Below are 59,234 nucleotides of genomic sequence, written 5' to 3'. Positions count from 1 at the left end.
TCATTGCAGTGTTATTTACAATAGCCAAGATGTAGAAGCAGCCAAAGTGTCCATCAGTAGATGAGTGGGTGAAAAAAGCTGTGGTACACTTACACAATGGAATACTACTCAACCGTAAAAAAGGAGGAAATCTTACCATTTGTGACAGCATGGATGGGCCTGGAGAGCTTTAGGCCAAGTGAAGTAAGCCAGTCGGGGAAAGACAAGTACCACATGATTTCACTCATGTGGACTCGAATGAACAAACTGAACTAACAGGCAAAATAAAGACAGACCCATAGATAGAGAGCAAACTGACAGCTGTCGGGGAGGGACTAGATGGGGATGGTGGGAGAATTGAGCAAAAAAGAAAAAAAAGAAAAAAACTCATGTGCATAGACAACCATGTGGTGATTGCAGAGGAGTGGTGAGGGGAGGCAGTGGAAGAGGATGTGGGGGGATAAATGGTGATGGACAGATACATGACCCGGGGTGGTGAACACACTATACAGTGTACAGATGATGTGTTGTGGATTTGAACATCTATAAACTGTATAATTTTGTTAACCAGTGTTATCCCAATAAATTCAATGAAAGGAAAAGGAAGGAAAAGAAATATCCCACCCAATGCAAAGTGTTCCTAGGTAGCTTGTTTATTACGTATTTATTACTTCATTCTTAAATATGAACTTGCAATCAAAGTACTTTAAGAAACCGTTCAAACTTTAAGATAAAGATAAAAGTAAATGAATAGAAGGGAAATAACCCCACACGGTGGAAAATCTGAGGCTGAATAATTATAAAATAATTGCATTAGACGCTTCTGTATGCTAAAAGACTAAGAAAAAAAACACTACAGGAATCTGAACCTCCTGTGCCCTACCATATAAAATTTTTTCTTTATGTGGAATTAATAAATTTACAGCTATTGTTCCTAAGCTGATATGGCCCAAGGAAAACACACCAACATTCTGTTGCTCACCTTAAAACATGACCACCAAATTCATGTAGGTCCTTAATATGCCTAGCAGCGTGCCCTATTTATTTCCTCAGTCTATTCACTCTATCTTGCCTCAAGTCCCAACACCTCTTCCCTCATCCTCACTTTCATCTAATGTCCTTGCTGTCTTTTTCACTAAGAAAATTTAAAGAATCAGAAATGAGTTTCCTCAGATACCTCCCACCACATCTATCCACCTCTCAGCATGTATACCCACGTGCTCTACTTTCTTGCCTGATGTGAACTTTACACGTTCCTGTCCAGCAGTGCATTGGCCCAATCCCTGTCTACCAAATCAAGGACATATCTCCAGCAGTTCCCCTTTTTCTCTCTCATTCATTTTCATTTGCTATGAAAGCATTCTCATTCAAGAAATGTGCTGTTATTTCTCTCATCATTAAGTGTGCACACACACATACACATGCCTTACCTTGACCCCACATCCCCCCCTTAAGTTACTGCTTCATTTTTTAAAGTAAAACTCTGAAAGAGTTGTCAACACTTGCTTTCCACATCTCCTCCCATTTTTCCTTGAACTTTCTCTACTTAGGCATTTGTTACAATCACTACGTTGAAACACTGCCTGTCAAGGTCACTAGCTGGCACCACATTGCCAAATTAAACATTCCATTCTCAGTTTTCATTTTAGTTGACCCATCAGTAGCATTTTATACCATTATCCCTTCCTCCATGAATCACTTTGTTCACTTGGCTTCAGGGATACATCCTCCTACCTCATTGTTTTCTCCCCCTCCCCACCCCCCGCCATAACTGGTTTCTCCACACCTATCTAATAACCGTGGGAGGGCCTTGGGACTCAGTCATTGGTCCTCTTCTCTTCTCCATTTGCTCTCACTCCCTTGATGGTTTCAACCACACAATTTTATATATCATCTAAAAGTTCCTTATTTTTCTGTACCAAAGAAATGACTGAAATTTATATCTCCAGTCTGATCTCTCTCCAGAAGTCCAAGTACTCATTTCTAATAATTCACCTGACTTCTCTAGTAGGATTTGTTTTGTTTTTTTTTTCCCCAACAATAATGAAACCTCAAGTTTAATCTTTCTAATATATTGAACAACACTGAGATGACCATATATCCTGGTTTATGACTGTTGGCTGTTTTTAGTGCTCCTTTCACTATCAAAAGTGTTCTTGTTTGGATGAAAAAAGTATACAGTTACTCAAAGGAACATAGTTCTGTGTTCCAGACTACCTGCTCAATTGATTTCCTACACTGAAGGTAATTAAGTTCATCATAACATTCTTTTTTTCCTTCTCACAAAAAACCCCACAAAGTTTGATTTAATGACATTTATGACCATTCTACAGTCTTGCTCTTTTTAAATGATTTTAATTATTTGATGAGTTCTGTGAAATATAAGGTTACAATGTACTTTGTTCGTAGATTATTTCTTCTGATTCTGCAAGGATTTACACAGATTTCCATTGCTGTAAAAAGAGTAACTAGCAAAATTTTTGTTCAATTAATTTTGAGAAATTGAGAAATTGGACTTTTAAAGAGCTTATATCAGAAAATTATATTTAAGATTCCTGATACTACCTGTTCCTGAGTCTACAGTTGTATTAGAATGAATGGTTCTTAGTTTTTTCCAGCTTAATTGAAATATAATTGACATATAATATTGTGTAAGCTTAACATGGACAATGTGATGATTTGATATATGTATATATTGTGAAATAATTACCACAATAAGATTAGTTAACATATCCATCACTTCACATAATTATCACTTTTTGTTGTGGTGGTGGTGGTGGTGAAAACATTTATGATTTACTCTTAACAACTTTCAAGTGTACAATACAGTGTTGTTAACTATAAACATTCTGCTGTATGTCAGATGTCCAGAACTTATTCATCTTACAACTGGAATACCCTTTGATATCCTTTGACCATCATCTTATTTCCCTCATTCTCCAACCACTGCCAATCACCAGTCTCCTCTGTTTTCTATTAGTTCAGCTTATTTAGACTCCACATATAAATGAGATCATAGTGTACCTGTTTTTCTCTCTTAACTTATTTTGCATAGCAAAATGCCCCCAATGTTTAATCCATGTTGTCACAAATGGCAGGATTTACTTTTTTATGACTGAATAATATTCCATACATATGATATTTTCTTTATCCATTCAACCATTGATAAACACTTAAGTTATTGGTACTCTTTTTTTTTTCTTTTAGAGAGAGGGGAAGGGAGGGAGTAAGAGAGGGAGAGAAACATCAATGTGTAGATGCCTCTTGCATGCCCCCTCCTGGGGATCTGGCCCACATCCCAGGCATGTGCCCTGTCTGGGAATCAAACCAGGAACCCTTTAGTTTGTAGGCTGGTGTTCAATCCACTGAGCCACACCAGCCAGGGCTCTTCAAGATACTTTTTAAATTTCTTTTGGATATATGCCCAGAAGTAGGGTTGCTGGATCATATGGTAGCTCTAGTTAAAACATTTTTTCTTAAGATTTTACTTTTTTTTTAGACAGAGGGGAAGAGAGGGAGAAGGAGGAGAGAAACATCAATGTGTGGTTGCCTTTCGCACGCCCCTCACTGGGGACCTGGCCTACAACCCAGGCATGTGCCCTGACTGGGAATTGAACCAGAGACCCTTTGGTTTGCAGGCCAGAGCTCAATCCACTGAGACACACCAGCCAGGGCTAATTTTTATTTATTTGAAATTTATACACCACATACTTTGTGATAAAGAACTTCCAGAGCTCATAATCAAAACATTGAAAGCAACTAAATAATTTTTTAACTAAAAGAGTAAGGAAAAAAGGACAGAATAATATAAAGGTAAGAGATACAAAGTTGGTCTTATTTTTACACTTAATTTTTCAGTTTATCTCTAGGCTTTCTGAAAGTCAAGGCAAAATGGGAAATACATTTTCAAAATAGGAACAAAACTTCCTGGAGAGCTATCCCAGTGGAATTGAGAATTTCAATTGTAATAATGGAAGGGAAAATGCTTTACACAATGGAAAGTACCATGTAAATAAATGTAAGGGATTAATTCGACTGAGCCTATAAATTCTTAACTCAGCTTTCTTTGGGAAACTACTATATGGGCCTTCCTTTGTCTATGAATTACCATTTATGAACTTAATACAATAGAGAAAACATTTCTAGAGTCCCTTGGGCTCGTTCTTTTAGCTACTTACCATACTGCCTTTGCAGAAGTGCTCTTTCAATCAGTAACTATATGTCCAATTATATCAGGGACTAATTATATGAAAAGTTCATGAGAAAGACATCAGTAATTTGCATAACCATCTGAATGAATCTAATTTATGAATGAAACTTGTCAAGTTTAAAGTTCAGTGATTATCCCAAATCATTGTTCTTGACACTCAAAATTTTTACACCATAGATTAATATCATGGTGCTTGTGATTTCATTTGTGGTTGGTATGCTTAGATATGTTGAAATCACTTGTGACTATCAATTATGAAATTCAATTAGTAAAAGAGGCAAGACAGATCTTCACTTGATTGTTAGTCATTTTCTTCTTTCAACATGAAGCTCCCAAGAGGTATTCTACAGTTCTGGAATAATCAAGTTAAATAATGATTGAAGCAGTTAAGAGCTTTTCTTTAAACTGTGTACAAACTTATTAGAAAAGTTTGCCTGAACAGAATAGTCTCTGGAGAAAGGCTGGCAGTTTAGACTCCTTTTTCTCTCACTAATCAACTTTGTAGGACCTTGAGCAAAGATATTACTAATTCTGTGACTCAGTTTTCTCCTATGCAAAATTGAGACAATAATAGTACCTACCTTAAAGGTTGTTGAGAGGATTAAGTGAGGCAATACCTATAATAGCCTTAACATGGTGCCTGGCTACTTGCATTCAATAAACGTTAGCTAGTAGTGATAGTAGCATCACATGGTCAAAGTACCATAGGTCATGCTCCAGAAACCTTCTCTCTCTCAGGCCAGGTGGCTAGAAAATGCATTTGAAACAGCTTTGTGTCAGAACAATTTCTCCAAAAGACAGTTGCCAAAAAACAAACAAACAAACACACACACACACACACCAAAAACCTGATACCTGGAATTGCTTTGCAGAAAGCAAAGAGGGAAAGGAGAGGAGAGGAGGGGAAGGATAGGGATAAGAAGAAAGGGGGAAGGAGGGAAGGAGGGAAGGAGTAGTGGGGAGGGTGGGAGGGAGGGAGGAAGGAAAAGAAAAAGAAAGGAAGAAAGAGCAAAGAAAGAGAAAAGTAGAGAAGTTTCTTTCTTTCTTTTTAAAAAAGATTTTACTTATTTATTTTTAGAGGGGAAGGGAGGGGGGAGAGAGAGAGAAAAACATCAATGTGTGGTTGCCTCTCGTGCACGCCTTCTACTGGGGACCTGGCCTGCAACCTCGGCGTGTGCCCTGACTGGAATCGAACTGGTGACCCTTTGGTTCTCAGGCCAGCACTGAATCCACTGTCACCACCAGCCAGGTCTAGAGAGGTTTCTTAGAGACAGTGAGAGATGAAATAAAAATCATTCAGCTCTGGTCGGGTTGCTCAGTTGGTTGGAGAGTCATCTCATACACCAGAAGTTGTGAGTTTGATCCCTGGTCAGGGCACAAAATTAGGTTGCAAGTTTGATTCCCTGTCAGGGTGCATACAGGAGACAACCAACAGATGTTTCTATCGCACATCTCCCTCTCTCCCTCTCTCCCCCTTCCTCTCTCTCTCTCTAAAATCAATAAAACATATCCTTGGTGAGGATTAAAAAAACCTTTTTTCAAAAAATCATTCAGTCCACAGGGAAGACATAGAAGGTAAAATGGGAGACAAAAGCATAGGTTAAAAGCCAGGCAGAGGTAGAGTGGAATAGAGGCAAATATGAGAATAATAGGATTGCCATCACATAAGTATTCAACTCTCCTGTATTGTCACATGGTACACCCAGAGCTTGGATGAGTTAGGCTGGCTTAAAAGTATAGGGACAGGCCTATTTCTTCTGATGGCTACCTTCCACACATCTGTTTAATGGAAAAATAAAATGGTAACTCAGAGTGTGAGAAAATTGAAAGCAAAGGATGTTTATTTAAGGCTCAGGAAATCTTAGCATGCGTTTAGGAAATATAAAAGCAGCCAATAGCCAGAGACTGAAAATGCCAGATAAAAAAATAAGAATCACAGATTGAGTAAATTTCTACAAGGGGCAGGAATGAAGATATTCCTGGTTACAGATGGGGAGAGATTAGTCTGAGAATGGAAGAGTAACTGCTCTTGTTTTGAGATAGCCAGGAAGAATAATAAAGATGAGTGAACATATAGAGGGACTGGGAATTAAAGTGAGAAGAAGAAAGTGCTTGCTCTGGATAGCTTCCCTCTAAGCAAAGCGAGCAGCAGTGTCAGCTCCTTCTAGTGGCCTGGCAGGAGAGTGGAGAAATTTGGAACAACAGCTGTGGGGAATGTGATGATGCGAAGTCAACATGAGATAAGAAAAAGGATGAGGGATTGCTGAGCATCAGGAAAGACTTAGCTGAAATTAAATCACAAGTCTAGTGTGGATGCAGTCAAGCTTCCAACTGAATTAATGTATTTCTCCAACCCAGGATTTTGCAGTGGTTTGCACTTATTTGCAGTTTTTCATCTGGCTCGTACAGAAATAAAAGCTGAGTAAATCACTGTAGGAGTTTAAACTCCCAAGGAGAGGATAAAGAAAAATTGAGAGTAAAATGTGAGAGTCCATCCATAGGGGGGAAAAGTTAGGAATAAAAGTTAAGAAAGGAATTAAAAATCTTAATGACTTTTTTTTGGCTTTCACTGATTATTTTATATTGTGCTGCTTTGGAAATTTAATTAGAATACTTAAAAAGAAGAATTGCAAAAGGAATTAGCACTGAGATAGTTTCCGTGATGAGGGATAACTTTTCCTTTAAAAAGGCGAATGATCAAGATTGGCCATCTGCTTAAACTTTTTTTTTATCAAATAAAGTAAGAGTTTCTAAGTAGAATAATTGAGCCAGCCTTTTTACAAATGGAGAGTGATATATGAGTAAATACCTGTGAACAGAATTTAAATATTGGAATTATTTAAACTTAAATGCTTTGGAAATATATCAAACAACTTTTAGTGAACTGTTTCAAAATTACATGTAAGACAACAGTACTTCCCAAAGGATTCCTTGCCCAGCTCCAGTCTAATGGCTGCAGGTGGTATAAAGGTACTGTAAAAGCTAGAGCCTGGTGTTAGAGTTCACAGTATAACTGGGAAGCTGAAACCAATGTGTTTGAAACAGATCATAACCAACTGATATGTGGCCTATGTTATTACCAATAAATGCAGTAGATACTAAAATAATGCCTTAAATATATTGATAATATTTAAGAGTTAACATACCTCTTTTATATAATTCTCTCATTTTGCAACAATCTTTAGAAGCAGTAATTCAGTTACCATTTCTAAGTAATACACTATCTCACATCTTAGTGGTATAAAACAATCCTATTACTATGCTCAAGGATTCTGTTTCAGGAATTTGGACAAGGCTTGAGTGGCCATTCTTCATGCTTCATGGTGTCTCTTATGCAGTTGCTATCACATGTTGTTTGGGACTTCAGTCTTCTTAAAGCTCTGTTGGTTTGGGTGTCCAAATGGCTCACGCATAGGGTGGGCAGTTTGATGTTGGTTATTGGATAGAATCTCAGCAGAGGGTCTGCCAGTTAGACTGCATGTGACTTCTCCGTGTGGCTTGTACTTCTTCACAGCATGGTAGCCTCCATGTAGTCAAAAGTCTAACACGGCAGCTCAGGGGTCAAGTTGAAGTAAACCAACAGAAAAGGTGGAAGCTGCATGACCTTTTATGACTTAGCCTTGGATATCACCCAACATCCCTACTGCTATATAATCTGTAGTCACAAGTCTTCCCAGATTCAAGGGGAGGGAGAGAGACCCTATCTCTTAATGAAAAAAGTGTCAAAGAATGTGTGGCCTTTAAAAAAAAACAGTCACAGGTAGTTATTACCATGTCCACACACAGATGAGAAAACTAATGCTCAAAAAGATTCAAGAACTTGCCTAGTATCATGTAGTAGTAAATGGCTAAGCCCAGATTCGAAACCAGGTCTAATACTTTTGCCATTACACTAGTCTTTATTTTAGAAGCCAGTGTTAGCAATTAAAAAAAACAACAACAACAAAAAATCTTTATAGGGTAAATGGGACTTTGTGACCTCAATAGATTACAAAGAAAATTCAACCAAAAAACACTTAATATGTTACCATATTCCTCAGAACCCTAATCTTTCCACTGTATTTAAATGCCCAAGGCAGAAACTAAGGTCCTTACCTGTTTTCTCTTTATTTCCCATGTCATGTCAACAGGTCCTCCTGATTTCAGCCTCTTAATAGTTCTAAAATATGTCCTTGACTATCTCTTCCCTAGTGTAGAGGCTATAATATCTTTCATTTAGACCAGGGGTTGGCAAGCCATGGCCCATGGCCAAACCTGGCCTACCACCTGTTCTCTATGTCCAACAAGCCAAAGGTAGTTCTTACATTTTCAAATGATTGGAAAAAATTAAAATAAGAGTAATATTTTTTAATACATTAAAATATATACAATAAAATTTTAGTGCCCATTAAGGACATTTTATTGGAACATAGTCATACCCATTCACTTACATATTGACTATGGCTGCTTTCCCACTACAAGGGCAGAATTGAGTAGTTGCAAATGGAACTCTATAGCCTGAAATGCCTAAAATATTTACCATCTGGCCCTTTAAAGACATGTTTGTTTTTCCTATTTTAGACTACTGTAGGATCGTCCTAACTGATTTCCCTGACTATGGTCTTGTCCTCCTCTGGACCAATTTCCACACTGCAACCGTAGTAATCTATATATGATAAAGTCCCTCACACACATTGAAGACTTCAATGCCTAAACATTGCCTAAAGAAAAAAGAATGAGATACAACGGCTTTAGGATGGCATACAAGGCCTTCCGTAATATGATGCCTGCTTACTTTTTCAGTCTTATTTTTTAGCTACATTCTTTCTTGAAATGTATTATTTAGTCTTAATGAAGACTGTCATTTCCGTACACATTTTATGAAGTTTCATGCCTTCCCTCATTGGATTCCTTCATCCTGGAACACCTTTCCTTGCCTTCTTCAAGTTAATTTCTATCAGTCATTCAAGACTAAGAGGTAATGCTGTACCTCTTTGGGGAAGGCATTCCTGAAACTATACCCTTACCCCATACACATGCAGCAAGTGATTCCAGTTTGGAGGTTTTTGTTGTAAATCCATTAAACAATAACAGGCCTGAATAACATGGGGATATCTAATGGATAGTTTTGTATTAGGCAAATGCAAAGGAAATTTTGAAAGAATAAATAGTAGTAGGTCCTGTTAAGATGGACATAAGGAATAGAAGACAGGGAAGAGTGGAAGATACATCTGAGTTATCTAGCCTGGGGACATAGAGTAGTAATTATACCATAACAACAAAAGAGCCTCTATCAATTAGCTATAGCACTATGCCAAAACAAGAGGATTTTCCCTATTAGCTGAATTTTTTTTTGATGAGCAAATGGTTGGAAAGGGAAAGAAAAGCTATTTTTAAAGGAAAAGATGAATTTCATTTTTGACATATTGAGTAAGTATAAAAATGTGATATCCAAGTAGATATGTCTTGCTGGTATCTAAAATCATAAGTCTAAATCATAAATAAGAGGCTAAGAATACTAGCTCAATGAGGACAAAAACTATATTTGTCTTACCTCAAGGTGTTATTTTAAGTGCTTAGTGCACAGAGAGTGGCACATACTAAGTCAGTGGTTCTCAGCCCCAACAGGGAATGAGAAACACCTGAGGAAATTTTTTCATCGTTTATTTTGTTTCAGGGATGTCCAACCTTTTGGTGTCTCTGGGCCACACTGGAAGAGAAGAGTTGTCTTGGGCCACACAGTAAATATACAAACACTAATGAAAACTGATGAGCAAAACAAAGGTTTTAAGTAACTTTACAATTTTGTGTTGGGCTGCATTCATAGGCATCCTGGGCCGCGTGCAGCCCAATGGCCAAAGATTGGACACCCGTGATAGGTGTCATGTCAGGCTTGAGTTAGAATTCTCAATGCTGAGATTCAGAAATATCAAGTTCTTAAAGACTCTACCGCTGATTATAACGCACAAAGTTAAGAATCATTGTAGTAGATGTTCAGTAAATATTGGTTGAATAAATGAATCATTACGTTCATTCACTCCTTTTGATTCTAGAGTGGCATAAGAAAGAAAGGTTTCTTTCTGGTATAACTTGTAAGGTGAGATAGTCAATATAGATGAAAAGAATGACAAAGAGTAAATATAGAATAAAATGGGAGCCAAAATGAGAGAAGGAAAATGGAAAAAATTTTAAAGCAACCTCTTTTTCTCATACTTTATTTTTTAGAGAAAAGATGATAAAATCAAAATTGGTGATATTGTCCTATCTTTGGACAGGCCAATGGGGCAGCATAATGCCATCATCAGTACTCTAGGCTCCATTTAAAGTCCTTACCTTCTGCTCAGAGGTCGAATATAACAACTTTCTTATGCATATGCCACTTAACATTGGTAATCTAATCCTAAAAATCAGACATCCAGAATAAAACATTAACCAGAAGCCTATTTCCCAATATTTTTCTCACCATTTTATTTTTAATACTGAATTACTTAAGAATACATATAGCTATCTTGACATTCAATCCCTAAATATGTCTTTGTAAAACTCTTAAAACTAACAAAATTACATTATGGAGTCAATTAACACTCTAACACCTAAGAATTAATAATAATTTTCTGTTATTATCCAATAATCACTGTCTTCAAATTTACCAGTTTTTTCAAAGAAGAAGTTCTTTATACCAAGATTCTATTCAAGACCACGTATTTTATCTGCATGCTATGTTTTTTAATCTCTTTTAATACCAAAGCAATCCCTTTTTTAATGACACCAAATGGTGAAGGAATGAGGCACATGCCAGCTCCTGAATTTGATTGATTGTTTCTTTTAGATGTGAATGTTTTTCTTTTATGTTTAAGAGCTTTGTTGTGGCAAAACTGACATACATTAAAGGGAACATATTGAAAGTACCCAATTATTTATTTATTTATTTTTTGCTGCAAAAGGCTTTATTGTTTGCATTTGGTCCGATGCATGGGACAGGGTTCCAGGGTGGGGTTGCAGGAGGAGGCTCAGGCAAAAGCCAGAGGCCTGGGAAATGCCTCAAAGGCCTCTGGGCTCCAAAGGCTTCCCAGTCGTACTTGAGAGTGAGCCTTTGGAAGAGATACTCACCCATCCCAGCCTAGGGGCCCAGCCTGCGGATGTTAGTCAGATGATCGCCCATCTTCTTGATGAGTTTCACCTCCTCATCTGGGAAGTAGTTCTCCAGGAAGTCACAGAGATGAGGATCTGTGCGGGCAGAACCCAGGGCATGCAGATCCAGAAGGGCCTGGTTCAGTTTCTTCTCCAAGGCCAAGGCTGCTTCCATGGCATCCTGAGTTTTACCCCAGTCATCTTTGGAAGGCTTCGCGGCGTCGTTGAGGAGAATGCGGCCACCGCGCTGGATTTGCAGCTTTAAGAGACGCTCAGAGCCCTCACACTTCTCCTCGGCCAGCTCTCGGAAGAAGTGGCCCACACCGTGCAGAGCCACATCGTCATGGTCAAAATAGAAGCCCAGAGAGAGGTAGGTGTAGGGGGCCCCCAGATGCAGGTTGGCCAGGCGGTTGACGGTGGCTTCCACCTCAGAGGAATAATTCTGACGAATCTGGGAGCTCATGGTTGCTCGGCAGTGACGAATTAAAGTCAATAAAACAGCGTCGGTTGGTCTCAGAGGCTGAGGATGGCTGAGGTGGTTTCGAAGGTGGTGACTAGAAAAGAGGATGGAAGGTAATTAGAAAGATAGGGCGTCCCTAAGTCTCTTCTGTCCAAACCCTGTTGAAGCAAGAGACAGATCCCAGGACCGCCGAGGGCACTGTCTAAAGTACCCAATTTGATATCTTTTAACATAAATGTACAGAAATAAAACCATCAACACAAGAGAATGAACATACCTTCACCCCTCAACTAGCCCTCCTATTCCTTTGTTATTCTCTCTTCCCCACCTCTGACCCTGCCAGGTTCCCAGGCAATCACTGACTAACCTGCTTTCTGTCACCATCAATTAGTTTGCATACTCTAGAATTTTATATAAATGAAATCATGTATTGCATGCTATATTTTGGTATAGTTTCTATCATTCAGCATAATTATTTGGATGTCCATTGATGTTGTGATGTATATCAATTGTTTATTGTTTTTCATTGATGAGTAGTATACCAATGCATAGATATATAACAGAATGTTTATTTGACTCTTACAGATAAAGCTGCTATGAACATTCTTATACAAGTTTATTTGTGGACAAATGTTTTTCTTGGGTAGATAGCTAAAAGGGAAATTTATGGGTCATATACTAGTTGTATGTTTAACTTTTTAAAAAACTACTGAACTAATTGTTGTGAAGTGGCAGTACCATTTTATATTGTCACCTCATGTGGATGAGATTTTCTCTTGCTCCATACGCTCACCAATACCTACATGTGATATGATCAGTATTTTTTTTTTTGGTTTTACACATCCTAGTGGGAGTGTAGGAGTATCTCAATGTGTTTTTCTTTTATGTGACCTTAAAGACAAATAATGTCTAGTATCTTCCCATATGCTTACTTAATACCCACTGTATATTTTCTTTCTCTACTGATGTATCTGTTCAAATGTATTGACCATTTTATTTAAGTTGTTCACATTTTAATTACTATTTATATAATGAAATATAAGTATTTTTTGGTCAATTTTTTGCAAATACTATCTTTTATTTGGGCCTCACCTTTTAATTTTCATGTATTTAGTGTCTTTTGAAAATAACAAACATTTTTATGTTGATAAGTTCCTAATGTATCGATTTTTTTCTTTTCTAAAAGTTTATGTTTTCTGTTGTATTTAATACATCTTTGGCAAATACAAACTGACTATAATTTTCTCTTACATTTTCTGCTAAATATTTTATTGTGTTGGCCTTACTCATAGACATATAAATCATTTTGTGTTAGTTTACTACATGGTGTGAACAAAGGGTTGAAATTCATGTATTTATCATATGGCAACCAAATTGTCCCAGCATCCTTTTTATTTAAATGTTAACCTTTTCCAATTGAATTATTTTGGCCTCTTTGGTTTTTTTTTTTTTTCATTTGTTTATTTTGTTTTGTTGGGTTTTTTTTTAGAAATTTTATTTTTCATCAACCTTATTTCCATTCTGTTGGAGTTTGTGGAAGAACAGCTTAAGACCACTCAGTGGTTGTTCCCACTCATTCAGTGGCCTATGCAGTGCGGGCTGCAGACCAGTCCTCAGTGGCAGTTGAGCACTCCAGTCTTCAGTAGGAAACCGTTGAATAGGCACAGAGGGCCCCTGCGCATTCAGACCAGTCAGTGCCCTTAGGCTGAGGGGCAGTGAACTCAGGAACTGGAGCAGTCCACTCACTCTGAAATTCTTCTGTGGTCACAGCCTTTTCAGCAGCGGCCTGCTCTTCCTTCTCAGTCTCTTCAGGATCTCTGTAGAAGTAGAAATCAGGCAAGACCTCCCGTGTCTAGGTTCATTTTTTCTCGGCAGATGGTGCCACACAAGCGCAGAATTTCCCAGGCCAGCATCCACCACATCAAACCCACTGAATGGACCCCCTTGTTGTTGCAAGGGACGGCAATGTCCACATAGTGCAGGAGAGAGTCTGTGATACACAGAGCAATGGTGGTCAGGTTAACATAAGATACCTCTGTGAGAGGCTGGTGGTCAGCCCTGGGGTCAGTAGCCACCAGAAGTCTTGGCTCTCAGAAGGCTGCCTGGATCTGGTTAGTGAAGGTTCCGGGAGTGAAGTGTCCAGCAACAGCAGTGGCTCCGCTGGCAGCAGCAAACTTCAGCACAGCTTGCTGGTCGGTACTCCTGGACTATATGACACGGACTGATAGCAGTGGGCTTTTCAATGGCAACAATGGCATGAGCAGCCAGCAGAAGCTTCTCCCAGGTTCTCTTCAGATTTATGATGTATACACCATCACTTTTCCTTTTGTAGATATGCTGGTTCATTTGGAAGTCAGGGTTGGTGCCCCTAAGTGGGTTCCTGCTGTGAGGAATTTGAGGATGTCATCCTCCTTCATTTGCAGGACATCAAGGGCCCCTGACATTGTGAAAGTTTCCCTTTAAGTTATGTAGGAACCGAGAACAACACGAATGGGCCCCTCCGAGGGGAACAGAGAAAGACTGGCATCTTTGTTGGAAATTAATTCACCATGCATGTGTGAGTCTAATTCTGTACTCTTTATTTTGTTCCATTGATCTACATGGCAATCTTTACTCAATACTACATTGCCTTGATAACTGTAACTTTATAATAAATATTACAATTGGGTAATGTAAGTTCTTGAAATTTTTTCCTTTTTTTCCCCCCAAAATTATTTTGGTTCTAGAGCCAGTGAATTTCCATGCAAATTTCAGAATCTCCTACCCAATTTTAAAAAGCATGGAGGGAGGGGGGGTCGGGGGGAAAGGAAGGGAATGGGAGGGTCGGAGAATGTGTAGCAAGGTCTCATGGACAAAACCAAAGGGGAAGGATTGAGGGAGGAAGAGGGGAGGGGGCAGGGGAAGGTGGTGGGGAGAAGGCAGAGACAAATGTATTTGAAAAAATAAAGAAAATAAAAAAATGTATGCTTGGATTTTTATTGGGATCACATTAAATCTGTCGTTCAATTTGGGGAAAACTGAAATCTTAACATCACTGAGTCTTTCAATTCATGAACACAATCTATCTCTTCATTTATTTGGGTTTAATTCATTTCATTATTATTTTGTAGTTTTTGGTGTAAAGGTGGTGCATATCTTTTCTCAAACTTACCACTGAGTATTTAATATTTTGTGCCATTGTTAATGGTCTATATTTTAAATATGAATTTCTTTAATTTTTGTTTTTTTAAATAGTATATTTTTATTGTATTTTTTCCATTACCATTTATCCCCCCATACCCTCTTCCACATCCACCCACCCCCATCCCACATAATCATCACGCTGTTGTCCTTGCCCATGAGTTCTTCTTTTTTGCTCAGTCCCTTCACCCCTCACCTTCACCCCCCAGAGCTGTCAGCCTGCTCTATCTATGAATCTTTCTCTATTTTGTTCGTCAGTTTATTTTATTCATTAGATTCCACATATGAGTGAAATCATATGGTATTTGTCCTTTCCTGACTGGTTTATCTCACTTAGCATAATACTGTCCAGGTCCATTCGTACTGTTGCAAAGGGTAACGTTTTCTTCTTTTTCACAGCCAAGTAGTATTCCATTATATAAATGTACCGCTACTTTTTTATCAACTCATCTACTGATGGACACTAGAGTGACTTCAAAATTTTGGCTATTGTAAATAATGCTGCGATGAACATAGGGGTGCATATATTCTTTCAAATTAGTGTTTATGGTTTCCTCAGATACATTTCCAAAAGTGGAATCACTGGGTCATAAGGCAGTTCGATTTTTAATTTTTTGAGGTAACTCCATATTGCTTTCCACAATGGCTGCACCAGTCTTCATTTCCACCAACAGTGCACAAAGGTTCCCCTTTTTCTACACCCTCAGCAGCACTTGCTGTTTGTTGATGTATTGATAATGGCCATTCTGACAGGTGTGAGATGATATCTCATTGTGGTTTTAATTTGCATCTCTCTGATGATTACTGATGTTGAGTGCCTTTTCATATGTCTATTGGCCATCTGTATATTTTCACTGGAGAAGTGTCTATTCAGATCTCCTGCCCACTTTTTAATTAGGTTGTTTTTTTTATTTGGTGTTAAATATTATAAGTTCTTTATAAATTTTGGATATTAATTCTTATCAGATGTATTGGTGAATATGTTCTCCCATTTGGTGGGTTATTTTTTGATTTTGTTGATGGCTTCCTTTGCTGTGCAAAAACTTTTAGTTTGATATAATCCCATTTGTTTATTTTTTTTCTTTGGTTTCCCTTGCCCGAGGAGATAAATCAGAAAAAAATATTGCTATTAGAAATGTCTGAGATTTTACTGTCTATGTTTTCTTCTAAGATTTTTATGGTTTTGAGTCTAACATTTAAGTCCTTAATCAGTTTTGCGTTTATTCTTGTGTTTTGTGTAAGAAAGTGGTCTAGGTTCATTTTTTTTCAAATATCTGTCCAATTTTCCCAAAATTATTTATTGAATAAACTCTCTTTAGCCCATTGTACGTTTTTTCCTCCTTTGACAAATATTAATTGACTATAAAGGCATGGGTTTATTTCCAGGTTCACTGTTCTGTTCCATTGATCTATGTGTCTGTTTTTATGCCAGTATCATGTGTTTTGATTTCTATGGCTTTGTAGTATAGTTTGATAATGAGTAGCATGAGTCTTCCAATTTTGTTCTTCTTTCTCAAGATCTCTATGGCTATTTGGGTTTTTTTGTGGTTCCATATAAATTTTTGGGGTATTTGTTCTAATCCTGTGAAATATGTCATTGGTATTTTGAAAAGAATTGCATTGAACCCACAGATTGTTTTGGAAAATATCAATTTATTTTTTTGAGATTTTATTTATTTATTTTTAGAGAGAGGGAAAGGGAAGGAGAAAGAGGGGGAAAGAAACATCAATGTGAGAGAGAAACATCGATTGGTTGCCTCTTGTACACTCTCCACCTAGGACCAAACCTCTACCCACAGCCCAGGTATGTGCTCTGACTGGGAATCAAACCAGTGGCCTTTCATTTTGCGGGATGATGCCCAACTAACTGAGCCACACTGGTCAAGGCTGAAAATATCAATCTCTTATTGTTCATTCTTAGCACATAGAAATGTGATTGATTTTTGTATATTGGCTTTTCATTCTGCAACCTTTCAAACTTATTTTTCTTGTAGATTTTTTGCATATTCATGAGGATTTACTATAAAGACGGTCATGTTATCTGAATATAAATACAGTTTTACTTCTTCCTTTTTAGTCATTATCCCTTTTATTTCTTTTTATAGTCTGATTTCACAGCCAGAACTCCACTACAATATTTACTTGAACTGGTCTGAATGCACATTCATGGTTTTTTAAAAATATGATCTTACAATTAATTCTATTAGTCAGAGATTGCCAGAGAAGCAGAACTATAGAAAGTGTATGTGTGTGTGTATACTGAGAGAAAGCAATAATTCTCTCTATATACACATATACACATAGATATACACATCTGCATCTTTGTGAATACACACACACACACACAAACAGACTTGTGTATATATATACACACACAGGATGGAACAAAAATAGGTTTACAGTTATGAGTACATGAAATACAGTGTTTATTGTTGTATTATTATTTATTAATTATTGTATTATTTTTCCAGAGAGAGAGATTTTTAAGGAATTGTCTTATACAATTGTAGGGACAAGGAAGTTCAAAATGTGCAGGGCAGCACCAGCAGGTTAAAAATTTTAGCATGAGTTTTTATTTCAGCTTGAGTTTGAAGGCAATAGGGAGATAGAAGCCCTCTTCTTTGGGGATCTTAGTCTTTTTCATGTTGAGACCTTCAACTAATTGGACAAGGCCCACCATATTATGGAAGATAATCTGCTCTTCTTAAAGTCTACTAGTTTAAATGTTTATCATGTCTAAAAAAATACCTGTACAGCAACATGTAGACTAGTGTTTGACTAAGAAATTGGGTGGCATAGACTAGCCATTTTGACACATAAAACGAAGCATTCAGCCTCTGTCTTTTTCTTAAGACTTTATTTATTTATTTTTAGAGAGAGGGGAAGGGAGGGAGAAAGAGGGAAAGAAACATTGATTAGTTGCCTCTCACATACTCCCTACTGGGGACCTGGCCCACAATCCAGGCATGTGCCCTGACTGGGAATCGAACCAGTGACACTTCGGTTCACAGGCCAGAATTCAATCCACTGAGCCACAGTAGCAGTAGCCAGGGCCAGCTTTTGTCTTTAAATATGATGTTAACTGTAAGGTTTTCATAGATGCTGTTTATCTGGTTGAGGAAGTTCTTGTCAAGTTCTTTCAAGTTTACTTAGAGTTTACTTCAAGAATGTGTGTTTGATTTTTATAGTTTTTATAAATCTTTTTATATGATTATATGATTTTTCTTCTGTAGTCTGTAAATATAGTGATTTACATAAACTGATTTTTAAATATTAAGCAAATCTCATAATCCTGAGATAAACTCTATTTGTTCATGATGTATCATCCTTTTTATATACTGGTAGATTTTGTTTGCTTAAACATTGTCAAATATTTGTCTATGTTCCTAAGTGATATTTGTTTGCAGTTTTCTTTTCCTTTAATATATTTTTTCTGGTTTGGGTAACAGCTTACAGTTGTCATCAAAGAACATGTTAGGGATTATTCTCTCTTCTTTAACTTTCACGCAATATGTATTAGAACTGGTATTTTTTTCATTAACTATTGGGTAGGATTCCCCGGTGAAGCCATAAGTGCCTGGTGTAAAACTTTCCAGAGAAGGTGGTACTTGAGTTGAATCTTAAATGATGAGTATTTTCAGCTGAAAAATGATAGAAGGGAATGCCAGGCAGTGGGAACAACATCAGTGAAGTCACAGAGATATGAAACACCATACAGGTCAGATGACAATTGAAATATGTGTCAGAGAGAGTGTAGAGAATGAGTCTAAAGATATGCTGGAAAGAGGTTGAATATGGAAAACTCTGAAAAAGGTTGGTTGTTTTTTTCTATGAGGATGACTTCTGAGCATAAAAGCTAGAAACTAAGATGACTTAGTTTGAGAAACACTGAGGTAAAGATATCTATGTTTATGACACATCTAAGAAGTTATAGCTATATATCTCAGTAACCATGTAAATAGAATTAATGTGCTACCAAACTTAAGGTCATAATAAGAATAGTTAATTTAACATCTGTGTCTTGTGGATGGAGCTCAAAGTGTTATTGATGTGAATGGAACTAAGACATGAACACAGAGGCACAAGGGAAATTTTTTATAAGAGAAATGGAACGTGTTGGGGAGCAAAAAGCCTATGGTGATCTGTGTTAGTTACCAGTGAGTATTTTGGGTAGAAAAAGCAGAACAAAAGATGACAAAGGGAATTGAAGTAGAAAAATATTACAACCATCGAAGAGAAAGACAGAACAATTACAATAGAAATTAAGATAGACAAAGATTTAAAATACTCAGACAAAGTCAGGGAAGGTGACAGCAGTGACTTTGAGAGCTGAAAAACTATTAATAGAATTTAAAGGTGGACATCATGGATGGATACATTAATTCTTTGGGCAGAAATATGTAATTTTCAGAGGAAGAGAACTGCCAGATGTCATAAGAAATAAATTTGCTAAGGTGAGAAGAAATAGATAAGGAAATCAATATTATACCAGGATAGACAACAAGAAGGGTAAAACAATCATGTTTAAAAATGATTTTGTGGTATGTGTTAAAAAGCAGAATTACTTCCTTCATTAAGGTGTTGAGTTGAAATAGTGTAATTAGATATACTCTATTGTGATAATTATTTTCACTTTGATCAATACAATCTGCCATGGAGGTCAAACTATATGTCAATGTGTTTCAGTCAAACATATCAACAAATAGTTTTGAACCTCATTGATCAAGACCTTCAGTCTGATGTAAAAAAAAAAATCTTTAAGCAAAGAGGATTCCAGCTGTTCAGTGTTGAATAGAAAGTAAGCACAGAAGATAAATGTTCACATTGTCTGTAAACTGTGACAGAATGCTACAGATAATAGATTTAATCATATTGTAAAAAGGGTTTGGTTTTATTTACTCTGCTCTAAAAATCAGTTTTTACATTAAATTTAAGATGAAACAGTGAAATCTTACTTTAAATCATTGTACAACAATTATTATGTTGTATTTAACATTTTAAGGGCATAAGATTGAAGTATAAGTGGATTTATTACTGGTTAATAGTACTATGTAGGAAAATCAATTACTGAACTTAGATTAATAATAATGAAATATATTAAAACAGTTACATATTTCTATTCTATCAATAATCTCAATTGTCAAAATCTCAAAGGAAAATCAGTGAAAAGTTCATTTGAGGAGATAAATTTACCTGTTTATAGCATATATTTTTGTTCCTCTTTTTAAGTGAATGACATAAAAAGAATATGATGATACCACAGAAGTGTTCGTATTTTTTGATAATTGGTTTTCAATGATATATTTTAATATATACATTGTTGAAGTGGCGCAATTCAGTATGCATTAATCAGCTTGGTATAGTCTCTACTTCAGAAAAAGATAAACCCCCAAACCTCAGAGACTTCACACAAAAGTTTATTTCTTGCTTACATCACAATCAAATTCAGGTTAGGTAGTCCTCCTCTATCAGTACACAGTATGGTTCTAAGGTTGCATCGACATGGAGAAAGAAGTCTAGTTTTTAACTGCCTTAGCCTGGAAATGACAGTTTCACTTTTGCTCACTGTCCATGAGGCCAAAATTATTTCTATGGCCCCAAATTAAATGTAAAAAAGCTGGAAATTGTAGTGGAGCTTATGAAATATTTGGTACGCACTAACTCTCTCCAGCTCCCAAGGTGTTATATTCAATCCATGGAGAGAACCCCATCAAAAATCAATTTGCATGTCAAGGCTAATGATGCACACACCTACCACAGCACGTGAAGACATTTATTACTCACATAATGAGGCTTCTGGCGAGGGCCCAGCAGGCTCCCGAGCAGGTCAGAAAATGTCTTGAGTGGTTTGAGAGAGAGTGGGAGCAAGTGGCAAGAGAGGGAATGAGCATGCTTCCATATCATCTTCCCAGGTATGAGACACAAAGAGAAGCAGGAGATGGGGTTGAAAGCGGTCAGCAAACAACATAAATGGAGTAAGGCTGTTTATTACACAAGGGAATGAATTCTTTCTCTTTGTTATTAATTTTAAACTACTTCTAAAAGCGTTCTTTGCCCTGGCTGGTGTGGCTCAGTGGGTTGGGTGCCATCCTGCATGCTGAAAGTTTGCTGATTCAATTCCAGGCCACGGCACATGCCTGGGTTGTGGGTTTGGTGCCCCAGTGAGGGTCATGGCACGTGCAAGAGGAAACCAATTGATATACCTCTCTCACATCAATGTTTCTCTCCCTCTCTTTCTCCTTGCCTCCCCCTCTCTCTAGAATCAATAAAAGAAAAAAAAGCTTAAGCATTCTTAAGCATACTTTATGTGCTGTGCTAGGCACTCTTCACATATGATTATCATTTGGATAAATCCCCTACATTCAAATTATTCATATTTCATTATTTTTCAGTATCTGCCTTCGCTTATCCTTCTAAGCAAGAGCCATCAGTGCTTTCTACATATATGCAAGATAATTTTTGAAACCAATCCTCACTGGGACAAGTAGGTCAGATACTTCAGCGCACTACTTGGAGGAAGCACGCTTATCCTGTCATAAATCCAGCATTCCTTCTGTCAGGGAGAACATGTTCACTGAATCACAACATTTCTCCATTTCCCAGTTTCTCTCCTACTTCCTAAATTTCTGTGGTTTGGGTTTTTCAGTCTCTAGTGTTGCTGTCTTTTCATTTTCTTGCCTAGACTACAGCAACAACCTCATGTCTCATCTTCCTGAACGCATCCTGACTCCTTGTCCAAGCCATTCTCTATATAGTTAACCTTTCTAGCCTCATCTTATTCCATGACCACTTCCATATCTTCTCCCAAGCCATACCAACCTTTTTCTAGTTTTCAGACACAATATATTCTCTCCCTCCTCAGGGCCTTTGTACATATTATTCCCTCTTATTGGAACGCACTGCTTTCCCTCCCTTGACGAACTCTTCTTCATCTTTTAGTCTTACCTCAAACATCATTTCTTTAAGCGAGGTTTTCCTGACCTCCTTATTAGTCCCCCTTCTTATAATGTCTTAATTATTCCCTCTACTTTGTCTTCACAGCACTTGCATTGTATTGTGGTTGTCTGTTTATTACTTATCTGTCTTCTATACTGTGAGCTATATGATACAGAGAGTCTAGGGCTTTAAGTATTTCATTTTTCTTGTATCCTCAACACCTAGACAGCATCATAGAGTATATAGTAACAGCACTTCAGCCCTCCTTGGGCTGAACAGCCATCTTGAAACCTTGGACAGAATAAGTATACTGTGAAAGTTTGCTCAACTGAACCTCGATCTTCACTCTCCTGAGTTGTTCTCAGCACACTTCCTCAGAACCTTCAAACACCATGTTTAAAATTTGGTCTTCATCCTGGAGAATTAGTAAAGAGTTAATATAACTTTATGGAAGAGTAGTGTGGGTAAGCATGTGCTTTTGAAAAAACCAGTCTTGTAACAGTTGGTGTAGGGACTAACAAGTTAGCACAGAAGAGATGACAGGCAGAATTTGAGTATTGCCATGAGCATGTGAGAAGAGAGGGCGTGACTGGGTTTTAGAAGCAGAATTGGTTCAAAATTAGTTTGGGAAATCATGTGGAAGATTACAGAACAACTTCAAAGTTCTTAACATGAGTAACTAAGATGGTAACATTCACAAACATTAGGTGAAAATGATGTCACTAGACAAATTTTCATTATGCTTCTTCTTTGACTATCTTGCCTGGTACATATAAACACTGATCTGCTTTCTTTCATAATTGGTGTGATCAATGTATCTTTCTAGCACTCTAATGATGGGGAATGCTGTGATCTAAAATATAGTTCAGAGATGTACCATGCCAGGAAACAAGCAAGTTCTATTTCTGAGCAGGCCAAATTGTACAGTGTGTTTTTTTTGTTTTCCTTTTTAAAAATCACTACTAATTTCTGTGGATCACTAGAATGAGAATGGTGTACTTGTTATTAGATTTAAGAGGCTTCATGATGCTTTCATGGGAATTTTTTATTTTTATTTTTAATTTATTTTTTTAAAGATTTTATTTATTTTTACATAAAGGGAAGGTGGGGGAGAAAGAGGGGGAGAGAAACATCAATGTGTTGTTGCCTCTTGAGTGCCCCCTACAGGGGACCTGGCCTGCAACCCAGGCATGTGCCCTGACTGGGAATCGAACCAGTGATGCCCTGGTTCACAGGCCGGCACTCATTCCACTGAGCCACACCAGCCAGGGTGAAAAAGTATGATTTTAAAAAATAATTAAATCATTTATGGAAAGTATCATACACCATTTAAAAAAAAAGTCAGTTATATGAAATGTAAACTTCTTCAAAATCATGGTTCATATCAGACTTAGAATTTTGTCTAGATAACCAGCTTTCAGTGGAAATAATGGGATAAATAGAAACACACTGTGAACTTCCAGATGACGACCGCAGACTGACCACACAAATTATGGCAAAAGAGCCCTGGCTGGTGTGGCTCAGTGGATTGAATGCTGGCCTGGAAACTAAAGGGTGGCTGGTCAATTCCAGGTCAGGGCACATGCCTGGGTTGTGGGCCAGGTCCCTGGTTGAGGGCACACGAGAGGTAACCTACTCTCACACATCGATGTTTCTCTCCCTCTCTTCCACCCTCCCTTCCCCTCTCTCTGAAAATAAATAAGTAAAATCTTTTAAAAAATTATGGTAAAATAATATTAAAATACAAATAAAATACCCTAGAACAAGAATACCATAAAGGGGAACCTCAGAATATAGGCAATTTCAACACATTTTGGAGAGAAAGAAAGCTGCCCTGGCTGGTGTGGCTCAGTGGATTGAGTGCCAGCCTGCAAAGAAAAGGATCGCCAGTTCGATTCCCAGTCAGGACACATGCCTGGGTTGAAGGCCAGGTCCCCAGTCGGGGGTGTGCAAGAGGCAACCACACATTGATGTTTCTCTCCTTCTCTTCCTCCCTCCTTTCCTCTCTCTAAAAATAAAATAAATAAAATCTTTAAAAAAAAGCTGATAGAGGAGAGGTAATATGTAGAGGAGACATTAAGGAAAAAGAGCCAGTTTACTCCAAGATGGCCAGGATAGACTTAGGATATAGTGACACAAAATGAGGCACATGGAGATGAAGAGTTGAAGGGAAAAAAAACACAGGGCAATAGACTAAAACTCTGCATGCCTAATAGTTGACTTCTATCCTTACTCTCATACATGGATGGCTTGCCACTGATGGAGCCAATTTTCAAAACCAGGTCATGTGCTTATCATCACCTCACATAGTGCCTTTCAGTGTTCCTGCACTTCTTTATTTACTGAGGATATTTATTTGAACCTCTTCTTCTACTTCCATATTTCTAAGGCATAGATAATATTTGTATCTTTCTTATACTGTTTTTGTGAAGATTAAATGAGTTAATATATGCAAAACATTTAGCACAGTATCTAGCATATAAGAGATTATTTATAATGAGCTGTTTTTATGTGCTTCCATAAAATAAGAAGATTCTATTAAAAAGGAACAGAACAAAGTAAAGATACTCAAAATGTGATAACAAATTTTAAAAATGAAATTCAATAGAGCAATTAGGGAGAATACTAAGGATTCTTCCAGATAGTAAAACAAATAGACAAAGACATGGGGAATAGGAAAGAAAATATAAGAATCAGATCAGTTAGTCCAACATCCAAGTAACAGGAATTCTATACAGAGACAACAAAAAAGGAAAGAAGGAAATTATCAAAGACAATTTTTTAATTGTTCAGCCTTATGTCTTCAGATTTAAAGGGCCCATTGAACACCTAGCAAATGAAACAAATAAAGGACTCATATCAAGCCTCATGGTGAAACTTCAATACATGGGAGAAAAAAACTTAAGACAGAAAAGATGGTCACATCACAGAGGACAGGCGTCAATTGTCATCATACTTCTCCCAAGCAATACTAGCTGCTGGCAGAAAAGGATGCCAATGCCTTCGAAAGTTCTGAGGGAAAGTGATTCATTCAATCTAATGTTCAAGTGTGAGGGCTAACAAAAACATTGCATAAATCAGTGGACTCATTAATTCACCTCTCCTGCCTCCTTTCTTAGGAAGGAACTAGAAGATGCATTCTATTGTGCCCAGAGGGTTTAACAAAAAGAAGATATGGTGTCCAAGCAACAGTGGACACAGAATGGAACGCTGGTGACAAGAAGCCCAATGACCACTGTGCAGGAGAGCTTGAGAACAACCAGGCCAGATTGGGGCAAATGCTGGCAGATTCCAGGAATCTGGCTGAATGCAGATAACAGACAAACTGAAGAGGAAAGCTCAGAAATTTCAGTAGTAGCACATATGGCCCATCAAAATTCTGGATATGCCCTGGAGAAGGCAGCGCCACTGAAAAGGATCTACATTATTCAGTAGCCTCTAAAATGCTAAGCTTGGAAGTAAAAGACAGATGCCCATGACATTTCACAGCTGGGTACTCTCCTATTATACAGGATGGTGTAAAAGTAGGTTTACAGTTGTTAAAACTCAAAACACAGTTTATTTTTGTATTATTATTTATTATTTTCTATACCAATAACTGTAAACCTGCCTTTGCCCCACCCTATATATGTTAGCAGAAAGTGTTACCTAACGCAGGTCCAGCTCCCTGCTGTGATGTAAGCCAAACCCATGAGACAGCCGCTGGTGAGAAGGGAAGAGGTTTATCTCTGTGCAGGCAGAGATTTGTACAAGGAGGGAGAGGGAAGGCAGAACAAAGAGATCCAGGGAAGAGGGTGGAGTGTTCTCCACTGAGGGGATTACATGCAGACCAGCACAATCTGTTTTGACATGGACCTGAAATTGGTCAAGCAATGGTCTGGTGTGTGTCATACTGGTTTTATATCATGATGGTTTTGTCATCCTGGTTTAATGGTTGAATGTCAACATATATTACAGAGCCGGGATGGTTGAAGGTTGGAGTGTGTATCTTTGAAGTTAATGCCTAGGATTCTTATACAAACGTGCTGTTTATCTACAAGCTACTCATTAGTCAGAGTCAGCACTTACAGAAACAATGTCAAAAGAACGGTGGAGTGGGTTAGAATTCTCCACTGTTAAAAAAGGACCCAAAACTTTACACAGACATAAGCACAGTGGTGTGGGAAATAAACTGTTTTTGTGTTTTCAATTCTGGCTTCAGATTATAACACATGGTTACAGAAAAACTGATAAAGAAAGACAAATTGTATTTGGTGGAATAAGAAATTTAGTTTCAAATACATTATTTGAAGTCACAAAGGTAACTTAAAAGAAAAGGACTTTTACTGGGACTATCAGAAGGGGAGGTAGAGGATATAAATGTGCTAAACTTCATTTATCGTAACAGGAAGTTGATAAATGATGTTTAAAGTTGATACATGAATAAATAGCAATTTCAGTCTTATATTTTGAGATGGTGGTAACCACCTAAAAACTTTTTTAAAAGAGTTTAAAATGAATCGCCTCAGAAGAATAGAGCTGTGAGTGGCAAAACCTTGGTAAGAAGACTCTTTCCTTTTATTCATTGAAAGTTTTTTTTTGCACAATTTGATTTTTTTTACCCTGGCATGTATTATTTGGATGAAAATAAAAGTATTTATTATACCTTCTGATTACACATATATAAGCATATTCATTTTTTACATTTGAAAAATACAGGAAAACAAATTTTAAAAATAAAGCCATTAACACATAGATGTATGTTACAAATTGAATTGTGTGTCACCCCCAAAACTCATATGTTGAAATACTAGCCTCCAGTACCTCAGAATATGACATGATTTGCAGATACAGTCTTTACACAGATAATCAAGTTAGAGTAAGGTCATTAAGGTGGGCCCTAATCCAACATGACTCATGTCCTCATAAGAAGGGGGGAAATTTGGACACAGAGGCAAGCATGGGGGAAGATACTGCACAAATACACAGGGAGAAAGTGGCCATCTATGGTCAAGGAAAGAGGCCTGGAATAGATTGTTCCTTCACAGGCTTCAGAAGGAACCAGCACTCCAGACATCCTGATCTCAGACTTCTAGCCTCCAGAACTGAGAGACTTTCGTTCCTGTTGTTTAGCCATTCAGTTTGTGGTACTTATTTAAGGCAGCTCAAGGAAAGAAATACCATGTATTTCCTTTCATTCCTTCAAACAAATATTTATTGAACACATACAATGTGTCAGGCACTGTTCTAGGCATTGGAGATGCAGAATGAACAAAACAGACAAAAACCTTTCTCTTGACTTCTGGAGTTTATATTAATATTGGATGGAGATAGATAAGAGACAAGTAAAAGTTTATGAAATATTTGTAAAATGTAGTAAAATATGTATAGATTTAGCTGTGGCTAGGTCACCGGTTCGATTCCCAGTCAAGTCACATGCCTGGGTTGCAGGCCAAGCCTCCAGTTGGGGGCTTGCGAGAGGCAACCAGTCAATGTATCCCTCACACATCATGTTTCTCTCCCTCTTTCTCCCTCCCTTTCCCTCTCTCTAAAAATATAAATAAAATCTTTTTTAAAAAAGTAAATAAAATCTTTTAAAAACATAATATGTATATATTTAAATTGTGATTATTACAATGTAAACTATGCATATATCAAAATAAGTTGCAAAAATGAACATATTTATGTTATGGGGTAAAAGCTAAAATATAAATATTTTTTCTTGTCAATGGTAATTTTTCTTCTCAAACAATAAAAATTGGCTAAATATTTGATCATTTAATATTTGCAAGTTTTCATTATTATTTTTAATTATAAAGCTGCTATGGAACTGAATTGCATCCTTCCAAAATTCTTATGTTGAAGCCCTAGCCCCCAGTGTGATGATATTGGGAGGTGGGGCCTCTGGGAGCTAATTATGGTTAGATGAGGTCATGAGGGAAAGGCCCTCATGATAGAATTAGAGCCCTTGTAAGAAGTGAAAGACATCCAGAGAGCTCACCCTCTGTCTCTGTGTATGTCCATACCTAGGAAAGGCCACGTGAGCACATGGGAAGAAGGTGGCCTTCCACAAGCTAGGAAGAGAGCTTTCACAAAGAACCAAATAGGCTAGCACCTTGGTCTTGGGTTTGTAGCCTCTGAAACTGTAAGAAACAAATTTCTGTTGTTTAAGCCATTCAGTCTATGGTATTTTATTATGGCATTCCCAAATGACTGTAACAAAAGCTGCGATGGGCATGTTTTTATATTTTAATATATTGGATTATTTCCTTAGTATACTTTTTTAAAGATTTTATTTTTTTTATTTTTAGAGAGTGGAAGGGAAGGAGAGAGAAAAGGAGAGAAACATCAATGTGTGGTTGTATCACATGCGCCCCCTACTGAGAACCTGGCCTGCAACCCAAGCAAGTGCCCTGCACTGGGAATTGAACTGGTGACCTTTTGGTTCGCAGGCTGGTGCTCAATCCACTGAGCCACACCAGCCAGGGCCCTCCATATAAATTTTTAAGAGTGCGATTGATATGTGTATTACTGTTTTTAAGGCTTTTAGACAAAGTAAATTGCCAGCTTTCCCCCCAAATAGTACTTATTTATACTCCCACCAGAAAGAAATGCCTTCAGGATTCCCCCTGCTGATTTAAATTTGCTATTCTGTTTAGATTTGGGAGGAAGCTGGTGAGTTCAATGCCTTTGAGTTTCCATCTTGGCAAGAATCTCCAAGAAATAAGTGTATTTTAACATTTTATTAGATAATCATTTTTTCACTGTTTACAGTGAATATCCCTCCCTAAATGTGTTTATTTAAAAACACCTTCAGACAATGCTTGAACAACCTGAACTAATGAAAAAGAAGAAACTTCATCAAAAAATGACACAGAATACAATAGCCAAGTGTTGGAAACTGCCCAAGTGCCCATCACTAACTGAATGGATCAAAAAACTGTGGTATATTCACACAATAGAATACTACAGAGCAGAAGGAAAGAAGGACCTCCTGCTCTTTGCGACAGCATGGATGGAACTGGAGAGCATTATGCTAAGCAAAATAAGCCAGTCAGTGAAAGACAAATACCATCTGATCTCACTTATAACTGGAATCTAATGAACAAAATAAACAAGCAAAATAGGATTAGAGGCATGGAAACATGGAACAGACTGACAGCTGTAGGAAGAGAGAAGGGAGCGGGGATTGGAGGAAAGAAGAGGAAGGGACTAGTCAAAAAACGTGTGTGAATGACTCATGGGCATGGACAACGAAGAGGAGATCGACTGTGGGCGAGAGGGGTGGAGAGTGACAAAAGGGAAAAAAATTGGGACAACTGTAATAGAATAAACAATTAAAAATAATGTAGAAAAAATAACTGATATTAAAAAAAAGAATAGATAAATAAAATCTTATAAAAAAACCAAAAATGACACAGAAGCCATATTAGATGAACATAGAAGTTTACATTTAGGCCAGATTAGTTATAACTGTGACTAGGATTCATCAGATCCTATGGTCACCTTCTAGGGAAATTTGACAGATCACATAGTACACAATCAAAAGAAATGTTACCAAATTCTCCTGGCTTTTAAGATCAGTGCCTTTCATGTGTTCTAATTATCACCTATGTTACTAATGGGGGTGGCTTCTACCCATGAGCTGGATGTGGAAAAGTACAGATGACATAAGAGTACAGAAGCAGGGGTCAACAGTTGTCAATTTGAGGACAGATCATCAAGAGACTCAAATGCGTAACCTATGGCAAGTCATTTCACTGCTCTAGGACTAGATTCCTCATTCATTAGTTCACCATTTTCCTCCTAACCCTTTATAAGAAGATCTAGTGAACAGTATCACAATAGGCAATTTCAGCTTTTTCTTCTACAAAAATAAGAAGACTATTAAAAACTCCTAGAAGGCACTACTGATAAATCAAAAGTAAAGGTTAAAAAAGCACTTGAATTTGGCTCCTAATAGTATAAATATCACTTTTGTTTATTCTCCCTACAGAAATTAATTCTGGAGAGGGATTACATTACGTTTTAATGTAAATACTAATACACTGAAAGCTAGAAGATTGTTTCCTCATTTTATCCACCAATCAACCACTATAAATAAAGAGCAGTTTTCATCTCTTTGCAGGTAACACCAGATTTGAACTTGTATTCCTGAATGTAAAATCTAGTTATTATTTACCTAGAAATTTGAGATCTAGTTTTCTAGTCTTTTTGTGTACCTGAGTACTTTTTTATATATTTCATATATGTAGAGTGTTCTGAGATTAGGATTTAAAGTTACAGACTTGGGTTAAAAACCCAGCTCTCTCACTTATTAGCTTTATGATCTTTGACAGATTTCATAAACTCTATTTGGCTTAGTTCTCATCTTTAAGAATAATAATAACAGTAACTACTAGTGTTGAGGGAAGATTAATATACACACCCCCAAAAAACAGAATTATCTTCTAGAGGGCAGGCCCCTTCTAGTACAGGCTTACCCTGCTAGGTGAGCGTTCTGGGAACACATCTGCATCTGTGCACCAGTTGGCGTTGTAGTAAGAGACTGCGTTCGGCTTTAGTGAATTTTTTTTTGAAGACTTAATGCGTTTGCCCATTTCATAATGGGTGATTTACGAGCACACCAGCCCAGTGTTCAGCAGTTTTTCACCAAAAATGGCATGCGCCCCGTGCCCCACCCTCCCTATTCACCCTATCTCGCCTGGGAGCTTTTTGTTTGTTTGTTTCCCCTGATGAAAAAAGTCCTCAGAGGAAAACGTTTTGCCAGATGTGGAAGAAGTGAAACAAAACACAACAGAAGCACTGACATCAAAATTGACGAGTTCAAAAACTGTTTTGAGTAGTGGAATAAATGTCTCGATAGATGTATCACATCAAAAGGAGACTACTTTGAAGGTGACTGAAATTTAAACATCTAAAAATAAATCACAATTTTTTATAAATAAATTCCAGGGGTTTTTGGGTCCCCCCTCGTATGCACAAAATAGTGATAGTGCTTGGAACATTATATGAGTTTAGTTATCATTACTATCATCAGTATTTATCTCTTTAGAAAGTAAAAAGCAAAGATTCAATTCTTTTTGACCTTGCAAACCACATTTGAAAGTGTGTAATTCTTCATTGTAAAAATAATTGTACCACCTGCAACAGTTCCATCATTGGAAAAGCAAACATCTGGGGTTTCATTATTCTTTCCCTTTTGTAGTGATCCCTGTTGGGGGTTGGAAATATGCTGGGAAAACTGTGTCTCTTGGGATGTGAATACGTGTTCTTTGGAATGAAGGAAAGGTTCTGTGCTCAAATAAGTTTGGGAATGCTGAGGAAACAAAGTCAAAAGATTATTTCTTGTCACAGGGTTTCTTAGAGCTTTTAATGTATTATTGTGAATTGTAAAGTTTTAAAAATGATGTCATATGCACTGTTTCCAAATGTGTCTGGAACCAAACTATTTAGAAAATGCTACGTAGGTAGCAAATGTGTCTCAAACATTAAGAGTTTCAGGGTTTCTTTTTAAAGTTAATATTCATAGCCCTCAATGATTCTAATCGTACTTTAGTGTCAGTTGATTAGGAAAATAATTAATAGAGAGATATCATGGCTCAAATAATATGGTTAAATGTATTTATATTTCCCCCCAAGTATGTGTCCATTTAAAAAATAAAAATATCAATTTTGTGTGTGAAGCATGTGATTCATTCATTTTACTGGCCCATATCTTAGAGCCCAAGGCTTGAGAACCAATGTTTCTCAACCCTCATTGCACATTTGGAGTCATCAGAGATGCTTTTAAAAAATGCAGCTTCTCCCTGACTGGTGTTGCTCAGTTGGTTGGGCATCTTCCAGGTCAGGGCACGGGCCTAGGTTGCAGGCCTGGTCCCCAGTTGGGACACATACAATAGGCAGCTGATGGATGTTTCCCTCTCACACTGATGCTTCTCTTCCTCTCTTTCTCCTTCCCTTTCCCTCTCTCTATAAATAAATAAATAAATAAATAAATAAAGCCTTTCAGATGCGTTCATATTGCCCATAATATCTGTGTCTGTGTGGTCTCACTTTGGGCCTTGGCACTGGAATTTTTACCAGCTTTTTAGGTCATTTCAATGTGCAAGCACAGCACAACATTGCTGGTTCCGGGTGTTGATGAAGCAAAAAGATCAAAGGCCAATACTACGATCAACATAAAAGATGTCACCGACCTAATTCAGATTTTAAATGGTGCTATAATATATGCTGAAAACTGAAAGGCTTTTATAGCAGAATCTTGGGGAGGAGGAAGAGGGCTCAGAGAGAAAATTATATCATTAATAATCAAAATATGGACCTTGTGAATTCTCTGCTGTATCAGAGAACTTTGCCAATTTGCCTATTATCCACAGGAAGAATCCCAAAGTAAACCACATTATCTGTAGCCCTTTAAGCTTCTCTTTTGTGTCAAGTTGTCTTATAGACTTGTTAGAAAGGGCGTTTCAGTCTTTGCCCCATGTCGCCTGGCTCTATTTTCCTCAGATGTTTATGAATGTGTCCCAATGGCCTTTGTACAATGAGCATTTTTAAATACTTACCTTGAATTTTTTTTGTTATTCTTTCTTATTAGTCAACTTTTTAAAACTGTCTTATTAAGGAATAACTGAATTCAATGAGCTGCACATATTTAAAATATATAATTTGAATATTAAAAATAAAATAAAATGGAATGTATAATTGGATAAGTTGGACTATGTCTACACCCGTGAAACCATGCTGGTCAACTTCTTCCTTAGCTTCCTTGATACAGCTCTGCGGACTACCTTTCTACATCTTGGCCATGTCTTTTTCATTCTACTCCACAGTATCATTCCCCCCTCCCCCGCTCATACCTTAAATATCAGTGTTCTCTAGGGATGATATGTTCATTTCAGTCATGTATATACACAAGTACAGTGTATGTAATAAACTACTGTATTAGTTTGCAAACAAAGTTCCACAGACTATGTAGCTTAAACATTTATTGTCTCACAGTTCTGGAACCTAGAGGTCCAGATCAAGGTGTTGGCAGAGTTGGTTACTTCTGAGGCCATCCTCTTTGGCTTGCAAATGGCTACCATCTCACTATGTTCTCACACTGGTCACCTCTCAGTCTGTGTATCTGTGTCCTAATCTTTTCTTCTTATAAGGACATACATCATATTACATAAAGGCCTACCTGTATGACCTAATTTTAACTTAATTACTTCTTTACAAGCCCTATATCCAAGTGCAATCACATTCTTAGATAGATACTTGGGATTAGAACTTCAACATAAATTTTATAGGGACACAATTCAGCCCACAACATGTACTATGATAGAGATGTGCATAGGTATTGTAGGATGTTTTCCAGACTGACTTGATGTTAAATGGAATCCTGCAAAGTGAAAAGGAATCAGCAAAAGAATAACAATCAAGCCCTGGCTGGTGTGGCTCACTGCATTGAGTGCCAGCCTGCAAACTGAAGGGTTGCCAGTTCAATTCCCAGTCAGGGCACTTGCCTGGGTTACAGGGCAGGTCTCCAGTTGGGGGCATGCAAGAGGAAACCGATTGATGTACCTCACACACATTGATGTTTCTCTCCCTTTCTTCCCCATCTCTAAAAATAAATAAATAAAATCTTTTAAAAAAGAATAACAATCAAGGGTATTAGAGGAGATAAGCAAGTATTATTAGATAGAAGGAATAGCATATACACTGGCTCTTTTGCAATACTATATTATAGCTAGAACATAAAGATCGGGGGTATATAGTTGTTAAGAGAGCAGTTAGACATACAAGTCTGTAGGTATTTTCTTTTCTTGGTCCTCTTCCCGTCCTTTATACTTCCAGAGTGATCTCATCCACACTAGTTGTTCCAAGTTGTTTCAACTATACTAATTTCTGCTTTTCTAAATGTATGTCAGATCTCTCAATTGAACTTCAGGCTCTTCATTCAACTGCCTTTAACATGTCAGTTTTGGGATATCCCACAGGCACCTCAAATTGGACACTGAAATGTCAAGAAATTCATTCTCTCTCTCTTTCTCTCTCTCCACCTCCCCAAATCTGTTCCTTCTTGAGAATTTCTTTTCTTATCAAATGATACCCCCTCATTTACTATTTCGTTACTATTAGTTAGTAACGAAATAACTAAAACCAGAAACTCAGATATAATCCGTAGCTAATTATTCTTCCTATTCATTTCCAGTAAATCATTAAATCCTATGGAATATACTTATGCTCTTAAACCCATCTCCACCTGACCAACCCCGCTTACTGCTGATCTTCAAGTACTTTTGCCTTTAGGCAAACTGGTTGACTACTAGGTCCAGCAAAGATCTGATTATGATTCATTGAGATTTTGCATTCCACCAACGTGTGTGGATAAAAGCGTCCTAGGCCCTATATGAGTATATGATGATATGATGATGTTATTAAAATTTAATTATTAATGACTACCACTTATGGAATTCTCATGCTGTGCCAGGCACTTTACACACACACACATAAGCAACTCTTTAAGTCGAATAGTATCTCTGTTTTAAAGAAAACTGGACTCAGGTCTAGAAATGTTAAATAATTTGCCAAAGGCCACACAGCTAGTACAGCAAAGCTAGGATTTAATGTCCCATCATCTTGATTTTGAATTCCATGCTCTAGTTACCAAACAAGATATCTGCCCTACTTAATCAATTATCACTATGTATAAAATATTTCTGATGGGAAAAAATTGCATGCCAATGGAAAAACTGAAACAAAAGTTTGTCTCATAATAATACTATGGTATATCATTGTAGTTTTAGAAAGGCAGTCATTTTTTTTCTGACCTGAGCCATGATCATTCTGTCTGCACTATAGAAAATTGCAATTTTAAATTTAGCCAATGAAGCACTGTGAAGAAGATAATTTATAAGATGGATAATTTTATAATAAATATATCAGCTTAAGTGCCTTAAAATTGGAAATTAGTTTTTCCTTGGTGGAGGAATCAAAATGGAGTATAATATACATAGATGAGGAATAGCAGTTCACAGCCTGGCATCCCCAACTTTATTGAGCATAGTTTTCCCTTAAATTACTTTTACAAAAGTCAATAATAGAAGCTATTTGCTGCCAGAAATATATTTAGAGAAACTGCTATTTATTATAATTAAAGTGATTTATTTGCTTGCTAGTTTATTTGGCTGAGGATTTTCCTGAAATTGAGGACAAACTGGAAATGTAATTTACCAATATATGTATACAGTATTACAGCACATTTCATATTCTGAGGCTTTTTAAGTGTTTTTCAAATATCAGTGGTAAAAAGTACTCTGTTTACACTAAATATTGAAAATGTGGATTATTTAAAGCAGAGCTGTGTGTCAGAATTTTCTCTAAAGCTGGTATAAGTGGTTCAGGGATGGCACTAGGAATTTAATAATCATCATTCATGAAAGTACCAATGAGGAAGTAAATTCCATGGGACATTAAGCATTTTTCTCTGTTGGTCACTTACCAACTTCAAGAAGAAAATTCAGAGATAGTTGGTGCACTATGTATGCTTCATAAACATAGAAATCAAGTTTGTTTTTCTGATGGACACATGAAGTTTCTATGAACACTGAGTTTGAAACTGGATGATGCCATTTAGCAGCTATTTGAACCTGGAGAAATGATTTAGCTCTCTCAGATTGAGGCTCAGTCTCCTTCCCTATAAAATGGGTATAACAATAAGTTCCCTTGCAAATCTGTTGTGAGAAAAAAATGACAATGTATACTGATTGCTAAGCAGGGTATTTGGCATATTTTAATTGCTCATAAAGAGTTGGCTATCCTTACTATAGTAACTGGTCTTTGTCTACTCACTAGCCATCTCTCTTATTTCTTGCTAACAGAACCCAAACTTTTGCCAGGTGCTTTGTGCCCAGCCCCAGAGGATGAATTGTGATTGACCTAAGCTAGTGTTCCTAGATGGAGACAGTATTAGCATTTTGAGTGTGGTGATTCTTCCTTGTGTGGTTCTACCCCCAGTATTACAGATGTTGCAAATCCCTGGCACCTGGGCTATGAATGCCAGTATCATTGCCCAGTCAATTTTTTTTCTTGATAATTTCCAGTAAGAATGTTATATTAGGAGCAATGCAAGCTATTTTGCAACCCTGAGGGGAAGGCCAAGAGAGTGAGAGGATGGACCAAGGTCCTGATATCTTATAACCACCAAACCAAACTTGTCCACTCCTTTAAGAATATCATGATGTCTTAATTATTATACCTTTAATTATTTCCATTACCTTAACTACTATATCTTTAATCCTTCCAATTTTTCTTCACAATAGCCATGGTTATGCTTTTCCCTTTGAACTTCACTATAAAAGTTAGATTACTTTTGTCAAGTTCCATTAAAAACCCGGTTATGACTTTGATTTGAATTAATTGAAATTATAGATTAATTTAGGGAAAACAACATCTTTAAAACACTGAGTCTTCCAATCGGTGAACATGTTATCTGCCTTCATTAAATTTGGCATGCTTTAATATCTTCTTTTTTATTTTTTAAAATATTTTATTGTTATTCTATTACAGTTGTCCCCATTTCCCCCACTTTGCCCTCCTCCGCCCAGCCCACCCCCCAATGCTTTAATATCTTCCAATAAAATTTAATAATATTCTGATTATGAGTGCTATGTTTATTTAATTTTTTTCCCTTGTTATCTTTATTTCTTCCCCTTCTCCCTTGTAAAAAACTTTTATTATGATGATAAAACATTTCAAACATATACAAAGGTTGAGACACCCATGTATTTATCACCCAGCTTCAGTAAGTAGCAACTCAAAGCCTGTTTTTTCATCTGTCTCCCACTTTCCTTCTTTCAATTATATTATTTGAAGTAAATCTCAGATCAGATAATTGACCATCAAGAATTTCAATGGATTGAAACACTCTAATTACTTTTTTTGGCAAGACTATTATAGACGGTATTTTGTGATTCCATCGAGAGGCACATACTCTGTGACCTTCTTTTCTCCTTCCTTCCTTCCTTCCTTCCTTCCTTCCTTCCTTCCTTCCTTCCTTCCTTCCTTCCTTCCTTCCTGTTTTTTTAAAGATTTTTTATTTATTTGTTTTTAGAGAGGAGAAGGGACGGAGAAAGAGAGGGAGAGAAGCATCAATGTGTAGTTTCATCTCACACTCCCCCAGCTGGGGACCTGGCCTGCAACCCAAGCATGTGCCCTACATTGGGAATCTAACCTGCAACCCTTTGCTTCACAGGCCGGCACTCAATCATTGAGCCACACCAGCTAGGGCACTTCCTGGTTTTTTGTTTGTTTGTTTGTTTGTTTTTTGTGAGTTTACCAGCCATTGATGATATCTGCTTAGATTCATTATTTCTTTAAGGGTTGTGCAATGCTAATATTCTATTTTTTCATTCTTTTTAAATTTATGAACTGGGATGACATTTTTAAGTGGAAACTTTCCCCATCATCTGCTTGTCAAGCAGGCTGACAGATTTGGCCAGTGAAGAAGTAATGATCCCTTGATAGATTCAGATACTCTATTTAAAATCTTTTTTAGTTTTCAATTACAGTTGACATACAATGTTATCTTAGTTGCAGTTGTACAACATAGTGATCAGACATTAATATAACTTACAAAGTGATCTCCCCAATTTTGTCTAGTACCCATCTGATACCATATAGAGTTATAATATTCTATTACTTATACAAACAGCAAAAGCAAAATCAGAAATGGTGTCAGCTCTCCACATACAATGTGACATAGGACAACACTGAAACAAAAGGGCCAGATGACAACACAAGCAATGGGCGCCCTGTTGCTGAGGAGTCAATTTCATGCTGCAGTGAATGAGTTCCATAGCCTGAAACTCTACCCTAATTGGGGGAGGTGTGAGGCAGCACTTGCGTGGTGATTGAAACTGCCTCTTGACAGCCTCCCTAAAGATAGGCTGGTGGGTAAGAAATAGCCTTGTAGCTGCTCTTTACAAGATTACCTGTCATCCCACGTTTCAGGAGTACCATAGGGTACACTCCCAAGAATTAGGTAAGCAGCAGTCAAGGCTTGCTTATGTGGTCTATATAAATACATGCAAAGTCAGTAGGATGCTGGCAGGAAGCACTTTTCCTAAAAGGTTGAAATATAATAAATATAGGAAAAGTAAAGAAAATGCTTGAATATTTCCTTTTATTTTTGGAATAATGTGTTGCTTCCCCAGGATCCTTCCAATGTAATCGATCATGAAATTTATTATAATTATAAACATAAACTTAAATACAGGGTCTGGCAAAAGTAAGGCCTGCTTGACTGAGGTTAGTAGGGTAATAACACGGGTGTAATAATTGATAGATTTAATTTGAACATTTCACCTCACATGTCATATGGTGTGCTTGAGTGAGATATTGTTATGTTACAGAATTACATGCTTATGCTTTTGTAGTAAAAGATTTCGTAATAAAAAGTGGTGTTATTTGTGCCAGACCCTGTATATTTGATGTGTAAAAGTCAATTGCCATTGTTATCCTCATTGATATCAAATTGTTCGATCTTAAGCCAGTCTGATTCTGTTCAAGTAGGTTCCTGAGTCCTTTCACACTACTCTACTAGCCTTTGCTAGAGCTTCCTTGACTTTGATATAGGATATATAAGGTTTATCTAATACATTTCTTGTCCTTATCCTTGAATCAGTCATTTATTCAAGTATCTCCATTTTCTTTTGGTTGCAATATTATTTCCAGATTATTGTCCGGGTGCTAGGTGTGCATATTTCTGTTTCATCTTTTCTCTAGACTTCTTCAGTAGAGATTTAGAAAATAGATATTTTTAAAGATAAAATATTTCAGGATTTCCAAATCAAATACAGCACCACAGCTTATTTACTTAGCCTGATTGTTCTCTCCTCTGTATCTTTCTTTCATCCAAAGCACAGGTTCTCAAAGGCAAAAATGAATAACTCATTTTCTTTACCCCATACACACAAAAAATTATCTTTGAATACCAAAACCAACACTACCCAAAAATGTAATTTTAATGCACTATAAAACTTCTTTATTTCATTAATACATTGTGAATTCATACTGATATTTATAATTCAAATTTGAAGTTACAGTATTTTTACTTCTTTGATTTACAATTTTATGTTTTTTAACTGAAAAATATTTTTCTTAATATTAACAAAATAATTTATTTTACATATGTGTATATATGTATGTGTGTATATATACATATATCTATATATATATACACAATTTCTTAATATCTATACCAATACTAGTATCATTGCTAAAACTGTTATTATTGCAAACATAAAAATGACTTGGCAGTCTTTTTTTTCTTATGATATACCTTACTGGAAATGTGAGGTCTAATTTTTGGGTGTTTAAATCCCAGTCTCACTACAGACTTGGGTTCTTTTTTTATGTTGCTCTTTATTTTTGTTTTTTAAAGATTTTGTTTATTTATTTTTAGAGAGAGGGGAAGGGAGGGAGGGGGAAAGAAACATCAATGTGTGGTTGCCTCTCACATGCCCCCTATTGGGGACCTGGCCTGCAACCCAGGTCTGTGCCCTGATTGGGAATCGAACCAGAGACCCTTTGGTTCACAGGCTGGCACTCAGCCCACTGAGCCACACCAGCCAGTGCTTTATTTTTGATAATTATTCTATTACCTTCCTCATTTTGATATAATACTGTATTATAATAGTTTAAATACATGCTTCCAAAGTCATATATGCAAAACAAAGTACAATGAGAAGTATACCTTCCATTTCTGTCCTATTCACCTTATTTGCTCTCTCCCCACTTATAGGTACTTAACAGTTTTTATTTAGCCTTTTATTAAGAATGAGTTTATGATATATCTGTGCATATTCTTATGCCTGTTTTATTAGTTAACTTATACTTTGCATATCTTTTCTGTCTTGCTTTTTTCAATTAACAGTATATTCTGGAAGTCAATCCATAGCTCTCTATATACATATTAGTCATTTGTTTTAGATTTGCATAATACTCTACTCTAAGAATGGACTATAGTTTGTTATACCAGGAATTTATGATTTTGTTGATATTGTTAATGATATCTTTTGAAAAATCACTATATTGCCTAAATGTATAGAAACAGAATGGACTTTTTATATTTGATAATATTGTCATCTATCATGACATACTTTAGTATTTTTACTTTGTTTGATCAAATATTCTTTTCAGGGATTCCAAGATGGCTATGGAATAAGTGGAAACTACATTCACCTCCTCCCGGTACCAGACTGTATTTATAGCTAAATTATAGAGCAATCAACCTGAATAACCAACTGAAGCCTAGCTAAACTGAAATAGTATAACCAAGGATTACAGAATAAACCACCTAGAGATTGGTAAGAAGGGTAAAGATGTAGAAAGTCCTGACCTCCACACCCACATGCAACGGCTCAGAAGCTAGAGGGATGTCTTGGTTGCAAAGCCCCCTCCCCTGAGAAAGGTGGGGTCTCAACCCCCTGCAGGGTCCTGACCCAGGGTAACAGAAAAAGGAAGAGGAGCTTGCATAGTAACTGATGGTGAAAATTTGTTGGCATTCAGTCTGCTTGCGACCCAGACATAACCTTCCCAGAACTGAACATTTCGGCTACAGCGCGAGCCTGGGGAGTACACTGCCCAGTCCTCAAACCACTGCCAACACCACTCTGCCATGCTCGAGTCCTGCAGAGGGATCAGCTGGATGCACCCAGCAAGGACATTTGGAGTGCTCTTTCTCTAGAGAAGCTCCTGGCAGAGACTCAGACAGTGATTGAATTGTGTAGCTCTGGAAAGGGGGCTGTTTTTCCCCACCTTGAACACACAGCTGGCACCCCCCTACCTGTTGAATCACTTGGTCTGTGCTACCACTCTGTGGCCTCACCTTTCTGAGTTTAGTCACACAGAGGGATCACACTGTGGGACCTGGAGAGTGTGTCTCCTGGGGAGACTTTTGTCAAGGAATCAGACGAGCAGCTGCTGGGTTGTGTGCCTACAGGGAGGCCGCTCCTATCTCGCCTCTAAGCTTAGCCCACACTATCCCAGAAAGAAGAAGTGCCTGCTCCCTCTTACAGGCTTATTGGCACCACCCCCAACAAGAGACTATTTGGATGTACCCGCCCCCCTCAAGTACCAGTGGCTCTGCCATGCTGAGCTCAGTTCCACAGGGTGAAGTGAGGGCTGCTCGGAGCTGAGATATTTGAGTGTGTTTCCCTCAGAGGCTATTGTCTGGGACCAAGATGAAGTGCTTAGCCGCCTCCTGCAGGATCAGCCAACAGCACCCCCAGTGAGAGACTCTTTTGATCCGTCCCTCCAGAACCCCAGTAGCTCTGCTCAGCTAAGCTTGTTCTTGCAGAGGAGTGGCTGGCTGTACCCAACCTGAATCTATGGTGCACTTCTCCTAGGGGAGCTGTTGTTGGAGACTCTGGCAGAGACTGAGTTGTTTGGCTCAGAAGTAGGGACCACATTCCCCTCACTGAGTGCCTAACTGTGTGATCCCCAAGTAAGGGACATACAAGCCCCATCTTCTGACCCAGGTCACCCTGCCCTACAGAGCTCACAACCTGTGGAAAGGACTGTGGGTCATGGCTAGCCATGGCCCGCTCTGCATTCTTCCTTCTGAAGGCTCTAGAAGGCCAGGCAAACTTAGGAGAGGCATAGATGCGGACAGATGGAGGTAGACTTCATAGAGCCTCAGACCTTTCACAGACATGCCCAGCTTTAACTGGAGGAAGCCAATCCTTATACAAAGATTTGCTCCTCCCACACACACCCAAGCCCAGTAGGCATAACCACAAACAACAAACAGTGCGGTAGCTCCACACAGGGAGACCAAGGCCAGTTACACAGAACGTCTGAAAACAACCTGTACCTGAACCCTGCCCAAGTGAATGCAAAACCAGCACAACCACTGTTGAGCTTCAGACCACACCAGAGCTCAATCTAACTATCCACACAAGCAGAACACCCAAAGAGGGTTTCCAGCAGGCACCAGACCCTGCTGGGAACAACTTGGCCTCGGAGGGTGAAGGGGCCAAACTTTAACACTAGGTCAAGCCTGGGCCGAAAACAAGAAACTAGAACAAGATGAAGGGAAGAATTAGAGCCCCCCTTAGTAACAAGATAGGATAATGACTGAGCCTTGACTCAGATAAACAGCCCGTAAAAGCAGGGTCAGAGCTGAGGATAAGGGAGGAACTAATACCAAGAAAGACATATCAGGGTGCAGCCCCCATGCAGCTGGGCCAGAGTCGACAAGAATAAGGAGGAGGCATAGGGCAAGAACAATACGGATATGGGCAGACTAAGGGGAACAAGTTGACCCACACTAGAACAAACAATACCCCAAGATGATGGAAGAATTGTGACACCCCCAGTAACAATGTAGAAAAACCAAACAGCCAATAGCTAACCGCCACCTCTTGCCCTTGTATCCTGCTTGCTTGCTCTGCTTATAAAAATCCATGTAATCTAACAGCAGCGCGCCTTTTTCCTTTCGAGGGAAAGGTGGCCCCTGCGCAGGTAAAACTTGGCCAAATAATAAAGAGTGTGTGATCAAACTCTAATTTCTGAGCTCATACTTGTGGGGATCGTAACAGAGGGCAGCCCCTGCACAGCATTTCATATATGGTAATCAAGGCTTACCCTTACAGTCACTCAGCCTGTAAGGTGAACTCCACCCACCAAAGGGCATACAGCATTCAAGACTCAACAACAACAGGAGGGTGCACATAACCCACAGAATACAGCATGGAAGTCAAGTGATCTGGAAGATTGTGCCAGTGAACCCAAAAAGACACCTGCATCATAAAACCATCATAACAAGTTTGAGAATCATAGAAGTCCCACCTAATGCACTGAGACAAAAATGGGAGACAAAGAAATATGCCCCAAATGAAAGAACAAGAGAAATCCCTAAAAAGAATTAAATGAAATGGAAGCAACCAAAATACCAGATGCAAAGTTTAAAATATGATTATAACGATGTTCAAGGACCTTAGAGGAAGAATGGATGATCTCAGTGAGAACTTAAACAAAGAGATTATAAACATGAAAAAGGACATGGAAACCATAAGAACCAGACAGAAATGAAGAATACAATATCTGAAATGAGAACACACTAGAATGAATAACATTAAAGTAGATGAAGCAGAGAATCTAATCAGTGGATTCGAATATAAGGAAGCAGAAAACACCTAATCAAAACAGCAAAAAGAAAAAAAGAATCCAAAAAAAAATTAGGATGGTGTAAGGAGCCTCTGGGACATCAAATGTACCAACATTCACATCATGGGGGTGTCAGAAGAAGAGAGAGAGAGCAAGGAACTGAAGACCTATGTAAAAAAATAATAATGGAAAACTTCCTTAGCCTGGTGAAAGAAACAGACATACAAGTCCAGGAAGCACAGAGAATCACAAACAAGATGAAGCAAAGAGGCCCACACTAAGACACATCATAATTTAAATGGGAAATGTTAAAGACAAAGGGAATCTTAAAAGTAGCAAGAGAAAAGCAGTTAGTTAATTACAAGGGAGCTCCCCCATAAGACTGTGAGTTGTTTTCTCAACAGAAACACTTCAGGGCAGAAGGAATTGGCATGAAATATTCGAGGTGATGAAAAGCAAGGACCTACAACCAAAACCACTCTATCTAGCAAGGCTATCATTTAAAATGGAAGGTGAGTAAAGAGCTTCCCACACAAAAAACAAACAAACTAAAGGACTTCATTACCATTAAACCAGTACTACACAAAATGTTAAAAGGCCTTCTTTAAAATGAAGAAAGAAAAAAAGAAATAGAAAGATAGCAACATAGGTATAAGAATAAAATGGCAATAAATAAATACCTACCAATGATAACCTTAAATACAAATGAATTAAATGCTTGAATCAAAAGCCACAGAGTAGCTGAATGGGTAAGAAAACATGACTCATATATATGCTGTCTACAAGTGACTCCCCTCAGAATGAAAGATACACATAGACTAAAAGTGTAGGGATAAAAAAAAATATATTCCCTGCAAATAGAAATGAAAAAAAAATCTAGGTAGCAACATTTGAAATAAGAAATTAGAAAAAAAAATCTAGGTAGCAATACTTATATCAAACAAAATAGACTTCAAAACAAAGCCCATAACAAGAGACAAAGAAGGTCACTACATAATACTAAAAGGATCAATCCAACAAGAGGATATAACCCTTGTAAACATATATGCACCCAATACAGAAGCACCTAAATATATAAAGAAAATCTTGGTGCACATCAAGGGAGAGATTGACAGAAATACAGTCATAGTAGGGAATTTTAACACCCTACTGTCATCAGTGGATATATCTCCCAGACAAAAAACAACAAGGAAACAATGACCTTGAACTTGCAAAGGTCACGGATAATCTGAGAGGTACAAACAAACTCTTTTCTTAAATATTGTTACATATATCGGCTGCATAGGTTCAAGGTTATGACTAGCTGCACATTTGTAGATGACTAATGTTAAGCCATAACATTTAAACCATCACTTTGGTTATAACATGTATTAGGTACTATGCATCCAAAACAAGTTGCTTATCAAAGTATTTTTGCAAGCATTGTGAAAAGTATTTATGCCTTGAGCATAGCAATATTGTTTGTGATGACTGTTTACAAAAGTTTTGCAAAGCCAATAAATTCAATAAAAATATATATATTCTTTTCAGTTTTCTATGTATACAATTCTATATGACAGCTTTGTCCCTTTTCAACATTTGTTGCAAGGGTCCAGAAATTATAAGAAAATGATGACATTGAAATTTGTAAGGAACGGAATTGGATCTGTGAGAATGTGACATAAAGTTGGAATACTCAAAGGATTACGAACTCAGTGAAATTGTGAAAAATAACAAAAATTCTATTTATATTCAAAGGGAGATGGGAAGAATGCTTGTATATCTCAGCCTGGACTAAGAGTAGAAAAGGCTTCCCCTGTGAATTTGTAACCATGTGCCTGCCTGCATATTAACTTTGAAGTTTTACTATTCATTTTGTCTGGGAACTACCAAGCTCATAAATTAACATTAAAAATTTATCTAAGTCCAGTGATACATCCAGGCAAAAGCAAAAGCAAACCTTCTCTGGAGGGATACACATTCATACTAGGACTCGCGCGATTTATCTGCTGAAGAAAGGTTACAATCTAAATCTCAGGGCACATGAGGAAATAATCCACCACTGAGAAAGAGTCAGCAGTCACAACAAAGAGAAAAATTAAACTCACAAGAACCTCAAATACTATATTTATCAGATAGAAGTGATGAAATAAGCATGTTTAAAATGGCAAACATGAAAGAAATTACCAGTAGATTTCAAAATAACATATATGACACACACACACTGAGACCGTTTTTCATATTGATTTAAAAAGATACCAATAACACTATGGAAAATAATCTCTACAATTATATTTACAGAAATTTAAAAAACTCAGTAGGCTTTTAAAAGCAGCAGATTAACAGAAAAAAATGAAGAAATAAAGTTTAAAAAATGAAAGACAGTTCTGAAAAATTATCCAGAATAAAGCACAGAAAACTGAAGAGATTGCAGTTATGCAGTAGAGGTTCAAAGGTTCAAAAGAAGAATAATCATGTGTAACATGTTTATTAGGGCTTCAGATATTGTGAATATCTCAGCATGTCATATTTGAGAACTTTCCACAATTAAAAAGCATTAATACACAGATTCAGGAAATGCACCAAGTTCCATGCAGTATTAAATAAAAATACATCCACACTTAGACACACTAAAGTGAAAGTAGAGAATATCAAAGTCTAAGGTAATCCTGAAACAAAACTCTTAGTGACGAATGGTAATTAGACTAATAGTTGACTCTCAATAGCAACAATTCTTGCCAGATGACAACAGAAAAGTATCTTCAAAATGCTAGAAAAGATATTTTGACCTAGAATTACACACACACACACACACACACACACACAGATATATAAATTATCATTTATAAATGGGAGCAAAATAAATACTTCTTTGGGTAAGGACTGAGAAGCTTTTCCATTAACAGACTATCACTGAAATACTAAAAGGTGAACCTCATGAAGGAATTAATCAAAGCTTCAAAGCAATGAAACACCACAAGGAGCCATGGTTACCAAAGAAACTGATTACCATTTTGCTAATCTGAAGAAGCACTGACTCAAAAAAAGCATTAATACTGAAAATGACTAAAATACTGTATAAAAATATGTCAGACTTAAGGATGACTTAAAAATTCAAGTGATTTAAGTAAGTTTGGGTTGGAAGTAACCAATTACTTCACTAAAAGAACCTTAAACAATTGAAGATAATTATGATTTTGTGTATCAAGAAGCCCAGAGATCAACAGTCCATAAATTGGTGCGACAGTTCAGTTATGCAATTGAGGACATAAGCTCTCCTCCTCATTCTGCTCTTTCTTCTATAGTAAGTCTCTGCTATTTCCCCTCATGATTGGAAGATGGCCAGAACAGCCCAAGTACAACATTCTCATACAAATATGTTCACAGGCAGAAAGAAAGAAAGAAGGCAGTGAAAAATATCTTCTCTCATATCTTTCTCTTTTTATCAGGTTAGAACATATTTTCCAGTAGCTTCAAAGCCGACTTTTCCTAATATTCCGTTGGCCACAACTGGCACATAACCAAATGCTGGCAGAGGGAATGTCATTTTCCTGTTTACTTAAACTAATCATGATTTATTACCATGTGATAGGCTCACCATCCTTGAAGTTATTTTTTCTCAATACTTGAATAAAAGTATTCAAGTGGTTGTGTTAGCAAGGAAGAAAAGAACGAAATGCCTGTTGCTTAGGCAATTAAAATGCCCTGTCTAAGCATTCTAAGGTGTTCCAGAATAGTGTTCCAGAGGAGGAGAGAGCTCTTGGCTAACTTTAGACTTGAGATTAATTAGACATGCTAAAAATTTAAGGATACATGCTATAAGTAGAAATAGAACATATAACTTACAGCTCATGGGATAATAAAAAAGAATAAAGAAAAAATAGTTTAATCCAACAGAAGACAGTTAAAGAGATATAAACCTAGACCACTAGGCACAGTTTTACAGACAGAGAAAAGTTTTATGCACTAGCTCTGTCACTGACTGGTTGTTCACTGGAAAGTTGCTTCTCTCTGGTATTTGGTTTTCCTAACTGTAAAGTTAAGTGCTTGATCTGAATGACTTTTTAGGTCCCTTTCAATTCTAACAGTCTATGAAATAAATGCATTTTTTGGAAGCATTCATTAGTTTGTATGTACTAGGAAACACCACCACTTCTTTCAAATATGTGTAGGATGAATCATATCTTCATTAGCACATATGTACATGAAACTTTCAGGAGCATACAGGAACCAAAAAAACACACATTGTGTTAAAGTTGCTTAGTTTAAATCTCATAAAGACCTTACCTTAATGAATAAAGTTACTAGCATTGCCCCTTTCTTCTCTTCCAAAGCATTTCCTATTGCAAAACAAATTGACATAACTAATCCTTCCATTTTTGCATGTCTTGGGGTTTAAATTAATTAAAGCAGTGACACCATAGAATGAAGACCTGATTTAAGAAATCCTGAAAAGTCCTGTAAGTTCCCCAAACTGACTTATGTGCATTTTGTCTTTGTTCAATGTTGGTGAAAGCTCTGTATTTCAGCTTCACACTAAATTCACCGGCATCTTCTTAAGCTTTTCCTTAAGTGAGGTCTTAAGTGTTTTCCTTTTGAAGCACTTCCCATTGCATGTAATCAAAGAATAAATTGTGTGAGTTTCCAACAAAGCAGGCAATTCAAACAAGGCCGGTTAACTACCAAGAGAAGATTTTTGCTAAGCAAGAAATAAAATAGAAAACGCAATTCTCAAAATGAAATGATTTACCCACCTTTACCTGAGAAATGCTTATGCTTAAATATGTACAGAGAAGGTGCTACACATTAGTACAAAGGCAATGGAATCTTACTAAAGTAACCCAGGAAAAACTGTTTATGCTGGAGGTATAAATTACAATGGTTAGAAGGACAGAAGTTTAGAGATGACAAATTATCTAATCTGCTTTCTCCTTGAGAAAAATGTTCCACACACACTTTTGACATGTGTCCAAATGCTTGCAAAAGTTTGAACTAACAGAGCCTTAGAATTAGGATGGCAGGAAAAGGGTCAAAGGGATAATTTTGAAGTCAATATATTTTCACTTTACCAAAGGGATAATCAGAAACAGATAGTAGGAGTCAACCTAAAGAATTTGGACCTTTTTTTTTTTTGGACATTTCTCTTTATTCACAGAGGATTTATTGAGTTCCTAATAAAATGCATGGTACAGAATATGTACTGTGGGAGATAAAAGATGAATAAGACAAATAATCTTCTCTCAGAGAGTTTGCCGGCTAGTTGGGGAATTAGATATGCACAGAAGCAGCTATAATATGTAATAGAGAATGCTGTATGTGCCATAATAAATGTACAGATGATGTGCCATGAGAGAGTTCAGAGGAAGGAGAAATAACCTCCAGCTGGGATTTAGGAACAAGAGAAGAAAATTTGAACCTGACTTTTAAGACTGGGTATGATATGAATATGCATAACGGAGTGCCAAGAGTATTCCTGGCAGAGTAAGCCCTGGAAAAAGCATGGAATCCAGTGAGTGTGGGATTTAGAGAGGAAACGTGAGCAGAAATACTTGGCTGGATACTAATCAAAATAGCTCATATTTACTGAGCACTTATTTCATACGTGGCACTCTGCCTGATCCTTAATAGTCATTAACATTTAATACTCACACATGATGTTGAAGCAGAATTTTTATTCACTTTTGAAAGTTAAGGAATTAAAACTATCAAAATGTAAACAACAAGCTTCTTTAAGATAATTGTTCTGAAATCCTTGTCATGTAACACTTATTTCCATTTCTTTGGATTTGGTTACTGGAGCTTTATTACGGTACTTTTCCTTTGGTGGTGTCACGTTTGCCCACTTCTCCATGATCCATGTAGCCTTGCTTTGGTGCCTATGCATCTGAAGGAGCAAAGACTCTCTAAGTTTTTAAAGACTGGTTTTGGCAGATAACCATCTCGTCAGCTCTCCAGACAGAAGGTATTTTTTTAAATTTATTATTTTATTGTTCTAATACAGTTATCTCAAGTACAAATACCTGTAGAATATGAAGTGATGTCCTTTTTTTTCTTTCCTGATGATGGGGATTTATTTCTGCATATTTTCTTGTTCAGTCCAGTTAAGATTTAGTCAAGTTTATTAATAATTCAAAAACAATCTATGGATTTCATTTATTTTCTCTATTGTTTTCTGTTTCCTATTTTTTTTATTGTCCAAATTCATTTTCCCAACACCACTTTCCCCTGCCCCACCGACCCCCACCTACTACCCTCAATCCTTCCCCACTTTGGCTTTGTCCATGGGTCCTTTATACATGTTCCTTGATTTGACCCTTCCCCTTCTTTTCCCTTTTCCCCCCTCCCACCTCCCCTCAGGTTACTGCCACTTTGTTTTTTCTTTCAATGTTGCTGGTTATATTTTGCTTGCTTTTTTGTTTTGTTGATTAGGTTCCACTTATAAGTGAGGTCATATGGTATTTGTCTTTCACCCCCTGGCTTATATCACTTAGCATAATGTTCTCCAGTTCCATCCATGCTGTTGCGAAGGGTAGTAGTTCCTTCTTTCTTCCTGCTGCGTAGTATTCCATTGTGTAAATGCACCATAGTTTTTGGACCCACTCATTCATTGATGGGCACTTAGGTTGCTTCTAGCACTTGGTTATTGTAAATTGTGCTGCTATGAACATTGGGGTGCATAGGTTCTTTTGAATTGGTGTTTTGGGATTCTTAGGGTGTAAACCCAGCAGTGGAACCACTGGATCAAAAGGCAGTTTCATTTTTAGCTTTTTGAGGAAGTTCCATACTGTTTTCCACAGTGGCTGTGCCAGTCTGCATTCCCACCAACAGGGCACTAGGCTTCCCTTTTCTCCACAACCTTCACATTCTGACCAGTGTGAAGTGGTATCTCATGGTGGTTTTAATTTGCATCTCTCTGATGGCTAGTGATGCTGAGCATCCTTTCATGTCTCTGGGTCCTGTGTATGTCCTCCTTGGAGAAGCATCCCTTCAGGTCCTTTGCCCATTTTTTAATTGGATTGTTTGTCTTCCTAGAGTGGAGTTGTGTGAGTTCTTTATATATTTTGGAGATCAAACCTTTGTCCGAGGTATCATTGGCAAATATGTTTTCCCATACGGTTGGTTCTCTTTTCATTTTGTTGATGTTTAGCTGTGCAGAAGCTTCTTATTTTGATGAAGTCCCATTTGTTTATTCTTTCCTTTATGTCCCTTGCTCTAGGGGACATATCGGTGAATATATTGCTGCATGGAATATCTGAGAGTTTCTTGCCTATGTTCTCCTCCAAGACTTTTATGGTGTCACGACTTATATTAAAGTCTTTATCCATCTTGAGTTTATTTTTGTGTATGGTGTCAATTGACGGTTGAGTTTCTTTCTTTTTTTTTACATGTAGCTATCCAGAAATCCCAACACCATTTGTTAAAGACATTATTTTTACTCCATTTTATGCTTCTGCCCCCTTCGTCCAATATTAAATGACCGTAGAGACATGGGTTTATTTCTGGGCTCTCTATTCTGTTCCATTGATCTATGTGTCTGTTCTTACGTCAGTACCAGACTGTTTTGATTATAGTGGCCTTGTAATATAATTTGATATCAGGTATTGTGATCCTTCCTACTTTGTTTTTCTTTCTCAAAATTGCTGCAGCTGTTTGGGGTCATTTATGGTTCCATAGAAATTTTTGAAATGTTTGTTCCACATCTAGTTGTAATTCCAGATTGGTTCTGGGAGGAGGTCAGTGTGACTTCCATTCATTCCTCCACCATTGTGCCCCTTCCATACAGACAGAAGGTATTGTCTCCAAGATCACAGTAGAGCAGACTTGGAGCCGGGTCAGGTGGCTGCTGTTGGGACTACAATGGAGTCCTCAATTAGAGGGCTTGTTACCAGATGCATGGACATGAATGGTTCCAGCCAGGTCCCTGGAATGACTCCTGCTGAGTCACTGGGTGGATTCCTAGATAGGCAGGACTAGCCTCAGTCCATGGCTGAAAGGGCTAAGAACCAAATCACAAGGCTGCTTCAGTGTCTGCAGTCCTGACTCCAAGGGCACGGATAGGCATGCCGCCTGCTGGATTCCCATTCAGTCAGGACTGCCCCTGGGCTTGGATTCAATAAAGCTGGAGCCCATCACAGGGCTGCTTCAGCCTTCACAATTAGACTGAGTTTGGCTGTCCTGCCTTCGGAGGCGTGAAAAAGCTGATCTCTGGACAGGTCTCTGGGCAGGCAGGGCTGCTCCACCACTGCAGCTAAAGAAAAATCTCAAAGAAAATACCTAATTTTACATCTCAAAAAGATTACAAAAAAGCACTGGCTGGTGTCGCTCAGTGAATTGAGTGCTGGCCTGCAAACTGAAAGGTTGCCGGTTCATCCCAAGTCAGAGCCAGGTCTTCAGGGGGGGGTGTGTGAGAAGCAACCAATTGGTATACCCCTCACACATAAATGTTTCTCTTCCTCCCTCCCTTCCCCTCCCTCTAAAAATAAATAAATAAAAATATTTTTTAAAAAAAGACTACAGCCCTGGCTGGTGTGGCTCAGTGGATTGAGTGCCAGCCTGTGAACAAAAGGGTTGCGGGTTTGATTCCCAGTCACGGCACATACCTGGGTTGCAGGCCAGGTCCCCAGTAGGGGGCATGCAAGAGGCAACTGTACATTGATGTTTCTCTCCCTCTCTTTTTCCATCACTTCCCCACTCTGTAAAACTAAATAAATAAAATATTTAAAAATAAAACATAAAAAAAGACTACAAAAAGGACAAACTAAGCTCGAAGTTAGTAGGAGGAAGGAAATAATAAAGACTAAAGGAGAAATAGATGAAATAAAATCTAGAGAGACAATAAAAAAGATGAACAAAGCTAAGATTTGGTTTTCTGAAAACAAAAATTTGACAAACTTTCAACTAGGGTAACAAAGGAAATAAACAGAACTCAATTAAATAAAATTATAAATGAAAGAGGAGATGTTACAAGTGATAACAGGGAAATACAAAGGATCTTAAAGATTATAACAAACAATTATACACCAACAAATTGGATAACCAAGAAGTAGATAAATTCCTAGAAACATACAATCTACCAAGACTGAATCATGAAGAATAGAAGACCTGAATAGAACAATAATAAGTAAGGCAATTGAATCAGTAATCAAAAAAAAAATCCCAGGACCAGATGGCTTCATGATTAATTCTACCAAATATTTAAAGAAGAATTAACGACAATCCTTCTCAAACTATTCAAAAAAACTGAAGAGAAGGGAATGTTCTAAACTCATAATTTGAGGATAGCATCTCCCTGATATTAAAGCCAGATAAGGACAATATAAGAAATATAACTACAGACTAGTAACCCTGATGAATAAAGATGCAAAAATACTCAGCAAAATACTAGCAAATCATTCATCAACACATTAATGGAATCATGCCCGCTGATCAAGCAAGATTTATCCCTGGGATACAAGGATACGTAAACATAGGCAAATCATTAAAAGTGAAACATCACATTAACAGAATAAAAGATAAAAATCACATGATAATCTCAATAGATGAAGAACCCTGACTGGTGTGGCTCAGTGGTTTGCACATTGTCCTGTAAACCAAAAGTTCGCCTGTACGATTCCCAGGAATCAAACAAGCCTGGGTTGCAGGCCAGGTTCCCAGTTGGGAGCACGCGAGAGGCAACCCATCGATGTTTCTCTTGCACATCAAAGTTTCTCTACCTTTCTTTCTTCCTCCCTTCCCCTCTGTCTAAAAAATAAATTTCAAAAAAATCTTCAGTAGTTGAAGAAAAAACATTTGACAAAATTCAACATTCTTTCATGATAAAAATGCTCAATGAATTATGTGCAGAAGAACTGTACCTCAACATAAAGGCCACATATGCCAATCCCACAACTAACATCATACTCAACAGGGAGAGTTTGAAAGCTTTTCCTTTAAGATCAGGAACAAGACAAAAGTGTCCACTTTCACCAGTTCTATTCCACATAGTACTGGACACCCTAGCTAGAGCAATCAGTCAAAAAAATAAATAAATAAATGAAAGGCATCCAAATAGGAAAGAAAGAAGTAAAATTGTCTTTGCAGATTACATGGATTTATATATAGAAAACAATAAAGACTCCATGAAAAAAAAAGAAAGAAAGAAAGAAAGAAAGAAGAACTGTTGGAACTAAGTGAATGAATTCAGTAATGTCTCAGGATACAAGATCAACATTAAAAAAATCAGTTGTGTGTTTATACACTGACAATAAACTATTCCAACAAGAAATTAAGAAAAGTACCCCACTTATACTATCATCAAAAAGAATAAAATATGTATGCATAAATTTGACACTGAGAACTCAAAGACATTGATGAAAAAAATTAAAGAAGACACAGAAAATGGAAAATTATTCTGTGTTCGTGGATTAGAAGAATTTACATTGTTAAAATATTTATACTATCCAAAGCAATCTACAGATTCAATACAATCCTTATCAAAATTCCAATGGAATCTTTCACAGAAATAGAGAAAACAATCCTAAAATTTATATGGAATCACAAAGACCCCAAATAGTCGAAGGAATCTTGAGAAAGAATAACATAGCTGGAGATATTACACTTCCTGATATATAAGTCTATTATAAAGCTTTGGAAATCAAAACAGTATGGTCATTTCATAAATACAGACATATAGACCAGTGGAATAAAGAGCCCAGAAGTAAACCTATGCTTATACAGTCTACTTATTGTTGATGAAGATTCCAAGAATACACAATGTGGAAAGGGTAATCTCTTCAATAATTGATGCTGGGAAAATTGTAAAAGAATGAAATTGGATTCCTTCCTTCCATCATTCACAAAAATTAACTCAAAATGGATTAAAGATTTAAATGTGATATTTGAAATCATAAAACTCCTAAAAGAAAACAAAAAGGAAGGGCTCCTTGACATTGGTCTTAGCAATGATTTCTTGGGTATGACACCAAAGGCACAGGCAACAAAAGCAAAATTTTAAAAGTGGGATTACATCAAACAAAAAATTTGTATAGCAAAGGAAACAATCAACAAAATAAACAGCCAGCCTATGGAATGGGATAAAAATATTTTCAAACCACATATCCAATAAGGTTTTAATTCCAAAATATATAAGGAACTCCTACAACTTAATAGCACCTACATGCACACACACAAAAAAACAAACAATCCAATTAAAAATGGGCAAAGGACTTGAACAGATATAGACATTTCCCCCATGAAAGACATACAAATGGCCAATAGATATATGAGAAGGTACTCAACATCACTAATCATCAGGGAAATGCAAATTAAAACCACAATGCAATATTACCTGACATCTGTTGGAATAGCTATTGTGAGAAAGACGAGAGACAATAAATGTTAGTGACCACGTGGAGAAAGGGAATCATTATACATTATTGGTGGGAATGTAAATTGTTACTGCCATTATGGAAAACATTATGGAGGCTCCTCAAAAAATTTTAAATAGAGCCCTGGCTAGTGTGTCTCAGTGGATTGAGCACCAGCCTGTAAACCAAAGGGTTGCCGGTTCGATTCCCAGTGAAGGGCACATGCCTGGGTTGTGGGCCTGTTCCCCGGTGGGGGGCATGTGAGATGCAACCACACATTGATATTTCTCTCCATTTCTTCTCACTCCCTTCCCCTCTCTAAAAATAAATAAATAAAATCTTTAAAAAATGTTTTAAATAGAACCTCCATATAATCCAGTAATCCCACTTCTGATTATAACCAAAGCACATGATATTAGTATCTTAAAGAGATAGCTATACTGCTGTGTTGATTACAGCATTATTCATAAGAACCAAGGTATGGCAAAAAGCTAAGTGTTTCTTGATCAATGAATAGAGAAAATAAAATCTATGTACTTATAATGGGATATTATCTGGCCTTAAAGGAGATCCTTCCATTTGGAAAAACATGGATGAACCTGGAGAACATTATGCTAGGTGAAATAAGCCAGGCACAGAAAGATAGTGATCTCATTTATATATGAGACTTAAAGAAGCCAAACTCATAGAACCAAAAAGCTAAGGGGTGGGGGAAGTGGGGAGATATTGGTCAAAGAGTACAAACTTTCAGTTATAAGATCAATAAGTTCTAAGGACACAATGTATAGTGGTGATTATTGTTAATAATACAGTACTGTAAACTAGAAATATGCTGAGAGTAGACCTTCAGCTACCTCACAGCACACACACACACACAAAACACACACACACACACACACAACACACACACACACACACACACACGGTAACCCTGAGGTAATGAATATGTTAATTAACTTCATTGTGGTAATTATTTCACAATGTATATTAGTATTAAATCATCACATTATACACCTTAAATATAAACAATTCTGTCAATTACACCTCAACAAACCTGGAAAAATTTAAATAACATGCTCATGATACAAAGCTAACTTATGTTGAAGCCAGATTTTTAACATAGGTTTATTTATTTGCTAAATCTTACCTCATTTCAATACACTATACTAATACTCAAATACATTGCATAAAGGGTACAATAGGAAATAAGGTTGAAAATATAGCAATCAATTGTGAACAGCTTTATTTATAAATGATGATGATGATGATGATGATGATGATGATGATAACAATTATGTTGTAAGAATAATCAGACACTATCCTCTTCTAATGATGGGAAATTCTGAATCAAAAAGATAATACTGAGATTTGTATATGTAATAACTAAGCAACAAAATGGCTTCCAGTGATCCTTACCTCCTCTTGATATACGAACTCCTGTGTACTCTTTGATACTCTCTCAGAATTGGTCTGTGTGACCAATAAAATATGGCAAAAGTGATGGTATACCACTTCTGAGCTTGTTCTGAAAGACATTATAGTTCCCCCCTCTCTTATTCACTCTGGGGGAAGTTACATGCCATGTAATAAACCATCGTGTGAAAAGGTCTATGTCTTGAGGAACCAAAGAATCTTGCCAATATCCACGTCCATAAGTTTTGAATCAACTTCTCCGGGCTCAAGCCTTCGGATGACTGTAGCCTTGGTGGACTTCTTGGCTGTAACCTCCTGAGAGATCTGAGCTAGAATCTCCCAGCTAAGCTGCTCCCAGATTATTGACACTCATAAACTATATGATATGATAAATGTTTGTTGGTGTTCAAATGCTTATTTGGGGGTAAGTAGTTACACAGCAATAGATAACCGATACAGATTTTGGTAACCAAAAAGTGGGTGATGCTAACACATACCTAAAATACATGAGTGGCTTTGGAAAAATATTAGTGTTTTCCAGAGTTCTGTTTTCAGTTCAGATATTCTTACTCCACACATTCTTTTCTGCATAATCTCATTTACTCTCACAGATTTAAATCCAATTTTATATGGATGACACCAAAACCTATATTGCCAATGTAGATAGTTCTTCTGAGTTTCTTGTTCATATTGCTGACTTCCTACCTAACATTTCTATCCAAATTTGCAATAAGTGTCTCTAGCTAAACATGTCAGCTATGGAACTTATTGTCTCTACTACCCAAGAAGCTCCTTGTCCTATGTACTTTATCTCAGATTGTGACACCCCGTTCTCCTCAGTCATTCATTCTAGAAACCTAGGAGTTATTATCATGTTCCACATTCAAATGATCATCTTTTCCTGCCTTTTTAAACTCTTAAGTATTTCCTGGATTTGCACCACTCCTATCTCCCTTCTCACTCTTCCCTAGTTTCCTCTCTCATCTCAATTATTTCAACTGTCACCTAACTGTACTCACTAGCTCCAAGCTTGCTCCTATAAAATCTTTTCCACACAGTAGCCAGTTTTCTATTTCCAAATTGCAAATCTGATCATATTTATCTCTTGATTAGAATCTTCCAGTGGATATTTATGTCCTTCGGGATAAAGTCCAAATTTCTCAATGTATATAAAACAGTTCCCATGATCTTGATCTTAACTATGTCTCCAGATTAATTTCATGCTTATCTATCTCTCACTGTACACTTGAACAAAGGAGGTTTTTACATTTCCCCAAACACAAGCCTTTTTTGCCATTATTCCGTTGAATCTATTTCCTCTGCTTAAAATGCCATTGCCTTATATTTTAACCTCGTGTACTCCTTCTTTTCCTTTAGGAATAAGGTATAATAATCTTTTGGGGGGCAACCACCATCCATTTCTTCACCAGAAAGATTTAAGGGGCTCTCCTTGATCCTCTCATAGTCTCTGGAGCACACTGTGCCATAATGAAAACTCTATCTTATTATTAACATTGTCCATTCTCATGAAGAGCTCCATAACAAAGCTATATGCCTTAAGGACAGAGTTTATGTCTTAGTTATCTTTTATTCCAAGTGCCTAACACTGTGACTAGCTTGATATAATTTTGTCTCTTGAACAATAACATCAGGAATTGAGAACTGATTGGAGGTTATGAGCAGAGGGAAAGGCTAACCAAAGATTAAAGATGATTAATGTAATTCCTTAAGTCTAAAATAGCTCCCAGGAATCTGCATTTTTAGCAGGCACTCAAGTCATTCTGATGCAAACCTTTTCTACACAACAGTTTGGGAAACATTGGTTTAAAAATGAAGTTATAAGTAATTTGATGTCTCTGTAGTTTAGCTTGTATGCCCATTTTTCTTATCTGTTGTTTCAAGTTTTGTGGCATATAAGATAAACTTAATTGCATTTAAACACCATTATATCATTTTAAATATTGCATATAATATTCAATCTCAACCTCCATCAGAATTTTTAAAACAACAAAGTAAGTTTCAACTTTTCTGAATGACTGATATGGATCTTCAGTTCACCACCAAATCACAAAGAAAAAGATCATCATAATCATATGTTGGGAAAATCAAATCCAGACAGTCTATAGTAATTCAGATATCTGAATATTAGCCTCTTCACTCTGCTGCCGTCATTACTTTTTTAAAAAGACACTAAATTCCCTTTAAAGAAGGTCAAGTCACACAAGGATTTTTTTTTTTCAAGCTTAAGTAATCTTCTTGCTGAGACTTTAGGAAATCTAAAAAATCAAGTACACAGCAACAAGGTCTGAAGCAACAGTTATTTTAGAGTAATGATTTCTTTGAGAATAAAAGATTCATCTACTCAAGTGCCTAATCAGTTGAAATAATGTCAGTTTTATTTGTATATAAGTGTGGGTTTTTTACTTCTGTACCTTTAGAAAAATCACATAGCCCTAATGTTATTGAATGGAAATGGAATAAAATATAAACTCCGTATTATGTGCAAGTGCCATTTAGAAGAAATTCTGCTCAGAAAGAATAATTATATCCACATGTAAGGAAATTAATAAGTTAAATTGTTAAATTGCATGTATCTGCAGCCAAAATATAAAAAGATCTTGAGAAAACATAGATGGCAAAGAAAAAAAACAGCTGGTTATTTTCAATATTGGGAAGCATAATATTTATAACAACTTTCATTTTAATCACCAGAATTGGAAATAGAACAAACAAAAAGTTGATTATTTGATTTGATACTTTGTCTGAAATTAGAGTACATTGTTATGAGGCACTTGTGTTTTAGATATGATTTCAAGTAGTGAAAAATCAGATTTTATATTAACCTGAATAACAAAGAGGGATAGAATATTACTCCACTGAAAAGTTCATAATCTTAAATAGGATAAAAATTGCTTTTATTTCAAAAGAAAAAAAATCTGATATACTCACATAAACTGATAAGTTGATGAGCATAAAAAGAGATAAATTAATCTAGCATAAGTAAATCCATAACTAAATGCAAACCAAAAAGGAAAATGAAGAAAAAATTAGATATTTCAAAGAGCTGAAGGATAAAAATTGTAACTGAATGAAAAGCTTAGAAAGAATCCTTAAAACTGATAAATTTCTAAGAAAAAAAGATACTATCAGTTTATATAAGTAAAGATAGAATATGTAAAAAGACCAAAAAAATGAAAGGCATTTTTTAAGTGTAAAAATAAATTCCTTCCTAGAATACTCTTGGCTAAGAAAAGATTTGCCTATGAGTCTTTTCATTTTATTCAAAGAGTAGGTACTTTTCTATGCTATTGAGTCTGTTTCACAGGATAAAGGATGAAGGAAATTGCCTCCAATACATCCTGTGGAGTGAGTATAACCCTGATAAAAATTTTAAGAAACATAGAAAATATAATTTAAATTATAGTTGGATCTTATTTATGACCATGTAAAATAAAGTTACATGAATTAGATGTAAAAGACTGGC

At 37.0% G+C, this 59,234-nt stretch overlaps 1 protein-coding gene and 1 pseudogene across 1 annotated transcript; both read right to left on the bottom strand.

Annotated features, from left to right (window-relative positions):
* Positions 1 to 11,270: 11,270 nt before the first annotated feature.
* On the bottom strand, positions 11,271 to 11,864 carry LOC129075464 (ferritin light chain-like). Its single transcript, XM_054579540.1, has one exon. The coding sequence runs from the start codon at positions 11,760 to 11,762 to the stop codon at positions 11,289 to 11,291; it is 474 nt and encodes a 157-aa protein (XP_054435515.1). The 5' UTR covers positions 11,763 to 11,864; the 3' UTR covers positions 11,271 to 11,288.
* A 1,441-nt stretch (positions 11,865 to 13,305) lies between these two features.
* LOC129075462 (40S ribosomal protein SA-like) lies at positions 13,306 to 14,203 on the bottom strand (annotated as a pseudogene).
* Positions 14,204 to 59,234: the final 45,031 nt, after the last annotated feature.

The sequence above is a fragment of the Pteronotus mesoamericanus genome, unplaced genomic scaffold (assembly GCF_021234165.1).
Source record: "Pteronotus mesoamericanus isolate MK-2021 breed Mesoamerican mustached bat unplaced genomic scaffold, CSHL_Meso_final contig_55, whole genome shotgun sequence".
Classification (NCBI taxonomy): domain Eukaryota; kingdom Metazoa; phylum Chordata; class Mammalia; order Chiroptera; family Mormoopidae; genus Pteronotus; species Pteronotus mesoamericanus.
The sequence above is the reverse complement of the archived record's forward strand: the minus strand, read 5'-3'. Positions and strand labels throughout refer to the sequence as shown.

Excerpts from the sequence above, each read along its gene's own strand:
- LOC129075464 (XM_054579540.1), bottom strand. The coding sequence starts at position 11,762 with ATGAGCTCCCAGATTCGTCAGAATTATTCCTCTGAGGTGGAAGCCACC.